This window comes from Aplidium turbinatum, chromosome 1 (assembly GCF_918807975.1).
Source record: "Aplidium turbinatum chromosome 1, kaAplTurb1.1, whole genome shotgun sequence".
In the NCBI taxonomy this organism is placed as follows: domain Eukaryota; kingdom Metazoa; phylum Chordata; class Ascidiacea; order Aplousobranchia; family Polyclinidae; genus Aplidium; species Aplidium turbinatum.
The window spans coordinates 41,115,965-41,188,053 of record NC_137472.1 but is presented as its reverse complement, the minus strand read 5'-3'; the positions used below and the strand labels follow the sequence as shown (position 1 = coordinate 41,188,053).

At 37.3% G+C, this 72,089-nt stretch overlaps 3 protein-coding genes and 1 pseudogene across 3 annotated transcripts; 2 read left to right on the top strand and 2 right to left on the bottom strand.

Annotated features, from left to right (window-relative positions):
- The first annotated feature begins 23,165 nt into the window (after positions 1-23,165).
- Positions 23,166-27,383, top strand: LOC145765840 (chloride channel protein 2 pseudogene; annotated as a pseudogene).
- A 1,911-nt stretch (positions 27,384-29,294) lies between these two features.
- Positions 29,295-34,993, bottom strand: LOC145765823 (uncharacterized). Its single transcript, XM_082577549.1, has 4 exons — positions 33,618-34,993; positions 32,623-32,951; positions 31,931-32,065; positions 29,295-31,546 (listed from the first exon to the last, which is right to left on the bottom strand). Exons 1-4 carry the CDS (start codon positions 34,991-34,993, stop codon positions 30,507-30,509), a joined length of 2,880 nt encoding a protein of 959 aa, XP_082433675.1. The 3' UTR covers positions 29,295-30,506.
- A 2,629-nt stretch (positions 34,994-37,622) lies between these two features.
- LOC145779485 (oxaloacetate tautomerase fahd2, mitochondrial-like) lies at positions 37,623-47,215 on the bottom strand. The gene is made up of 8 exons (XM_082591091.1): positions 46,983-47,215; positions 46,027-46,146; positions 44,741-44,816; positions 44,471-44,573; positions 40,753-40,850; positions 39,841-40,003; positions 39,302-39,498; positions 37,623-38,486 (listed from the first exon to the last, which is right to left on the bottom strand). The coding sequence occupies exons 1-8, from the start codon at positions 47,081-47,083 to the stop codon at positions 38,415-38,417; spliced, it is 930 nt and encodes a 309-aa protein (XP_082447217.1). The 5' UTR covers positions 47,084-47,215; the 3' UTR covers positions 37,623-38,414.
- Positions 47,216-49,048: 1,833 nt separating this feature from the next.
- LOC145779475 (tRNA (adenine(58)-N(1))-methyltransferase non-catalytic subunit TRM6-like) lies at positions 49,049-66,656 on the top strand. The gene is made up of 7 exons (XM_082591079.1): positions 49,049-49,237; positions 54,905-54,980; positions 62,218-62,421; positions 62,714-62,901; positions 64,866-65,319; positions 65,895-66,066; positions 66,557-66,656. Exons 1-7 carry the CDS (start codon positions 49,084-49,086, stop codon positions 66,638-66,640), a joined length of 1,332 nt encoding a protein of 443 aa, XP_082447205.1. The 5' UTR covers positions 49,049-49,083; the 3' UTR covers positions 66,641-66,656.
- The last annotated feature ends 5,433 nt before the right edge of the window (positions 66,657-72,089 follow it).

Below are 72,089 nucleotides of genomic sequence, written 5' to 3'. Positions count from 1 at the left end.
GAAAAGGAGGGGAGCCAAGACTGATCCCTGTGGGACACCGTTTTTGAGTCGCCGCAGTCTACTTGGTTTTCCGCTTCCGGTGGCAAGGGTAAAACTCCTGTTGTGGATGAGTTCCATGATCATTTTTACCATGTGCCTGTCAGGGAGTAGGCGGAGTAGCTTGTAGACTAGGCCACGGTGCCAAACAGTGTCATAGGCTGCTGTTAGGTGGATAAAACAGCCCCCGCTTTCTTTTTTGCCGAGAAGCTCTTCTCAATATCTTAAGTTAGTAGTGTGACTTGGTCTACAGTTGACTTCCGGTGTCGGAAACCAACTTGTTCTTTGGGAAACAGTGGGTCAATTATTGGTTCGACACGGGCGTAGATCAGTCTCTCAAGGATCTTGAAAGGGATGCAGAGCAAGGAAATGGGGCGATTTGCATCGTCTAGTGGTTTGTTTGGCTTAATGGCTTAGGGATTGCGACGACCAGAGATCTTCTCCACACTTTAGAAATCTTGAGCCGGCACAGGCAGGACGACAGGAAATTGCATAACCAGGACTTTAGAACATAACCAGCGTGCATGATAAGCTCTGGACATATCCTACCTGGACCAGAGGCCTTACCTGGTTTTAGGTGCTTGAGGGCAGCATTGAATTCGCTCCGTGAGAAGGAGCTAGAAATGCTCTCCTAGTCTGGTGTGTTGATCTCCCAAAGCTTTGTCACTTCTTTGGTAACAAACCGATCGGAGATATGGTTACACGGCTTATATATCCCATTTTTTATTACCTGCAATGCGATCTTATTAGCAGGAATGGGACATTGTCGGGGTGATTGTCTTGATCGTCCGTAAGGTTATTGAGTGTGCTCTACGCTGTACGGCTTGAGTGCGAGAGATTGGATGGTCTCTGTCCAGCGTTCTTTTTTTTTGCATCGAGTCATTCCAGAAGAGCCTTGGCGGCTGAGGGTGTTGTTTGACCATCTGAAGAGCTAACAAAAGATTGGTAGAGGCGCTCGCACTCTGCATCCCTAACACGGAGTGTAGTTACTTCTACGACCGCAACACACTCTGAAAATGTGATAATGGCAATGCTTGCGGATGACACCAGAAAAGTTCGAGAAAATGCAGTCATGGCAATATTGAAAATTCGCAATGGGGCAAATATTGGTGATAGATCCGTTCGGAAGTTTGTTGTTCCAACAATAAATTATGAGGCCAACCATTATTCGACATCACCGTATATTTATGTTATGAACCTATCTTCACAACCACAATTACATCTGATTACATCATCTCATATCGTGAAAGCAAAATAGAAGTGAAAAGCTATTCAAACCACTCCCAATCAGTAGAAAGAATTGTGAAAATGGTGACTGATGCATCGTACAAAGTGTGTGGGTTTGATAGAAGACATGGATTCATCCGTGCTGGTATAGCTTCCAGGAATCTGATTCCTGCTGCAGATACAAAGGCGCACTACAGCCAAGCACATTTGTAGATACTGTTAACACTAAAATCAAGTGCTAGTATATTTGTGTTACAATTGAATTAGTGACTGTTGAATCCAATTGATTTGCATGACTGTCATTTTATATTCCCAAAACTGATTTTAAAATGCAAGGGTATTCGATTTTTGAAAAAAATTGCATGTTTTTGCAAAAACAATTAAAGCAATCGAATCTCAAAACCTAAACAAAACTTGTATTAGAAGCTAGTCCAAGTCATTATTAGTGCAATGTAAAATAGTATATTGAACATAGCCAAAAAAAGTGTCTTTAAAGTTCTATTTTCATAAGCATATGTTTTGCATATTTTTCGAAAAAGGCAGAATTTTCAACCCAAAAAGTGGGTAGGTTCCCAAGGTCAAAATTTCCTCAAATTCGGTTTCTGGTCGTTTTATGTTGTTCCACAAGAAATATCAACGAGACAAAGCAAAATTTTTGGTTCACCCCACCCTAAATTGCGCATCCTCAGAGCGAATAACATACAAAATAAAATTTCACCAGGTTATATACTGCAGTGCGATTGAAGGCAAGAAAAAATAAAATAAAACACGCAATATTTTAAAAAATTGGCCAATAATGTGTGAGCGGTTACTTTCCTCGTTAAATTACGTAAAAACTTCCAACAATAGACATAAAAATTCGAAGCGGTGACGACCAACAGAAAAAGTGCGATTGAAGGCAAGAGAAATAGAACACAATGTTTTTAAAGATTGGCTAATTGGCTGAAGTAACCGCACATCATCATACCTCACCGTCGCCAAATCAACACACCTTGGATTGCTGCGACAATTGCCGTATGCTTTAATGTTTAATCAAACAAAATTTTATGCGCTTCTTCATCGCGTGTCACACGGCGGTAGCCCAGAGCATCACGCTATTTTATGCGCTGACAATGCTCTTGTGAACTGTAAAAAGTTTACCACCTTATGAATACTGGCTTAATTGTTACGCAAATGTTATTCTTTCATCGAATGCTTATTGTTTACCGGTGTCGTTGCGAATATAAATCATCGTGAAAGAAGATACAGTTAAAAAGTGGAATTTACCTGCTATAGATTGATAATTACCAAACAGAAGGAAAAGTTAGTGTGGTATTTTGCAAAATTTGTAAAGAATTTTATGACTGAAACAAATCGGAATTAGAAAAGCTACGGGGTCAAGTAAAAAAAGTAATACGAAATTAGATAAACGGTTCTTCGGCAGAAAAGAAAAATAATGCTTCTGATCATATGGCATTGCGCGTTCATGAACGGGCAGTTTTGCGTCTTCAAGTATTCCAGTGACGATGCGACAGCTTCATCCTCCCATACAGCGTCTTATGATTCCGATTCTGACAGCTAGTTCTTTATCAAACAGACTCGTGTTTGCTCGCAGTATCTCAATTGTGCCGAAATTATGTTAGTGTAAACGTAAATCGAGGCAATCATCTCGCAGTGAGATATTAATTAGTTACCGGTACCTGGTTGAACAATTAACATTATTTTATGATAATTCAAAGTCACTAGATGTCGAATTAATGTAAAACAAACGTAAACTTCTTCTTGGGCATTGTTATGCAGGCAGCAAAATTCGTTATTTTTGCATTAACTTCACGTCTGTAGACGTTGAATCAATGTAAAAATGATGATTTTTTCTGTCTGGCTACGCAATGTAACCTTCCAGGAAAATTAAATAGATTTGTGCTGACTCGAATGTTGAATCAACCCAAAATTAACTTACTTTTCCCCCTGAGTTATTTAACGTAACAGCGTGCGTATTGCTACTTTTGGTATTATTACATCACTACAAATCAAACAGTGCGGTCGTGACTCGTGATAGACTACTCTAGTATATTTTTTGCTTCTCGTTTTTTCGATTCAACGTCCGCAGACGTTGAATCAATGTAAAAACGAAGGGTTTTGCCAGCTGGGTTGTGTGCTTTTGTGAATGCAAAATTGCCCATTACGTAATCACAGAAACCCTTTTAGTGGATGGAAGTCAAGTTGCAACCGTGTTTATCTGTCTACTATTCCTTGTTCACATTGCAAAACATTTCTGCAAGCTTGGAACAACAAGTGCATAAGTCAGACATAAATACAAACTTGCAAACACGTTGACAATTAAAGTAGCCTACTTCGGTTATTTTATCTATAAAAGAAACCCGTTGTGTCGAATAGCACGAAACGTGTGTGGCGAAATGTTTGATGCCAGGCGTTGGAACTTCGATCAAAGCATTCTCCCGCAGTGTTCAAAATGGCGGCGCTGACGCCTTGGAGTTTCTCGTGTGAAGCGTCACTTTTAGACCTTGCTTTGAAGTACCTGGCGCAAGAAAGTTTACGTAAGTCAGCACTCTTATGATTGCATCACGTGATGCCCCCCCCCCGATTGTTCCTCGACTTGACAACGTTTAGTCTTCTCTCAGTTTTTTTTTCCTTTTTATTTTCCTTTTTTCTTCGTTTTTTTTTTCCGTAAGGCACGGCGTTTGTCGAATAGTAATGGCGTGTGTCGAGTGACCTCGTCACCGAAAAAGGCAAAAATCGCAGCCCTGAATGTGACTAATAAAGTTAGAGCTTTTTTAATGGCAGTGGCTATTTGACCGACGCATGTCTTTGAATCTGTAACACTATTTGACCGGTCATGACGTCACTATACAGTAGACCTCCCCAATCCTCGGACTTTCTTTTGTTTTCATCTATATTGTGACTTTTCTGCATGGGTTTTCAATGCTGATTTCAAAAATATGCATAACAATTTTTTTCGATTAACGTCTGGGAAGTTATTCGCTGTTGCTTAGCAACAAATTTTCATAAAAATCACAAAATCCCCTTTAAAACCCCTTTATTTTTAACCTAGTATGCTGATATCTAGATTATCTGAAAGCATTTCTTCTGCCGAAGAATTTAAAATAAAATTATTAAAATTGGACAATCGGTACCAGAGTTATGACCGTTTAAGTACCCAGATTATGCAGTCACGCATGACTGATTTTTGTTAATTAATTGCCAAATGATACTAGAAAAGTGGTGAAAGTAGCTGTCAAGGGGTTTTTGGGGGTAAGGAGTTCAAAAAATATATTAAAAAGTGTCTCAGAGCAACAGAAAAATAGTTATTAAAAATTGATAGAAACAGTCATGCATGAATGATTTTGTCGCAGTCGCTTCATTCCTACAACGAGATGTATTCCTTAGGCACCACAAACGTTAAATGCCTGGAGTCATAAACAGTATAACGTGGAACCGATCATCTCAATGTAGCCAACATCTGGGTACCCATTGCACTTGATGTTAGAATACACACTTCATTGCTCGGAAAGAGCTCTGATCAAGTGCAAGGTGGTCACAGTCCGCCACAATTTCAATAGCATCTCTCACCCAGCATAATGTAGTCTATGTATCTAAATCATGTGGCAAAAAATGGATTAAGTCAGCTGAACTTAACGATAACCTTCTGAAATGTATTTCAGGTTTCACTATTGATCAGTTAGCATTTTCTACTTGTATCTTGTATGATTATAAACGTATTGTATACACTTCTACTGTCTAATATTCCGTGTGTACTCATGTATCCATCATAAAGCTGAGGAAGAGTAAAATGAACAATGGTGGTTTGCTTGGTAATTTGCAGCCTTTAAAACATTTTAAGGAAGCACAATTTAGACCAACTACTGGAGATGTTCTTCAGAAATACATATATTATCTTCAATTAAATCCTCGTAACCACCAGAATGGGAAGTTCGCAGCTTGGGATACAGTAGTATGTCTAGCAAAAGTATGGCAACCTGCTTGCATTCCACTGATGACAAAACAAAATATCCAAAACAAAATTATTCGTTTGGTTGATGTATACAAGAAATACAAACATGCCAAAAAGGAATCTGCTGCCTTAATTAAATTTCGAGAAACACTGACAGTAGGGTGCGTCGTGTGCCCCAATGTTCATATTTCTTGTATTATTTTTTTTCAATGGTGAAGAAACAACAATAATATGAAGTTTCAGCAAAAAATATTAATGTTTAGGTCCTCCACATTGCAGTTAAAAATACAGGAATTTGACCCCCATACTCCATAAATATATATATACCTTGTTTTAACATAACACTGGTCTACACGATGTTTGCTCTATGAACTTTGAAAACTGATTAAGAGTAATTTTGGGGTGCTGAACCCGAATCTGACCTCAGATTTATATTATCACGTCAGGTTTGTGAGATATGATGACAGCAAATTGTTACTTTTGTCAAAAGTGGAAGATTTGACGTTGTGTTTATTGCACATACATATTTTGATATATGCAGAAATCCAGGCCATGACGTGCATAAGTAGCTGAAATACACCGACCAAATATAATTTTGATACCAATTTGTTTTCTAAGCAACATTATTAACAAGGCAGTAATAACAATCTAAAAGGGAGGCTAAAAGTATAACTGACCCTGACCCTCTCCCCCGTCAAAGGTTTGCATGAAACCACAAAGGATTTAGCAGGCCTGTGGCCATGCTTGTACAGTAACCTTACTTAGGCTGTTTTGGTCTGTCTAACACTAACCATTCGTTATAGCACTGCATAATTATGTTGGTGGTGAACGCAATGCCAAATCTTCCACTTTTGACAAAAGTAACAATTTGTAGTTATCATATCTCACAAACCTGACGTGATCTGAGGTCAGATTCGGATTCAGCACTGCAAAATTACTCTAAATCGGTCTTCAAAGTTCATGAAGCAAAAAATAATTCTTTTTTTGTAGACCAGTGTAATATATGGATTATGCCTGCATTGTGCTTGGGCAATTGGGAATGTTGATGAAGACTTGCAGTTTTTGTCAGTCGGGGAATTATGTCATTCAAGGTGGCTAACACTTGCTTGTAGGCTACTTCGTAAATACACTCATGCAATCAACCCTTCCAAAAGTTTTATGATCTTGTCTGAGTACTGCATAGTGCATCAAGGTTTGCTTCCCACCTTGGTTTGAAATAAAACACCACAATTCATTGTCTGATGGGTCAAAAAACTTCAACATGTTGCAAAGAAATCTTCCCAAACCAAGAAGTAAAAGAGATTTCCAAGAAGGCTTTGGAACGCAATGCATTTTTCGCTCACTCTGAAAATGTGATTGTTGGAATGCTAGGTGATGAAGACTGCCAAGCTAGAAGAGCAGCAGGCCAACAAATCTATTCCTTAGGTGCACAAGCACAGGAAAAGCAAAGCAAGAATCATGCTGGTTCCCCACAAAAAGCACAAGATGAAAATCGAAAACTGAGAAAGGAAATTTCACCAGCTGTGCCACCTGCAATATGCAGATTTCTTGTGCCACAGCTTAATACTAAAGCAAAATCATACCACCAACTTGTGAATCTTGGCACAGTTCATAAGTCTGAGCCACCTATCATGAGATCGTTAGCAGATCAACAGTTTGACAATGTCATCGACGAACCTCTGCGGCTGGATTATCCTTGCCACAACCAAGCAGTGGAGTGTCACGTTAAGCTAGAGACTGTTAAAGCAAGCTTATATGCTGTAGCTTTTGAAAGAAGGGATGGACTGATTCGTCAGAAGGTGCGATCTCGTCAACTTATGAAAGAATTCAACAGCAAGAAGGAATTCCCACTAGATTGACTTGTTCACCTTTTTGTGCTGGTTGCTAAAGTCTCAATGTAGTACAGGTAGTCTAGCACATGCAGCAGTATGGACTGGAGTATATCAATCTGTGTGCTGGTATTTCCTTGACAATGATTTTATGGCAGATCACAGTCTACCCATCATCAATTATGTCTACTAATTACAGTATTTGTTTTATGCTCTACACTTTGAACAGTCCAGTTAGCAACCCCCAGGTCGTGCAGTAAAGTTGTTACTTGCTACTGTGTGTGTACATGACACAAGCACTATATTGTATTTCCAGTCACACTACTGTACCGTTAGACCACTGCCTACATGAGCACTCTCGATTAACCCTTGTATTCTCTACATGATGTGTAGTGTGTACCGTATATTATGCATACCATGCTGTATATTAATTGCAAATGCAATAAGCAAAAGTATCCAAGTCATCTGTGACCTGCATCAACATATGCAGTACAGCATGTGCATTTACCCATTACCTTGTGCCTGCGCTACCGTTTTGTCCAAAACATTGTCAAATATACGTTTTTTGTCATAACTTTTTTTCTAGTGAAATTAAGGCAAAAAATCCTCATAGAGCAGATAGAAACATTATGATTCTGCATCATTTGATACCAAACTCATGTTCCTAGCACCAGCAGTTCCAAAGTTACATCCGATTTGAGAATTTTGGGGTATTCCCCCATAAAATGGGGGTAGAACGGCCAATATGTGGTACAACTCCCTGAAACCAGTTTTGTTATTGTTTTTAGCCAATTTGTCAGTGGTCTAGACCCCTCTTTTTTTTGAATTAAAAAAAAAGTTTTTTTCAATTTACCCTATTGTCAAGCCAACAAGGGGATTTGGGATGTAGAGCACCTAAACCTTGACCAAATTTTTTGAAATTTTGTAATTTTGCTTTTTTAGTCAAGCCTCACCCACAAAAAAAAAAATGTTTTCAACCATTTTTTAAATTTTTGGGGGCACACTAGGGATGGGCAATTCAGAATACCGAATCCAGAAGGATTCGGATCCTAAACTATCCGAATCCAAAACGGCAATAAAACCGGGTAATAAGATTCGGTTTTAAAGATATACATAAGTCTTGTGCGAGCTGTCAGCTGGAGACAGTGAACTGAAAAAAAGTGTGGTTTACTCCCTTTTTTCTTTGCACTGACACCATCCGCAGTTCCGCACTTTCAAAAACATTGTGCACGCGTTGTGCGCGCACGGCTCATGCAACTCTACGTCACTCGCTCGCACGAGCAACCAAAGAAACTAAGCGCGCAATTTTCTTCACGCTTTGTACACAATATGCACAATCGTGCAATGCTTTTTTTCAATCCACGTGCGTATGCGACTCTGCGATAGTTTGACTGGTGGGCGTAACAACATTGAGCAGATGCCCCTTGCTAAAGGAGTTGGCTCTGAAACACCTCAGCATCTCCCGTTCAGCGTTGCCAGATGGGGAAATAGAATATCAAATTAAAAAATTCTGGTGAAATTTAGAGGTCTTTCTTGCCAAGCTTTTTGACCTTGGAACCAGATAACTTTTTGGTGAAATCTGGTGAAATTTTTCCTACTCAATTTTTTTCAAGAAAGTTTTTTCAATTTTTTTAAACTTTTTAGCAAATAATCTCTACTCGTATAGAAAACGTTTTGCAAGAGGTCTGCATATGGATGATGGCAGTGTCTTAAGTCTTAAAAACTATTTGTATTTAAGCGAAATTGCTTTATTTAGGGTCAGGGCCGTAGCCAGACCGCAGAGCAAGGGGGGGGGGGAATTTTTTTTAGGGGGGGCCGACAATTTTTTTTGGGCAAAATGATTATAATTGCTGTTGATCGAGAATGTTGCTCGATGATGTTGCTATAGCTGTTGCTCGAGAATGTTGGGATTTTGCCAGGGGGGGGGGCGGAATTTTTTCCGGGCGGGGGGCGATGCCCTCCCTGGCCCTCGGCTGGCTACGGGCTTGTTTAGGGTGTTTTAAATATCTGGTGAAATTTTAGTTACTTTTTGTTGCCAAGCGGCTTCCATCATCTGGCAACACTGCTCCCATTTGGCTGGAAGTCATTTAGAATGCCTTAATGTGTTGCATTGCAACAAACATTTACTTTGATTGTGTAGCTTTTGTGTCTGAAATTTTTTACTTTTTGTGTTGCTGGAGCCTGGAAGTTAATAGGATTCAGTATTCTGGATTCGATTCTGGATTCGGTTTAGTATTCCGGAATAATTCTAGAATAGTGAATTATTCTGAATTGCCCATCCCTAGGGCACACGACACACTCTAACTGACAGCACGATTTATGATATCTGCTAAGAATGCCGAAAATCTTTTTAACAAAAACAAAACATTGCTACCAGAAGATAAGGCAGAAGATATACAGTTTCTTAAATTATATACTTGAAACAAACCAACCAGCATCTCTTGGACCCCTTCATAGAAAGAGGTTGAAACGCTTCAAGAATGATGCATTGAAGAATTGAGTAAAGTATGATGTAAGTTTGTTCCCAGTATGCTTAACAGCCCAATGATTTTTAAAATAACATACTTATTAATTTTTGATACGGATGCATAAACAAGACGTTTTTTACAGATAAATGCAGATTCTCAGCCATCTACCTCAGGACTTAATTTACTCTCTTCGTCATCTTCCCAATAAATTAAGTTGAATCTGCACTGAGAATCTGCATTTATCTGTAAAAAATGTCTTGTTTATGCATCCGTATCAAAAATTAATAAGTATGTTACTTTAAAAATCATTGGGCTGTTAAGTGTTAAGCATACTGGGAACAAACTTACATCATACTTATTCGATTCTTCAATGCATAATTCTTGAAGCGTTTCAACCTCTTTCTATCAAGGGGTCCAAGAGATGCTGGTTGGTTTGTTTCAAGTAATTTAAGAAACTGTATACCTTCTGCCTTATCTTCTGGTAGCAATGTTTTGTTTTTGTTAATAAGATTTTCGGCATTCTTAGCAAATATCATAAATCGTGTTGTCAGTGTTTCTCAAAATTTAATTAAGGCAGCAGATTCCTTTTTGGCATGTTTGTATTTCTTGTATTCATCAACCAAACGAATAATTTTGTTTTGGATATTTTGTTAATTGTCATCAGTGGAATGCAAGCAGGTTGCCATACTTTTGCTAGACATACTACTGTATCCCAAGCTGGGTTTTTTTTTTCGGTCATTTATCGGTCATTGACCGATTTTTTAGCAAAATGTCCGAAAAAAATATAGTCAATTCGGTCAAAATGTCCGAAAAAATATGTACGCGCTCAAATCGATTTCAGTGATTGCAAAGAAGCTTCTTGCGCCACTGTACGATTTCTTGTCAATCGGAAATACAAGACGTAGACTTAGTGTTTAAACGTTGATCCAATGTCTTATTATATGTGATAACACAAATACAGAAGTTAGCCTTCGAAATTAGCGTGGGCAATCGGCACTTGCCGAGGTGATTGCCGACGCAGATGCGTGAATGGCGCATTAGCGTTGGCAATAAAAATGCTGAGGCCACAGGAGCGCTTGTAAGGACCGAAAGATTACAAAAAAAATAATTTTCTTGGACTACACCAGACTCTTACTATTGCTGAATGTTTTATTTGGGTTACTTCCTACTTCGCCGGCGCTTAGACACGTGCCCAGCTGAGAGAATTGAGTCTTTCATAAAAATATTATCCTATTTGCATTGATTCAACGAGGGTAGACATCAAATTAGTCTAAGCATCTACTCCTTATCGCGCCTCGCGACTTTGTGTTGCTCGCAGTATCTCAATTGTGCCGAAATTATGTTAGTGTAAACGTAAATCGAGGCAATCTTTTCGCAGGGAGCTATTAATTTGTTACTGGTACCTGGTTAAGCAATTAACGTTATTTTATGATAATTCAACGCCACTAGATGTCGAATTCATGTAAAACAAACGTAAATTTCTTATTGGGTACTGTTGTTACGCAATATAACCCGCCGGGAAAATTAAATCGATTTGTGTTGCCTCGAACATTGAATCAACCCAAAATTAACTTACTTTCCCCCCGTCAGTTATATAGGCTAACGTTTATTACTTAACAGCGTGCGTATCGCGTTGCTCGCTTTATCGCTAGTTTTTGGTATTATTACATCACAACAAATCAAACAGTGCGGTCGTGATAGACTACTCTAGTATATATTTTGCTTTTCGCTTTACATGTTTTGGTACAATTTTTTCGTAATAAACGTTCACATGCAATTGCCGAGGCAATTTCAACTTTTGTCATTTGGCCTTGACAATGTTTTTGCAAAAATAAAAATATGTTAATTTCGAAGACTGAAAGTAACGTTTGTCTGTTCTAACTTTTCTCAGATAAAACACGACAACGTTTCTCAGCGAAACTTAATGTTGTAGCTAGTCAGGAAGTGCAAATTTTCGTTTGTATCAGCTACTTCAAAGGAAATATTTTCATCAGAAAAAATGACCGAAATAAATAAAAAATGACCGAATTTTTTCAAGTCATTTCGGACAAATGACCGAAAAGTCTCAGCGAAAAAAAAAACCCAGATCCCAAGCTGCAAACTTTCCACTCTGGTAGTTACGATGATTTAATTGAAGATGATATATGTATTTCTGAAGAACATCTCCAGTAGTTGGTCTAAATTGTGCTTCCTTAAAATGTTTTAAAGGCTGCAAATTACCAAGCAAACCACCATTGTTCATTTTACTCTTCCTCAGCTTTATGATGGATACATGAATACACACGGAATATTAGACAGTAGAAGTGTATACAATACGTTTATAATCATACAAGATTCAAGTAGAAAATGCTAACTGGTCAATAGTGAAACCTGAAATACATTACAGAAGGTTATCATTAAGTTCAGCTGACTTAATCCATTTTTGCCACATGATTTAGATACATAGACTACATTATGCTGGGTGAGAGATGCTATTGAAATTGTGGCGGACTGTGACCACCTTGCACTTGATCAGAGCTCTTTCCGAGCAATGAAGTGTGTATTCTAACATCAAGTGCAATGGGTACCCAGATGTTGGCTACATTGAGATGATCGATTCCACGTTATACTGTTTATGACTCCAGGCATTTAACGTTTGTGGTGCCTAAGGAATACATCTCGTTGTAGGAATGAAGCGACTGCGACAAAATCATTCATGCATGACTGTTTCTATCAATTTTTTAATAACTTTTTTACTGTTGCTTTGAGACACTTTTTAATATTTTTTTTTGAACTCTTTACCCCCAAAAACCCCTTTACAGCAACTTTCACCATTTTTATAGTATCACTTGGCAATAAATTAACAAAAATCAGTCATGCGTGACTGCGTAATCTGGGTACTTAAACAGTCATAACTCTGGTACCGATTGTCCAATTTTAATAATCTTTTTTTTTAATTCTTCGGCAGAAGAAATGCTTTCAGATAATCTACATATCAGCATACTAGGTTAAAAGTAAAGGGGTTTTAAAAGGGATTTTTGTAATTTTTATGAAAATTTGTTGCTAAGCAACAGCAAATAACTTCCCAGACGTTGATCGAAAAAATTTTTTATGCATATTTTTGAAATCAGCATTGAAAACCCATGCAGAAAAGTCACAATATAGATGAAAACTAAAGAAAGTCCGAGGATTGGGGAGGTCTACTATACAGGCACTTTTTTTCTTTTTCTCTTTCAAAGCAAAACACGAGAAGCGCGTATATAAGTTTTAAATTCGACAAATTTATTCAACTCGATCCGTGGCGCGTGCGATACTTAGCCGGCTTCTATTCTAGAGGGAATGAGTTCGATACTACCCGGAAGCATTTTTTTTTTTTTTTAATTACATTTTGACCCAAAGTGCATTTTTGTAGTCAATTTTTAATTTGAGTTGCCTACAGCCAAATTTTTTATGTCTTTTCAAATGTGAGTAATAAAGTTAAAGTTTTTTTAATTTGCTGGAATTTGAGAATTTCTCTTAAACTTTAAACCTTTCAAGGTTTTGCCACCTTTTCCCCGTTCATTAACGTGCTGGTAGGTCTGTATCGATTTTTGTAGTTAGTATCTTTTTCGTCCCGGACGCGTTAATGACGAAAAATAAAATGATTGATTGATGTGACCGTGTTTGCCGAACGACGCATTACGTTTTTGCTCTCAACGAGTTAGTTATATATAATACTTCTTTTAAGAAAATAGTAATGGTATGTAAATGTAATGCAACTCAAATTAAAAATTGACTACAAAAATGCACTTCGGGTCAAAATTTAGTTAAAAAAAAAAAGAACGCTGCCGGGTAGTATCGAACTCATTCCCTCTAGAATAGGAGCCGGCGAAGTATTGCACGCGCCACGGATCGAGTTGAATAAAAATGTTGAACTTAGAACTTATATAGGCGCTTCTCGTCTTTTGCTTTGAAAGAGAAAAAGAAAAAAAGTGTCTGTATAATGATGTTATGACCGGTCAAATAGTGTTTCAGATTCAAAGACCGGCGCCGGTCGAATAGCCACTGCCTTTTTTAATTTGCTGGAATTTGAATATTTCTCTGGGTAATTTTTCGTTCGTCATAAGAGGATGTGACCTTGTTTGCCGAACGACGCATTACATTTACATACCATTACCATTTTTTTAAAAGAAGCATTGTATATAACTAACTTGTTGAAAGCAAAAATGTAATGCGTTGTTCGGCAAACACGGCCACATCCTCTTATGACGAACAGAAAATTACCCAAAGAAATTCTCAAATTCCAGCAAATTAAAAAAACTTTAACTTTATTACTCACATTTGAAAAGACATAAAAAATTGGGCTGTAGGCAACTTAAATTAAAAATTGACTACAAAAATGCACTTCGGGTCAAAATTTAGTTAAAAAAAAAAAGAAAAAATAGAACGCTTCAACGGTAGTACCGGTATCGAAGTCATTCCCTCTAGAATAGGAGTCGGAGAAGTATCATACGCGCCACAAATCGAGTTGAATAAAATTGTCGAATTTAGAACTTATATAGGCGCTTCTCGTCTTTTGCTTTGAAAGAGAAAAAGAAAAAAGTGCCTGTACAGTGATGTCATGATCGGTCAAATAGTGTTTCAGATTCAAAGACCGGAGCCGGTCAAATAGCCACTGTCTTAGATTTTTACGTTGCTTCAACGATAGATGACATTGAATCAGCATAACAAAAGTGAATTCTTCGCTAAGAATGGATGGAAGTACCTACTTCTACGATACACTAATCAGCGCAATTTCGTTCAAGTCTTACATCACAATGTCTGGCTTTGATCCCCGAGTAATATTGATAAGGCAAGGTTGGTTACCATACAAAATTAGATTAGCCTATACGAGTACGGTAGGCTAAGTTTTGATATTAAAATAAGAAAAAAAGGCCCAGGGAAAATTCTACAAGCGAGAATAAATACGATGAACCTACGGTACTTGCTCTTCATCACTTTCGCTCACATGAAGTGACGCGCAAACCAATTGAGCTAGCGTGGCGGACAGTGAATGAAAGACTGTCCTAGAAATGTGCTGTTCAAGCATCAAAAACCTGCCATACCCGATTTGTAAGTTCCAAGGATTTGATTTTGTCATCCAAGAAAGAAGAAAAATGATCTGTTAATGTCATTGCAAATATTTTCAGCAGACCGCTTCAGGAAAAGTGAAACACAAGTCACGATGAGATAATAGTAATACACAAAATTTCTGTCAACGGAATAATATTGGTTACAGTGCAAACCAGAGTAGGCCTAGGCATCAGTTAAATTGTAAGTTCACTTCACCCCAACCAGACTTGGAATTCAGTGAGATACCGGTATCTATGTATTGTAGAACTAAACTGTTTGCTTTAATCATGCTTTCAATCTTCAAATCAAACTCGATTCAGTCCAGCGGTTTTTAGGGTTTTCCCCTTTCTCTTTTTCAGAGTTCTCTAGGGACAATTTAAAAAAAAATATTGGTTGAACAGACTGTGGTTGAACCGTTGGTGAACACATACCAGATTAATTAAGAGACTCAGTTCAGTTTGTTTTTATTTCTGACCATCACAACGAAAAATCAATATATGAGAAACATAGCAGAGGTCTAGAAAAAGGTTATAGCGACAAAACGCGGACGTTATAACGTGCATGATACCAAAGCAGGAAATCAGTTCTTCAATGTTTTATTTTTTAAATACCAAAAGCAGAAATTTTTGTTTATTCAAACAAAAAGAAGATGAATATTAAGAAAAATCGGACTTTTAGAAAAAAATTAGCTGAATGCGTTTTGATATTTTTTTACTCGTTGTCATAGCCGTACGAGACCAAACCATTTGGGAGGGGGGCAGAACGTAAATTTGCCCAAATTTGCACTCGTTTATAGAAGTTGCCCAAATATAATGTATGCGGTGCATGATCACAGTGAAAAATTAACATAACAAGATCACCAGCTAGCTAGAATTTCTTACCAAAATAATCAAGATAGAACGACTGAATTCATCTTTGAAGATAAGCAGGCAGCTTGCCATCATTTTTTTGCAACCAGAAAAAGCAGGTCAAGTTAATGTAAACAACTGGATCTGTCTCCACAGAACAGAAGTTAAGATATTAATGAAAATAAGTCTATGGAGCTGCCATGTTTCACACAAGCTCTTGCAAAGCAAATATTTTGCCAGCTTGCATGGCAGGTTTTGAGTTTGGAAAGCTTTGAAATAAATGAATATATTATGATTGGTTTGAGATTATATATTTCAGCAGTAGCATTTTAAATTTTGGTGAAATTAACATGACACAGTTGCATAAACAAACTAAATATTTTTTTTTTATTTTGGGGCGTAACTGCATCATTTTAATTTGGGTAGTTTTATAAAAGTAACCAAACAAAGCTAAGCAACACCACAACATATCAATCAATCAATCAATTTTATTTTTTGCTGTTGGCGATTCAAATACATAATTAACATTACATTTAACAGCCTAGGCTATATAACATATTTTTGTTAAATGTTGTAGTGTTGCTAATAGCTATGTCCGTTTATGATTGAAAAAGTACTGAAACCTCTCCACCCGAATTGTTTTACAAAAGTAGGCTATTCGCCAGATTTATATAAATTCATATTTTGTAGTTGCCCAAATCAAGATGATGCATTTATGGATATTATGAAAAAGATTAAAGACTTTGTAAATTTTGATGCCGAGGCAACTACATCATGCCAATTTGGGCAGTTTTATAAATAGGCTATGGTCAGATAATTTAATTTTTTGTTGCCCAAATCTAAATGATACAGTTATGTAAATGGGAAAAATTACTGAATTTGCTCATTTTGTGGAATCTGCCTCACACTATTTTGGGCAGTTGTATAAACAGACTAATCCGTTTCATCAGATAATTTCATGTTTTCAGCTGCCCAAATCAACACGATGCATTTGTGAAAATTAATAAAATTAGCTATATATATAGCAAATTTTGCGTTTTTATTTGGGCAGTTTCACAAAAGTATTAGAACCATATTTTGGTGGCTGCCCAAATTGGCATGATGCAGTTGGTTAAATGCATTTCGTACTACAGTTTGATCGCCATGCAATACAATGCATCAATACGGGTGTGCTAAAGGAAAATTTTGTGGCACATTTCTTGTGCAAATAAGAGGCTGTACTTAGTTTGATAGGTAAAAGATATTATTTTATAGTTTTTCTTAATTCATGCAATTTTGTAGCTTTTCATTTTTGCCCTAATAATTGCAAGATTTTGCCCAAATTTGCGATGTTTTGAAACAACAGGGGGGCAGCTGCCCCCTGCCCCCCTGGATCGTACGGCTATGCTCGTCGTGGTCGTCGTGCGTGTGAAGCAAAAAGTTTGTCATCAGCCGAAAGAAAGGACTTGGAACCAACTTTTCGTCAAATCATCAAGTGTGCGGAGGCCTGTTATTCCATTGGGAGGCAAAGCCCATGAGAGGGGGATACGGCGTACCCTGAGGGCCCAAGACTGTGATTGTTAACATATAGTTCAACGGTTAGGCTACTTTCATGGAAAGTGCGAGGTTGTGAGTAGCAAAACTCTGTGACTGAAACGACATTATTTTCGAAGTTGAGAAGGGCCGAAACATCTTGTGCAGGATTATTACCAATGGTTACCAAGGGTTAGCGGAAACTGCGGAAAAATGTTTGCGGAAACTGCGATGATCGAGGGTTAGGTTTAGCGAAAACTGCGATCAGTGACTTCGGCTTTGTGCTTTCTTTCTCTCGATCTTTTCAGGGGGAAAATTTTTAAATGTTTGCGGAAACTGCGATCAGCGATTTCCGCTTTCTTTAATTTTTTCTCTTGATCTTTTAAGGGTACGAACTGAGGGTACGAACTGTTCAGGGTACGAACTAGGTTGCATCCGGTCGTAGGCCTACTTGTTTTTCATTTAAATACTCGATTGCTTTCAAGAGGAAACGTAACCAAGCGAGTGTTTGAGCTCAGAGACAAGTTTAAATTATTTTTTGACCTTTAAATAAAATTGAAATTTGTTTCATTGCTGAATGATGACAGATGGATTACATTTCTTGCTTATTTGGTTCATATGTTTAGTCCATTGAATAAAGTAAATCTGAAAATGCAAGGGAAAAACACCAATATATCATATGGTGTTTATTCAATCGCCATTAGGGTGGAGTGAAAAAAATAAAAATCACTAATTCAAAAAACGTCCCCTCTCAATAGTTGCCTTTGGTCCCAAAACTAAGTTTAAAAGTGGTTTTGGGGTGTTGCCTCGAATACTCAGGTGACAACCTTGACGCAAAGGTCATGAGGGGGTCAAATCTCATAAAAATGTCATAACTCTGTGAGCGGTGATGTTAGAGAGCTAATTTTGATGCCAAAAGAAGCAGAATGTGCACTTTCCTATTTGTCCCAAAAGAAGTTTTTTTCGAAATTTTGCTAGATATATGGTTATTTTCACAAAATGTAATTTTCAGGTCAAATATGAATAACACATAGCATTATGCACAGTTTAACATCACCATAACATAATCACCACAAGAAATCAGCACAATGAGTATGATATATCTCTAACCAATGAAACACACATTTGAGTGGTTTTAGAGCTAGCACAAGCACAGCATGGTAACAACAAACAAATATGAAATTGGGTTTCATAATATTACAATAGCCTAGACGACAGACGTTAAATGCCAGTTTTATGCAGGGGGAAATGGTATGGGCAGGAAGAGCTACGATTGAAATTGCTTTTTGGTATTGTATTGCTTCATCAGTTTTCGTGACCGAATCTTTAGCCTGATCAGACCGTCACGTCTGTCGAAGCCAGCTACTGCTGATGAAGCTTCGGTTACAAGCTTTATGTGGCGCTCCACAGCTTAATTGTGGTATGGGTGGCGCATAATGAGCTTTTCTTCTCTGGTTTTTTTGATGTCGCAGTTACTCAGGTGTGGAATTGCTGGTGGTTTGTTGGTTTGGTCAGAATTTAAGTTCACAAGTTTGTAGTAAGATTTAGCATGAACGTTGATTGCTGGAACATTGAATTTTTTCACATGGACAGAAGCTACGGATTCTTTCTCATCGGATGGCTCGTTTTGGACTGGTGCTGCTTCGCTTTCAGGCACTTCATTTTCGATTGAAAAGTGTTCAATGACCCCTCTCAAACTAAGGATTTTGTTCACAGCTAAATGACGAACTGTTTCATCTGCCAACATCCCCAAGAAAATGTTTTCTTGATGCGCAAAGAATGCATTTCGCGTAAGGACATCCAGTGCAATCTTCTTGACTTTATTGTTCGGAAATTTGACGACTCTTTGTAGCATATTGAAGAAGTTTTTCGGTCCATCTGTGATCGTGTGGTAGTGCTTGATTTCAAACTATGCCGAAAAGTAAACTCTAATGCAAAATTCTGCGATTGTTGTCAATGCTGTGGTTGGTTGTTGTATAGAAACATAGAAACGGGGTATGCGACAGGCCAAGGTCAGCCACCTTGCATGGGAAAGTCCTCCAACTTCGAGAAGCTTGAGATCTTCATCAACAGTGTCCAACATTACGACCATACAGATTCTGTACCCATAATTTTCGTCATTTAGCTGTGAACAAAATCCTTAGTTTGAGGGGAGTCATCGAACAATTTTCAATCGAAAATGAAGTGCCTGAAAGTGAAGCAGCACCAGTCCAAAACGAGCCATCCGATGGGAAAGAATCCGTAGCTTCTGTCCATGTGAAAAAATTCAATCATGCTAAATCTTACTACAAACTTGTGAACTTAAATTCTGACCAAACCAACGAACCACCAGCAATTCCACACCTGAGTAACTGCAACATCGAAAAAATCAGAGAAGAAAAGCTCATTATTCGCCACCCATGCCACAATTAAGCTGTGGAGCGCCACATAAAGCTTGTAACCGAAGCTTCATCAGTAATAGCTGGTTTCAACAGACGTGACGGTCTGATCAGGCTAAAGATTCGGTTACAAAAACTGATGAAGCAATACAATACCAAAAAGCAATTTCAATCTTAGGTCTTCCTGCCCATACCATTCCCCCCTGCATAAAACTGGCATTTAACGTCTGTCGTCTAGGCCAGGGTTTCCCAAAGTGGGGTCCGCGGACCCCTGGGGGTCCGCAAAGACTGCACAGGGGGTCCCTGACGATATGACAAAATGGCGAAAACAGGCTTGACATTGTACGGTACTGTACTTCCATTGTCGCAGATGAATGCCGCCGTGATTTGTAACTAAAATGAATTATTTAATGAATGTTAGGCCGTGTCAATCTTAAATATTTGAAATGAATTAGTACGTCTTGGTAATTGCTCTACCTTAAAAATTGCATTCGGCGTCTATGATGACATTCAGCTTCAATGACCGGCAAGCACTCCGGGGCTGTAGCTCGTATCAGGGAAAAAGTACCGAACATTATACGAACGCACTGCATGATTCATCGCGAAGCGCTTGTTGCGAAACATTTAGGAAAATCTTTGTCTGAAGTCTTATCTTTATGTGTCAAAGTTATCAACTCTATCAAAGCTCGCCCACTGCAGTCCCGAATGTTTTCGAAACTTTGCGATGAACTAGGCTCAGAACATTCAAGCCTTTTGCTCCATACGGAAGTTAGATGGCTGTCGCGAGGAAAGATTGTAAAACGCCTGTTTGAACTGCGAGAGGAGGTTTTAATTTTCTTGCGAGCGCACAATGCGGACTTAGCTTCACTAGTAGCCGATGAAATTTGGCTTGGGAAACTTGCATATCTGGCAGATATTTTTAACCTTCTCAATCAACTGAACTTGTCACTTCAGGGAAGAGATGCGAACATTTTACTCAGTCAAAACAAAATAACAGCATTCACAAAGAAACTCAACATATGGAAAACGAGAATAAATGAAAATGTTGTGGATATGTTTCCTGTTCTGTGTGACTACATTGCCAACAAACCTTTAATAAATACAGATTTGATTTTCTCTGACATTCAACAACATTTGGAATTGCTTTCTGTACATTTTACGAAGTACTTTTTAAAAGAGACATATGAGAATTTTGACTGGATTTTAAACCCTTTTGTTGTTGCAAAAACTGATCTGTCAGGACGCAAAGAAGAAGAATTGGCTGAATTGTCATCTGACCGAACTTTAATGATTAGTTTCAATCAAAAACCTCTTGCATCTTTCTGGTTAAGTGTTGAGAACGAATATCCACTGCTCTCACAAAAGGCTACCCAAATGTTATTACCTTTTGCTACTACCTACATGTGTGAGACAGCATTTTCAGCTCTTACAAATATGAAGACAAAATACCGGTCCAGACTTATCGTAGACTCTGAATTGCGAGTTTGCTTGTCACAAATTGCTCCAAGAATTGACAAGTTGTGCAGTAAGAAGCAATCACATCCATCCCATTGATGTTGTCATTTCGATTAATAAACATGATTCAGTGTTACTTATTTTTATTTGTATTAACATTTATCGCTGGTTAGGCGGAAAATTGATGCGACATAAGATTGGGGTCCGCGAAAAAACACTTTGACAAATAGGGGTCCATTGCCCAAAAAGTTTGGGAAACCCTGGTCTAGGCTATTGTAATATTATGAAACCCAATTTTATATTTGTTTGTTGTTACCATCCTGTGCTTGTGCTTGCTCTAAAACCACTCAAATGTGTGTTTCATTGGCTAGAGATATATCATACTCATTATGGTGATGTTAACTGTGCATAATGCTATATGTTATTCATATTTGACCTGAAAATTACATTTTGTGAAAATAACCATATTTCTAGCAAAATTTCGAAAAAAAGTTCTTTTGGGACAGATAGGAAAGTGCACATTCTGCTTCTTTTGGCATCAAAATTAGCTCTCTAACATCACCGCTCACAGAGTTATGGCATTTTTATGGGATTTGACCCCCGCATGACCTTTGCGTCAAGGTTGTCACCTGAGTATTCGAGGCAACATCCCAAAAACACTTTTAAACTTAGTTTTGGGACCAAAGGCAACTATTGAGAGGGGACGTTTTTTGAATTAGTGATTTTTATTTTTTTCACTCCACCCTAATCGCCATCTCCGTTCAAAGCAGATTGCGCATCAACATGGGTTATCTGTATCCATGAGTCATTGAAGGAGGAAGATGCAAGGGACAGAGTGAAATGGAGAAAAGGGATTAAAACAATTGCTGCGTGGAAACAATCGGCCAACCCCACTAGTGGGGAACAAACCGACGATGGATTATGATGAATGATGATGATATGATGATTGACATATTGATACCATATGAATTTACAAACTGTAGGTTACTGCTTTCTTCTGGCTCAAGGCAGGTTGGAAGAGAGTAAATGATTTATGTCACTGTCATTAGGAGGTTGTCTTAAGGTACTATAGAAGGCTCTGCTGTCCGGTCGCGGGGGGACTACGTTTTGTCTGGCCTCTACCTTTCGACCACCCTGGCTTGAGTGGCTCTTCCAAAAGCAGATGCTAGTACCGCACAGCATTATTTAAAGATGCTTTGGAAGCTTTCACCAGCAAGCTTGATAATTGAAAGAGAAAAGTTAGAATGAACAATTGAACATGTTACTATGTTTAATGAATTATTATCGGTGCTGGTTGTTTAGTGTTGACGGCAAAGAACAAGTTCTTCCAGAGTTGGAAAAGAATTGATTTTGCAACATCTCACAGCAGCATTGGAACTGGAATTCATTTGATGATTTCCTGAAATTTATGATGATGATCTTGATTTAATACGAAACTCATTCCCATTGTTGATGGAAAAACTTCCCGATAAATTGCAGGATGAATTTTTAGAACTCAAACGGATTCTTGCAAGAGACTTATTCAGAGAAAAATCAATCACTGGATTTGGACCATTAATGTGTAATTCCTATTCCAAGTGGCAGAGAAGTATCCTTCCATTTGCTTCCACTTATCTATGCAAATCAGGTTTTTCAACTCTTGCAAATGAAAACAAAACATAGCACAGATTAGACGTGGAGAATGATATTCATTGTGCTCTTTCCAATACTCTTCCAGCATTCATGAGTTATCGAAACAAAAAATCATAAGCTTCACACAGACTATTATTATTAAATGCAATGACTCATAACTTTTAAATGTATTCTTTGAATAAAATACCTTTCAGCAACGTTGTTCATTAATTAAATTATTTTAGTATCGTATGAAAAGGAATATTAGGCCTACAGGCTAAACAGCTTATTACTAGTGAAAGTTTAGTTTATTTTTCAAGACTTAGATTACAATATTAATGTAAACAAGTTTTTAACAAACTAAATTTATAGGGGGGGGAATTTAAATTTGAATATCGACAAAAAGGGTCCACTGGATAAAAAAGGTTGAGAACAACTGGGTTAGAGCATAGATTACTCTAAGGTTAGGGTAAGGATTAACGGAAACTGCGGTTAGTGGAAACTACGGAAAAATGTTTGCGAAAACTGCGATCAGCAAAGGTTAGGGTTAGAGCACAGGGTTACCCGGTTGGCTTTTTTCAAGCTAAATTTCTCAAATCTGGCTCTTTTTTAAGGCCTTTGGCTGGAAGATTTACCCAGTCCAAGATTTAACTTGTACACCAGCTCCCAAAGTTGATGTAGCTTAATTAAACTTAGAAAATATTTTGTATTTCAGAAGAGTATTTTTACATTATGTAAAAATTAGAGTGGAATAAACATTAAAAAAAAATATTAACATCATGACCCGATCAACCCTGACAGATTCTGAAAATGATGCCACTCATATGGACTATGAAGCAACAGTTATGCATGGGAAGTACAGGGAAGAGCTTAGTGAATTTGTACGAGTTCAAAGTGATAAAATGAAACATGAAAATGAGATCTTTCAAAAAAAGAAAAATTCAAAAAAATCATCCATTCGTTATTGTTGCCATCAGTATTTTGTGTCTGTTAAAAGACAGATTTGTCAACATGTTGGAGCTGAGTGGATATTTTTGTTGTTGCTGGGAATTATTATGGCTTTGCTGAGTTATGCAATGGACTATACAATACAAAAATGTCAAAGAGCACACTTTTGGTTATACTCTGAACTGGAATCTTTTGTTATTCTTCAATATTTTGCTTGGGTGTTGTTTCCCCTTGTGTTCATTGTATTTTCAGTCGCATTTGTTTGCTTAGTTTCCCCACAAGCTATTGGGTCTGGAATACCTGAAATGAAGACAATAATGAGGGGAGTCGTTCTTCATGAGTATTTAAGTTTTCGAGTATTGGTGGCAAAAATGATTGGCCTTACATCATCCTTAGGAAGCCGCTTACCCATTGGAAAAGAAGGCCCATTTGTTCATATTGCAAGTATTGTAGCAACCCTACTCAATAAATTTTTGATTAGTTTTTCTAACACTTATGAAAATGAATCATGGAATTGTGAAATGTTAGCTGCTGCATGTGCTGTAGGAGTGGCTTGTAACTTTGCTGCACCAATTGGAGGCGTCTTGTTTAGCATTGAAGTTACTGCCACATATTTTGCTGTGAGAAACTATTGGAGAGGTTTTTTTAGTGCTGTTTGTGGTGCGTTGGCATTTCGGTTGTTGGCTGTTTGGAATTCCGATGAAGAAACCATTACTGCTTTGTTTAAAACAAATTTTCCGGTTCAGTTTCCGTATGATCTGCAAGAACTTCTGGCATTTGTTGGAATTGGTATTGTCTCTGGATTTGCAGGAGCTCTTTTTGTGTACTTGCATCGCCAAATTGTTGAATTTTGTCGTGAACACAAGAAAGTTTCTGTGTTTTTAAGACGTAACCGCTTTATATATCCAGTTATTGTGTCATTAGTGATCAGTTCTTTAACATACCCTCGTGGTCTCGGACAGTTTATGGCTGGTGAACTGACTCTTAAAGATGCACTGGATACATTGTTTGATAACAATACTTGGACAAAACTTGACTTTGTTAATGAATCACTTGCTTTAACAGATGTTCAAAAAGGATGGAAACATCCATCTGTTAATATATTTGTCACTCTTGCAGTCTTTATTGTCACACATTTTGTTATGATCGCTGTTGCTATTACCCTTCCTGTGCCATCTGGAATTTTCATGCCTGTCTTTATGATGGGAGCAGCGTTTGGGCGTTTGGTTGGTGAAAGTGTAGCTGCTTTATATCCAGATGGATTTCATAGTGGTGAACAGATTTATAGAATAGTTCCAGGTGGCTATGCAGTCGTTGGTGCAGCTAGCTTGTCTGGAGCTGTAACTCACACAATCTCTACGTCAGTCATCGTTTTTGAATTAACTGGTCAAATTTCTCACATACTCCCTGTGATGATTGCTGTGTTAATATCAAATGCAATTGCACAGTGGTTACAGCCATCCATATACGACAGCATCATTTTAATTAAAGGTTTACCATATTTGCCTGATGTTACAGCGAGCAAGCGAAAATTATATGACGTATTTGTGCAAGACTTTATGATACGCGATGTTAAATTTGTCTCCTACATTTCAACGTATAAAGATGTGGAAAATCTTTTATCAGAATGTTATCTTAAAACTATTCCTTTTGTTGATTCACCTGAATCAATGGTTCTGATTGGTTCGATTCAAAGGAGCACACTTGAAATTATTTTAGAAAAATTTAAGATTGACAAAGAGACAAATTGTGGTGACACACAAACAGATAAAAGCACGGTCTTATCAATAAACAGATCGCATTCTGCTGCAGATGACCTTCTGGATATTGTTCCACGAGGAAATGTTTCAGACAATGCCACAGAAATACCATCAACATCGGACAAAAATGTATTTTCAGAACAAGTCAACTTTGACAGCTATAAAATTGATCCCTCTCCGTTTCAATTGGTGGAAGGAACGTCGTTGCATAAAGTTCATTCTCTGTTTTCGCTTTTGGGACTGGGACACGCGTACGTTACTAGTGTTGGGCGGTTAGTAGGAGTTGTATCATTAAAAGAACTTCGACTTGCCATTCAAGGAACAGCGACTGGAAAACGGAAAACGACACCAAAGCCAAGTACAGTGTACCACAATTATGGTTCTGAAGAAATTCAGATGTTGAGACTAGATTCAGATTCAAATAATAGCAGTAACAGTTTTGAATAATTCGTCTGTGTCAAGCGCCTTTTCCTTCATCAATGGTGCTGTATTTTTTGCGTTGTGATTTAAAATTCAATTCAATTATTTGTTACGTGGCTTATTCGAGAAGTTTGAAGAGTACTCTATTTGAATGATTTATGTTGGTTCTTTTTAGAAATGCGTATAGTACAGTACTTTCCTATCATGTTTAAGCTCACTATGTTTATGCGCAGTAGACGTATTTATCAAGTGAGGTTAGGATTCTTGCGTTAAAGTTTGCATTGTTGTTTATTTTGTGCCAAACTCACTACACAGAACGATGAAAGTGATAATACTTTAAAAAATCTTTATTGTAACTTGCCGGCAAAATACATTGCTAGACAAAAGTAGTCTACCATTCTTTTTTTGATGAAGCCAAGTTCATCATTTTGTTTTTGCGATTTTACAATGATTCAGAAATACTCGTTTTATGTATTCTCGCTGCTGATTTTGCACAGGATCGTTGAGAGAATAATTTGGGTCCGGTACGAATGAGATCCTTCGAATCAGACACTTCTAAGAAAAGCGCATTACATGCAACGAATACGAGGGGGATTCTTCAAGTTCTTGGCCCATTTGAAAAGTTACGGGCTTCTGAAATCTTTCCAGATCCAAAAGTACCCTCCATGTCAACGCTGCTGTTGTTTCTCTGATAAAATTACAACGCAGCCCACTGTATGTGAATCCTAGTGTTTCTTTTTGCTTGTGTGTTATGCGTACTGCCTGTACACAGGAAACAGCACTGTGAGCTTGCTTCCGATCAAACGTTTTCATTGTTCGTGTTCTGAACGGTGGTTCTGAGGACAGCGACTTGCATACGTTTGTTTAACCGCAACTACAAGTTTATCCCCTATCCTTGCCCGAGCTGTTCTCAGTATCTCTTTTTTCACGTGTCATTTTGTTAGGAACTTGATGAAGTGTCAGTGCATGGATCAGTTATTTGATTTAACAAATTAATGAAAATGTCAAATCACTTTAATACGGCGTCCATGGCAGCTGAACAACGTTGTGTTTTATGCCAGGTTGAGTTTACACGTGTATTTATAAAGATCATGTGAAGATTTTGACAGTTAAGAAAGTCATAGGCCTCTTCTTCATCATCATGTGCATCTCCTATTCGAAGATATGCCGTCAATTGTGTTCAACTTCTCTTTCTTACACGGTATCTATTTCCTTCCATCATAACTTCAACGGTTAATCGATGTTGCTACCTGGCCCGCCGATCTTCTCCAAATATCTCTATTCTCTATCCAATTTTTATTTTGTTTTGAAAGGCCATGTTTCCAGTTACTATGACAACAACCTTGCTTTGAGGGTTGTCGTTTGAGCCTCCATCTACTTGGGACTATCGTTTTACCACCTCAGGTTGATATCTTTCCAAAGTGCTCTGGTAGTCATATTTGGTAGAATCTAAGCTTCTACTCCGTTTGGTGGACGATGATGCAATCGTTAATAATATTTATGGTCGTCTGTTTTGTGGATATCTAACTTAACTCGGATTCATTGTAAGTTAACATACTCCTTTTTTCCGACTCACAAACAATGATGTTTTGTGGTGATTTCGCAAACATGACCGGGATTTGGCGTCTGCCTAAACATGGACTTATTTGGTGTATGCCCAGGTTACTTACAACTTGTTAGTGACTTGCTGTCTTTTACTTCAACATACAATAGTGTTATCACATGGTTTCAGAATTATCCACTTTTAACTTTACTATCGTGTATTTGACTATTTTTTGCATAGACCTGTACATTTGCTTTGTACGCATAGCATACTATATTGCCTTTTTTCGATTTGTTCTCCTATCTACAAGTTAAAAGTTGTACGGTACCGCAATAAATAAAATTTCACATGAATTTTGTGGATTTATCCCGCCCCGATAGCTCAATTGGTTTACTCGTCACTTGAACGAAGAAGCTTTAAGATCAAGCGGCGCTGGTTCGACTCTCAGGGCGTGCGCTTGAGCAACGCACATTAAGGACTGCTTTCCATTCAGCAGCATCTCATGGATGGAATAATTCCCCGGCAACAAGACTTCCAACAATCGGAAACTTCACTCTGCGAATTTCGGTGACCGGGCCGCGAAATTTTTTTTCCCACCTACGGTACTCTCTGTCTCATTTACATATTTCGGTAAAAGTTTGTATTAAAACCGTGTGAATGCAACAGTTTCTCGTTGGCACGGTTGGTTCAGTGGTTTTATTCTCTGCCTAGTGTTCGTGAGAACGAGGATTCGACGCCCGTCGAAGTCACATTTTTTTTCTTTAAATTAATTTTTGCGGTGCACAAGAGTTTTTCAAAAAAAGTAGGGTTAGGGAAAGCCAGGGATACCTAAACATTCAGGGATGCGAAACTACAAATACGAGGCGCCAACTGAAGGTACGACGTTGTCGCAATAAAAGCCATTGCTTTTCTAAGCTATTTGCAAAGCCTGCAGTTACCATATAAGCACAATGATGATTAACGTTTTGCAATATACAAGTGACTGACATCTTCTCTGTTTTATTTCCAACGTTTCGCATGTGTAAACGACTTGCATCTTCAGTTACGTTGTTAAAAAACAATTGTAAAATCAAGAAATATGTAAAGTTCTATGATAAAATAACGCCAGCACATTAAATACAACGCATATCGACCAAATAAATTAGTTATTTCTAACGTTATGCAAATTTAAACGATTTCTATCTTTTCAAGTACTTTGTCAAAATTAATTGCAAACAACAAGGAATAAGTAGGAGCTTGCTAGTGTAATGTTACACAGACTTCGACAACTACAACATGACTCCGACACTAAGTCGATTGAACTTATAATTATAATAACGTAATAAATGTCAGAATGTAAAAAGAATGGTGCAACACTGTCAAGGAAGCCTAAAGGCGACCAATTATGACGTCATGAAAAGCGCGCAAAGTAAAATGCGAGACACTGGTAAGGGCGAATTCCCACACACAATTATGAGTGCAACGGTGCGGTTCCAATACATTACATTCCCCTTTGTCTGAAGAAAGAAAGGAACTATCTATCGATACACAAACAGATTAAAATTATGGAGTGGAGTACACTATTAACTGCAGATGCAATAACGATGTCACGTTTACTACACAATTTTCCAGTGACTCAAAGTGAACAGCAAGCATTAAACTTATAGTTCGTATACTCTCGTTGTGCAAACTCCGATAACAGCACAAGTCTACATTGTATGCATGATGCACAACACGAAATCTCCACGTATCACTATACATACAAAACGATTCAAGTTACACAAACACCATATCTATCAGGCGGCTTCACTATCCGGCCAGAACGGGTAGTACACGGTGCTGGTATATTATTTTTACATGGCACATTGGGCTCGTCGTTAAAATCATCTACAGCAACGTTTTCATCAGCATTCAGCAATAACGTTTTCATCAGCAGCAACGCTTTTATCAGCAATAACATTTTTATCAGCAGCAACGCTTTCATCAGCAATAGCGTTTTCATCAGCAGCAACAAGTAGCTGCATTCTTCTAGATTTGACTGCGGGTATAATGGCCTAGACGTTCGGTGATTAGTTTTCCTACTATCACAAAAATTCGCAAATTTGAACGTTAACTCGACCATCTGCCTCCACTTTTTAAAATTATCTGCAACATTTCCTTGTTGGAAATTCATCTCTGACTTTGTTGCTTGCATCGAATCCATCTCTGACACCATGTAATGTTGCACAGACTTCGACAACTACAACATGACTCCGACACTAAGTCGATTGAACTTATAATTGTAATAATGTAATAAATGTCAGAATGTAAGAAGAAATAGCACAACACTGTCAAGAAAGCCTAAAGGCGACCAATTATGACGTCATGAAAAGGGGTCCACGTCTTTTAGGCGCAGACAGTTAGGCGTCTGGATATTTAGGTGCGGAGCACTGTGGCGCCCGTTCATTTAGGTGCTATTCCTAGTAAAGTTTGCAGATTGTATCAGCTTGGCATGTAGGGCAATGCTTTTCACATATAATGTTACATTGGTTAGAAACATATGTTGTTTTGTTAATGCGCGTGTGGAGATGAGGTGCCAGACAACGCTCTACTACTCTTGGTGTTAGCACATCTCCACAGGACATTTGCAATGCATCCTGAACACAGGTTGCAGCCAGATGGAACTTTACTTAATCTGTTATCTTTCGCAATTACTTTTACTCGGGATGGATTGGTCGACTGGTCGTATTGCGAGTAGGCTACGTATGAGACAACGCTTTACAACATGAATAATAATACATTTCCATAGAGCATTATGAACCCTGCCTACAAGTTGCAAGCATAATGGTGCGACTTTGCTCGTTATTAAACCTAGTCGGGGTTTTGATGGAAAACTAAGTTAGGCTACTCTTCACTCAAGCCTACCACCCGCTTGAATATAGACTACGGTATATTTTTTACTGATGTTTAGTGTACCGGTAGTTATTATTTGACTCACTAAAAGTGAACTCAGTTATGTTCGCAAACTTGAATAATTTATTGATAAAGCTTTCGCCGCCGCAAACCTGGACTAACAACAAATAAGTGCCGAACACGCGCATTAAAAAACATTATGTTTTTCTGTTCAATACAACATTTTGTGTGAAAAGCATTGCCCTACATGCCAAGCTGATACAATCTGCAGACTTTACTAGGAATAGCACCTAAATGAACGGGCGCCACAGTGCTCCACACCTAAATATCCAGACGCCACAGACCACAGTGTGCGCGCCTATTTGACTGGCGCCTAACTGTCTGCGCCTAAAAGACTTGCTCTCATGAAAAGCGCGTAAAGCAAAACGCGGGACACTGGCAAGGGCGAATTCCCACACAAAATTAAGAGTGCAACGGTGCGGTTCCAATACATTACAACTAGTACCGGTAAAATAACCATAGACGTAGCAGGGGGGCTAAAGGGTCCGTGGCTTTCCTAAATTTCTAATTAATGTAAGTCATGATGCAGTTTTTGTACCACTGCCACTGGTAAGTTTTCGTACTTTCCGGGCCGTTTTCTCTGGTTCCTCACGTCCAGGTGCATTAAAACGTTTCAACTCATTTTTAGCAAAACAATTAAATGCTGTTTGAAGAATAAGTTCGAAATTTGAGTGGCCTGCAGAACACATCTGTTTGAATGCACCTCTGTAAACGTTCGACGCCTCCACTATCTTTTTCAGGGCTCGTATAAACACGGAGCGCTGGTTTGGTGCAGTCCACAACTTCTCTTTTGCATTATAATCAGATATCACTGCACTGTAATAGTGAACAGCCAATGTTGTTGCAGAAAAACAAAATTCTGTTGGGACAGACAGACCACCTCGATTGGCAATTTCAAACAATTTCACATGCTCTTCAGATTCACATGTTGGGGCTGGGCAGTCATCACTTTTTACCAACAGAACTTTACAGGGCGAACACCGTCGTCTTCGGGATATACTTCTTGCAATGTAGCCACTCACAAAATATGCCACATTTGCATCTGTCTCCGACAAATCATCAAGTGTTACCTCTGAGAAAAACCTTTCGAGCCAAGAAACAATGGAGCTGTCTGCATTAATAAGCTTTCCGCTTCCCAGAGAAATAGAGTCAAGCGAACATAATTTGGATGCAGCCAGTATGCCATGTTGTTGAAGCAAACTCAACTTGCGTATTTTCTTTTCTGCCTCAAGCAGTTGCTTTATGGACATAAAAAAGTTTCCTCCACTAACCTGGCGGTACCACCCGAAACGGCCTTCGATTGGATCAGAGGTAAATTTTCCCGGTAACACATACTTCAATCCAATCTTGTCGTGCAAGTATTGAGCAAGTTCAGGCATTGCAGACATGGTTTGAATGCATGCTAGGAATGTTTGGTCTGTAAGCCCAGAAGTGCCGGATTGCTGCCATTTCACTAAAATATCCTTTGCTGACTTAAGAAAGCGTAAATTTGCAGGTTTTTCTTCTTCCGTTGAAGTGAACTTCATTGGCATACACATCTCATCATTTTTTGCCATGCCTGAAATATATATATAAAAGTTGTTAAAAATAGTGAAGGCTGGTTAGAGTTCTAAAGTAAAGGTTCCCTGTATACCAAGTGCAAGGCCGTGTGCATTTTTGCATCTTTTAGTCTCAAAATTCAAAACATAATCAGATTGATTTTTCAATGAGCTTCTAAACTTACTCTGTAAGTAACAACTAGGTCATTTGTACAAAAAAGTAATAAAATTCTAGGAAAAAATCCAAATGTTTTACTTCAATTGCAAAAAATCTTTGTGCAGCTTTCTAAAAAGTTGTGCATAAACTGTACAGAAAATATGCCCAGAGAAAACTAGTAACCTGTGCCGACGTGCCGTAACGACTGGCTATATTTAAAAATATTAATCACACTTGGAAAATATACCTTTGAATGGTGTTTTGACAGACATCACCTTCCAAACATTGCAGATGAATTGGAGAAATTTGGCAGTTTCCTTAAAGCCCGGATTGGTGTCAGCATACATAAGAAGTCCATTTACGGTGGATTCACTAAACACACCTGCAAGTGAAAAACCAAAATTATATATATATATGAATTGCAACTGCTGCAATCAATTTCTGGATTATATATATATGATACAATAAATCAAATATAGTTATTATTATTTGAAGCCTTTACAAATTGTTTCACCTATCGGATCATCAGAAGGTCTTATTCAAATAGAATCTATTTGAATAAGACCTTCTGATGATCCGATAGGTGAAACAATTTGTAAAGGCTTCAAATAATAATAACTATATTTGATTTAATTCGCTCTGCTTTGCCTTTTTGCTTGGCATTGAGCACTTTTTGTAGTATTAATAGTTTTCATTGTTTTATGATACAATAAATATATAATGTAATTTTCTTATACAAACTAAAACAAGTTAGATGACTAAATAATGTGAAAATGTAGCCTGCATAGGGTTGAAGGATCAACTGAAGATCCCGTGACCATTTTCTGGGGGAGAGGGAAGTTAAGTTTGAGTCAACCTTTGTAGGGGCGATCATCATCACTCCAAAGGACCGGGGAGGATCTTCATTTGAGCCCTGCTTACAAAAGCTACTGTACTTACTTAAAGCGTGTAGAGGTGAGGTGCGGGCAATATTGCTTGGGTTAAGTGATGCCTTCTTCAGTGCAAATGCTACTTTCAGAGGTTTATGCTCTTCAAGAGTGTACAAGCGCTTTATATGTGCAAATTCAGCTGTGCATTGCTCTCCCAAAATATGTTCAGCACCAGAAATATGAGGAATGTGGAATCGCTTCTTATTCACAAAATTGTTAAAAATGTTTTTAAAGTTGTGGGTGAAGTCAAACAAGAGAAATAAACGCTCTCCATTCCTTGAAGGGTGTGCAATGCTGTTTGAGAGCTTATTGCTTCCACATAAATCCATAAACAACTTCCTGAAAATGCATAACCCATTATAAATCACACATAAATTTTAGCATGTAATATTAAACCAGTTTCATTCAATAGACAAGATGTTTCAAAAAACGTGACACCACTTCTTTCAATCGAGGTTGTTTCAGTTTTGTCAGCCAAAAAAAAAAACTGGCGAAAAACAGTTTGCAATAAACTTGTAACTTTTCTCCATATTGGGACTTTAGTGCAGAAATTGTTTGTATAAAAACTATTACATTTTAACCATTTGCAGTCCAATTTTTTTGCAAAAAATTTTCAGATATCATAAAACCGGTTGGACTTTGATTGAATGTGAAAACAATAGCCTAATGCTTTAGCATGTTATTATAAAATGATAATCAAGGTTTAACAACAATTCTGAACAGCATTTCTTCTATTTTCACATTTTTAAAAATTCTGTTTTATGGACGGGTTGTGAAAAACAATATTGAAATAGGATTAAAATATAATACGTGACAGGGTGTTTAAAAAAATCTGACACCATTTACCTTTGAAATCATTGTTGTAAAAAAACCCATAAACATAGGATTTTTCACAACCTTGATTTTAATACATATTAAAGGTTAATGGTGTTAAATTTTTGAAACACCCTGTAATCCTATTAAATTTGCTATAGATAGTTGTCATCAAGCATATTATAAGCTTACCTATTGCACACATGATTGTCAACAGATATAGCAACAACAAAGAAAATTTCATCTAGAGATTGCATCACTTTGTTAAAGAAGGTTCGAAGCAGCTGTGTACTTATCTTTTCAATTGGCACCAGGCACACAACATCTTTATATTTTTTACATACTGATTGCACCATAAATGTCAACACGGTTTTCGCTCGTTGGCCTTCCTCTGTTAATCCAATGAAAGCGCCATTGCAATATTCAACCCTTTGTGCAGTGTATACCTCATCAATAAGCAAGGTTACCATTTTTTCTCCTTCAGATAAGTCGACAGTTCGTTGCTTCAGGTATTGCAAATCTATAGATTTAGTCTCTACATTACAATCACTCGAAACTTGCTGAAGTCTTCTGACTGATGGCAGTATAAAAAACTCACTAAGCTTTTTGTATAGTGAGTTGCTAGTGAGCTGCCACAGAAACGACATGGTTAGTAACCTGGGTGAATACCGTCGGCCATTTTTATCTATGTACAACAACTGAAGTTGCTCGGACACAAATTGAATTAGGGGTAAACCTTCATCTTGGCTTTCGTTTTCTTCCAGGTTTGCTTTGCATTGCTCAAGGGCTGCAACAGCCGACTTGGCAAAAGTCTTACTATTGTTACCACTTGGTGATTCTATAAGGTTTTTGCAGAATGCCAGAATATTGCAAAGCTCTGATACTTTGCTTAATGAATCGGAGCTCATCAGATGCTGAAATGTTTCTTGTGGCACAGAAATAGAACATACAAATGCATGCACATCTAAAGTTTCCCCTACCACCAAAGATGCCATTAACTGAGGAGAAATGTGGCTGCCATTGTTATATGTTATAAAGTGGAATTCCAAAGAAGATTCTTTTAACAATTTGATATATCCAGAAGGAATAACCACTTCATTGAGTTTATCTTTTAAAGAACCCAAATCACAACAAGAGTCTTGCAACAGAAATTCTTCATTTTGATCTTGAAGTTTAGCTTTGTCTTTTTTCAGTCTTTCTGTGGCAGTTGCAGCAGAAGTTGAGCGCTTTACTGGAGCCGGTTTTGTCAGATAGTGAGGCAGGCCAGCAAAAATGCGAGGCACAGCTGATGGCTTCAACCGTGGCTGATTAAGTTTCGCAGACTCTCTGCGTTGTTGGCGATCTAAGTGGCTATCGATTGATGTTGTTTCAAAATCATCTCCGTAGAAATGCTTATTACAAATTCTTGTGTGTGGTGTCACAGTTAAATTTTCCCTGGATATAGCTCTAATCCAAGCCTTACGCAATTCAGGATCTGCTGGAAATCGAAACATTGAAACTTTTTCCCCAGTTCTTTTAAACGCACGATTACCAACTTTGCACCCTGGAGCACAACAATAGTATCCCATATTGCATAAAAAATCTTATAATACTGGAGCAGAATTTCACCTTGAACTGTAATATTGTACAAGTAGAAAAGCTATAAATGAACAGAATTACTGTTTTAGGGAGTTACCGTACCGTACAATAGGGTAAGCAAAATTGTAATGTTGCAAAATTGTATGTTTTGGTTAATAAATAGCATTAATAATTTCTATTCTACAGCACATAACATAAATGTGTTTTGCAAAGAATGCAACCTATTTCGTCCCTGAACAATTCGTACTCTGATTTCGTCCTCTGAAATCGGGGTACGAAGTGTTCAAGGGACGAAATAGGTTGCACCCTTTTGCAAAGCTCTATATTTGGTTAGTTAGGCTATAGTATATAGGCCTACAGTATTACATAATGATTAAAATACAGTAGGCAATCATTTTTTAATACCAGATTAACCTCAATGTCTCTTTGCAAAATTGGACAGTTAGGCCTGACACCACTACACATCTGTTTTCATGTGCCACTTATCAGTAACTTTTAGAAAGGGTTAGGCTTCATGCATAAAATAGTCAGTTAGAGTCAGGTAATCTACTCCTTCTTGAATAATACTGATTTTAACACTAACCACACAGTGAACACCCTTAGTTATAAACCAATTGTAACATTAAAATATATTTCTACTCACGGGCTGCAATGTCTCTGTAAATTGGCCTTACAATTTAACTAAAATATACAGTAGCCCACAGATCAGGTTAATCACCGATAACCGTAGACTATTGATTTCCTGTGGTCACTGACTGCTAGTGCTGAGTGCTGAGTACTGTGCAAATGTGCCATCACTGATCACTCATCACTGCCATGTGTGAGTGTACCGTCAGTTGGCGTCAAAAATGATCACTAGGGGCGTAGTTGCGCATCCCGTACTGTTTTGGTATCCCTGGGGAAAGCTTATATATTATTATCATTGCAGAATTTCATTGGTAAATAGTTATTTCGCAATCTGAATCAATCAATCTCTCAAAATACTTTCGGAAAATCTTACTTTTAGAGTGACTAGAATCTATGAGACAGAAAGCTCGTGGGAAAAAAATTTTCGCGACCGGGCCTGCGTCAGTGATTCAAAGCATCTACAAACATGTATGCGAAACAACCAGGATTAAGCTCTGCAAGAAGCTTTCCCAGTCCGAGGATAAAGATTCAATCAGTGAAAGTGCTACAATTTGAAGTTGTTGTGTCCTGGTTAGCCTAAGTCGAAAAGGGTAGGCCTCTAGGTGGGTATGTTCGAATTTTCTAAGAATGACTCGGCAAAACTGGTTTTCGACCATTAATGGTAAGATTTTCTTTTGCCATGAGAAGGCCCTCACTTGAAACTATGAGTTTCCATCGTAAAGTTTGAAAATTAACGACTTTCCACCACTTTCTCTTTAGCCTTACGCGACGTCTAGGTTCAGACACTTAGGGCGACATTTTGTATGTGTCTTAAACAGGTATTTTTTTCAGAGAAAATACAGAATAGGGAGGTATCCTTGTAGCTTGTGTGCAAATCACTTTTAAACAATTTTGTCGCTGACCGCTCCGATGATCGCTTATCCAATGCTACCAGGGTTGTAGCAAGACCGGTAGTCTACTAAAAGGTAAAGGGGGGTCCCATACTTGATTCAAGTGTCGGGTATGAGAAGATAAGGTTCTCACTGTAGGCTACTAAGCCTTCGGCACTAAGGAGAGTAGGGTGGCCAGTTCCTTTCTCTCGGCCGCCTTTACTTCAGCAACTACGCCCACCCAATTTATTACACCCTGGGTAGAGGTGAGCGATGTTTTCAACAACCAGCTGAAGCCGGGAGTCGAACCAGGTTTGCATAATTGAAAAGCCAACGCCTTATCCGTTGCGCCATCCCACCGCTACCGGTAGTCTACTACTGTCATAAAAACCTATAAAAATTAAAAACATGCTTTGCGGAGGCTACTGCAGCTTATCATAAGGTGAGGTGAGTGGGCAAAGCTTTTTCACGGAGAAAACATACAATTTTTTTTCGTTTTTGCAAAAAACTTTGTCGCCCCCCAATCACATTTCATTAACCAACCGTAGGGCACGCGTAATTTCAGCAGTGTATAAAAGAGGGGCAGTGATTGAAGCACTGGACATTTGCAATTAGATTATTAAAATACTCTTGTGGTTAGCAATAAATAAACCTTATTAATTTATAAACTTCTACATAAATTTAGTTTTTCACTTAATGAATTTCGTCAAAGACAGTAACACAAAAAGTGATCAAAACAAGGTAACATTTATCAAAATTCTCTGGAGTTGAGTCTTCCGGACCCCCTACCTAACCAGTTGCTTTGTGGAACTAATGTTTGATTTGAAACTCTGGTAAGCTTACTCCAAAATTTAGTTTTTTCTACATCCGCTCCTGTCTACATGCAGCTTAGCCAGAAGCCGTTTGCGTTCAATTCTTAATGTCAAGTTGGCTAGTTGAAACCTCTTAAATTTTTCTTTGCTCCACAGAGCTTCATATTCCAATATTAATTGGGGGTCTATCAGTCGATAGTAAAATATACATGTAGGCTATGTTGACTTAATAAGTTAAACCAATTGAAGACACGACAAACTAAATTCAAGATACTATTTTTACCTCTTCCAGCTTCAGATAGGCAACACAATGGAAAGATCACATTGTTTAATGGCGCGTAAGTAGCCTAATGCTACCTTGCAGCAGAAAATTGCACATTATTATGAATTACCGTTCGATAAATCATGTTTTTCTTTCAAAAGCTGATAAAATACACGATCATCCTTTTAATTAAAACAACGAAGCGACAACTGTAATACAAACTTTTCTACTAATTGCATAAAGCTGGATTATAAATATTTTAAGATTTCTAATTGTTGCATTCATTTTCAGAGCTACCGGTAGCCTACTTTAAAAACCACAATGTGATATACTGAGAACACGAAACCCCAATTCTTTTTCAACATACAATTTGGAACACATTTGTTAACTTGTGGTTAGTCGGATAAAAGTAGTTCAACCAAAACTTGCCTACAAAATTTCCTGACCATCAACAATATGGAGGAAATGTTGAAAAATAATCAAGTCCTCAAATGTCCATGCACCAAGGATGGTAGATAGGATAGGTATCTGTGAAACGGACTGACAGCCAACCAATTTTTAATAATGTTTTTGACGGGATGAAGGTTAATTATGAAAACACGATTTACAATTTGATTTTAACCCAGGAATTGCTTGAGTAGACTGTAACTACTCCAGAAGTTTCTTATGAAGAACAATTATGAAAAAGATAGTTGTAGGCTACTCAATATAAGCCCAAGGATGATGAGTGAAACTGAATGAAGATTGAACATCTATTAAAATATCAAACTCGTAGATTAGCAGCTGAGCTGAATTACAACACTGATCTCATGAAAACATTTTCAACTTTTTGTTGACTGCTTCACTTTTCTTGAACACAAGTGTTGGTAATTTTTCCAATTTTCTCGATTTCACAAGTCACCACATCACCAGCCTAAAACAACAAAATACCATGTCAACCTATTTGGTTGAGTCATATCAAAGCAGGGTTTACTGTAATCTCTAATGATTCTCAATGTCATTTAACAAAAAAGCTGAGAAAACAAGTGGGAAAAATGTAACAAAACCTTGTTTTAACTTCAAAAAGGTCAACAATTCGTTTATGAATAAGTTTGAACGCTCTATCTGAAAAAAAAAACAACAACATTAGTCATTGTAGTGGGATTGTAAATCTTCTTATATGTAATCTTCATCATTGCTGTCTGTTTTAATTGTTTACTTATCAGTAGGGTTGTGGCTGCGCAACCCACAGACAAGTACATTACTCTCCTGACACGTGCTTATGTATTTTTTAAATCTATGAGGTTTTGTTAACCTAATTTTGATTGGTGTGCTGGCTTATAAAAATATTGTAGGCGGAGTTTTTGTTTGTCTCGGACCCAAAAATGACAAAAACAGCCTGTATTTAAGCATCATATAATATATTACCCGTTCAACTTCTTAACAAATCTACTCTTACAAGGGATGATGAGGGAGTGCCAACAAAACGTGACTGAATCAAACAAAACGTACTCAACCAGCGATGCAATCTGTTGAGCATCTTTTATTAAAGCAACACTTAATCATCAAATGTTGGATCGAGATATCATGCATATCTTTTTAGCTGTGTGACAACCAGGTGTTACGCTATTTCGAACAAGTTTTTAATCACTCAGCTATAACTGTTCACATATTGACATTTTCAATTTTTTTCTTATATGACGATTCTGGCAACTTCACTCCGAGAATGTCGTTTATGGAAATAATTACCTTCAAATACACAGGTGGCTTTTTAAACACCCCAACGCCAGGGGGTGTCCCCGTTAACAAGATATCTCCTGGCTTCAGCGTACAGACTCTTGATATCCAAGAAATACATGTTGCAATCCCAAACAGCAATTGGTTAGTATTGCTATTCTGCACAGTTTTATCATTGACTGTGCATTTTAAATCGAGATTTTGAGGATCTAAAGACACATAGTGATACTTGAGCTATTCATAATACTATTGTTTACATGAACAATTCATCTTGTGAAAACAGCTAAGCGATTTTTTTTCAAACAAAGTCTTTATTGTTTCAAAAATTACTTTATTGTTTCAAATTTTTAAAATAACACTAACCCTCCAAGAACAGGTGTATAATCGAACAACACGTAACAAGCTAATGCAAGTGATCAGAAACCGTACATTTTAACTTCGTAACGAAACGGTTAGCTATGTTTATCAAGTAGGCCTACAAGACAGTTTTGTAGCAGTCCAAAATTTAAACATTTTGATGTTGAACTTGCAAGACATTTGCGATTAGTTACCTTGGATTTCATCCGTGGTCACTAAAACCGGTCCAATGGGACAAAAAGTATCAAACGTTTTCCCAAGCAGCCATTGCTTGCCATTTTTTTGCATTTGCCATTCTCGGGCACTGACATCATTGGCTACAGTGTAGCCAGCTACGTGATCCAACGCTTTATCTTCCTAAATGTTTGATGGAAAAGATGTATTCATACATCAAACGACACTCCATAATAAATTGAAAAACAGTTACACTAACAAGCAAAACTCCGCTGATACCATGATTGGTTTGTAAGACCATAATAAGGTTTTAAAAGAAGTCAAGAGGACATTGCTCATTGACCTATGCGGCTTGAGATGGCAACGCCAAAAATCGTTTTCTAAGTTTCGGCGTTTTAAATCAATAGAACAGCATAATGACTGAGTCGCGGAAATACTTCTCGGCGGATTGAGAAAGCCTCGTGACCGGTAAGCTTGAAAGTTTTCCATACAGATATTAGAACAGGCTTTGGTGATGTAGCAGTAGCCGCCCATGACTGAGAATACACGATTACACGTGTCTCATGTTTTATTTTTCTCAAAAGGCAATTGCCTGTTTTTTGCATTGCGTAATTAATAGCCTTCTTTTTATATTGTGTTTCGTCTTTCTTACTTTACGTCAAACGCACTTCCTCGTCTCTAAAACCTTTTACAGGCTGTTTCATCTTTAGTTGGGATCGTTGGAAGAATCTTTCATTACGATATTAATAATAATAAATGTATAAACTTCAAGATTGTAACAAAGACGTCACGTTTGCTACTCTTTTTTCACAATGTAGATACTAACAACTTGTTTGAGCGTGATGCATCAACAGGTCTTTAGTATCTACATTGTGAAGCAACGATCATGCTGCTAAAAGTGAAAGTCAATCTGTTGCTACTCTTTGACTAACATTTATGTTTTTTCCTTGCTTTCCGATCACAACTACGAGTTCGACTTCCCAATCAACAGTATCAGAAATTTTAGGAAGTAAAATTGCATCACCATCACCTGCGAAATTATGTAAAACGTTAAAACTGGCAAAAAGAATAATCGATGTAAATAAAAATGTTTAACTACTGTTTTGCAGATCAAGAATATCAATCGTCTTCAACCTCATTTGGTTTGATATGTGACAAACAGATACTTGGACTGTAGACAATTACATTCTATACTGTACTTTATTAAATCAACCATTTAGCATTTCTAAGAAGTGTGGTATCAACAGCTAGTGTAAGCTACAAAGGCTATTCTACCTTCAGGAAAACACAATCTAAATCAGTGTTTCCCAAACTTTTCTTTAAAAGCGCCCCCCTGGACAACGAACAGAGAATCAAAAGCCCCCTTCAACAAAAAAAGTAAAACCAAAGTTATTTTCCGTTCATCACAACTTTAAAGCGACATGGGCTTTCATACCATTCACATGCTGATGATATACAATTGTATTTGCGTGTTACTGATGAAGATTCATTGTGTTGTATTAAGTCAAAATTTCAAAATTGTATGGTTAGGGTTATCTCAAATTGGATGTCTTATAATATGTTGAAACTGAATCAAGAAAAATGTGAGTTTATTGTATTTTCTCCGAAACGGTGTATTTCAAATTTTAACGACATGACCCTTACCCTGAGTAATATCAATCTTTCTTCTTCTAACTCAATTAAATTGCTTGGTGTAACATTAAATCAACATTTGTGTTTAGAAAACCTTGTCAGTTCCACTGTTAAATCTTGCTTTTTTCATCTTAGAAATATTGGTTCCATCAGACAGTTTATAAATGTTGATGCTTGTAAAACTTTAACTCATGCACTTGTGAGTTGTGACATCCAGGCTTGATTATTCAAATTCATTGTTAAATAACATTCCACATTGTACTATTTTGCGTCTTCAAAGAGTTCAGAATGCTGCCGCTCGGCTAATTACTTTAACACGTAAGCGTGAGCATATCACTCCTATAGGCCAACTAAAATCCCTGCATTGGCTTCCAGTATTGTATCGTATTCGCTTCAAAATATGTGTATTAATTTATAAAGTTTTCCATGGTTTTGCTCCGAACTATCTGGACACTTTGCTTGTTCATTATAAACCTGCCAGAACTTTGCGTTCTCAAACATCAATTGCTCTTGTGCAACCCTTCATGTAAGACACAATATGGAAACCGCACCTTCCCAGTTGTTGCTGCCAGCTGCTGGAACTGTTTGCCTATTTGTGTAAAGGAAGCAAAAAATTTAAATGAATTCAAAGCTCGCTTGAAAACGTTCTATTTCAATGAACATTATGACTGAAAGTACCGTAATAATTATCACCATTGTCATGTACAGCGCCCAGGAGCATAGTTTGACTGTGGATGTGGCGCTATATAAATACTGTTATTATTATTATTATTATTAAAGTCCAACTCTAATGAGACGGATGAGGTTGGTGCAATGTCATCAGCCTCTTGATATCGGGTTCCAGTTTGGATAGGAACAATCTTAAGTCTCCCCGTGTAAATATGTCAAGACGGTTTCTTATGTTATCCAGAAGCAATATCACGGCACTGAAAGCACGCTCCACCAAGTATGAGCAGGGAAAGGCAATGATAAAAACTTTAACCCGATTCCACAGTCCACACGTGAGGGTATTTCTCTTTGATTTTGTTCTGTAGCCAGAACGATTGATACCAGATATTGAACTTTAGTTTGAGTGCAAAATCGCTTTGCAATGGTATCAGTATCTCTTCAAAAATTCCAAGTTCGGAAATATCACAGAATGGGTCGATTATCCAGTCAGGGAGTTCTAACTGGAATACATCCTGGAATCGACCTTCCATGTCTATGTGTACTTCTTGAAGATGATTGCTGTACGAAGGAATAAATTCAATTGATTCATCATCATCACGTGCCGTCTCCGATCCGAAGGTTGACTGTCATTTTCTTCTACAAGTCACGTTCTTCCGCTACTCTTTTTGTTTCTCCGACGCTTGACAAATCATCCCACTGCATTACGTCTTCTCTCCATGTTCGTCTCCTTCTTCCCCCGCACTTCTTTCCTTCCACCATTCCTTCAATAACCAATTGATGTAGCTGTCCTAGTGTCCTGCCGTTTTTTTTATGCCGTTATATTTTGAGAGGTTGAACAAGTGTCTTCTTTCAACTATCTTGGTTCTCTCTTGACAGCGGACGCACGATGTAAGAAAGAGATACGAAGAAGAATAGGCCTAGCTAAAGACGCTTTTAATAGACTACGACCTATTCTATTGGATCGCAAGCTTTCTATTCTTCTGAAGGTGCGACTTCTCAAAGTGTTAGTGTGGTCTGTTCTCCAGTATGGTTGTGAAACATGGACCTTCAACACAGAAACTAGGCGTAACATTGAAGCAGCTGAAATGTGGTTTTACAGGAGAATGCTCAGGATTTCATATACTGATCACATCACAAATGCAAAAGTTTTAAACCAAGTACATCAAGATAAGGAACTATTGAACAACATAACTCAAAGGCAACTCAAATTTCTCGGTCACATTATCAGAAAAGAAGATTTCGAAAATCTCTGTCTAAGCGGCCGCCTTCTCGGGAAACGTGCTCGTGGCAGACAACGAACAACATTTATATCCAATTTCAATACATCGATCAGCCAACCAAGAACACTTTGGGACACTGCGCGACAAAGGGAACACTGGAAAAATTTACGAACTGAGCATCTAGTTCATCAAAGGCCGCATCGGCTATGATACTGTTGATGATGATTTTGAGAGGATCGGCAGGACAGTTACATGAATTCATTAAGTTTGGCAAATATGTCTGACAAGTAGGCGATGTCTTTTCTCACAACCAGGACGTCATCGGCAACGCCAGGGTCACAACTCTGTAGAAATTCCATGACAGTTTCAAACAGCAAATAAAACAGTGCGAAGCAATTTCCCTTGGAAAGCCATCGTATTTCGGTGTGGAGTAGTAAGCGGCGCTCAAAAGATCGGATTTGCGTAATCGCAGTGCTTCAAAGTAGTCATGCGTTACGTCTTTAACAAACTTGTAAGGCACTACAAAGAGACGTTGTCAACATAATTGCCACAATATCTGTCACAGAGCTCTTATAGTCAGTTAGTCACCATCTTCTTTTGTATTTCTTCGAAGCAAAACATGACAAAAAATGTTTGCAATCCTCTTCTTGTAACTGCCCCAACTTACTCTCAGCACCCCCATTCTCCCACTTTATAGCCAACGCCCCCTTTATGGTCACAAACACCCCAAGGAGGGCGCTGGCGCCCACTTTGAGAACCACTGATCTAAATGAAAAATAAAAAAGTAAAAATAATTATTCGCAAACTATACTGGCTTCCAGCTTGATGACTCATCCAAAAGCAGTATGTTCTTCTGGAACAAATAATATCACAAAATGTTGTGAGTGATAGTCATTTGTTCTCAAGTTTTTCCAATCAAACACAATTCACTTGTCAAAGGAGTTGTATCAGGTGATAACTGCCTGTTATACATATATGTAAGAGTACAAAAACCTGTTTTTCGATTCATGTCACAGTTTAACTCCATAAAAATGAAACATTTGCTTTGACTTGAGTTTAATGAATTATGATTAGGTCGTTTAAGTTTTCTGATTAGGTCTTGCAATACAAGTCACCTTGTTTCACTTACCAACAATTGCACTTGGAAATTTGTTAAATATTACGGGTTCTTTTGGCATGGGAGCATTTTGTTCTAAACAATGGTCTTTATAGTTCATACCAACGCAAATTACCTGTAAAAACGTATAGTAGTGTTGTTATTGTGTACTGATATTCTGATATACATCAATAACACTAAATGAACATTAAAAAATTAATGCCCAGTTGTTTTAAAATGTATGCAACATGTACAAAAACATAAAAGAATTACAAAACTAAATGGTTAAGTTTTTCAACATACCTTTTCACAATTCGTTACAGGTGGAAGTAACTTTATTTGACTTTTTTGAACAACATTTTCTTTGCTTGTTGATAGTCTGAAAAACAAAAGTACAACTTAAAATATTTAAAAAAAGGAACATTTTTCATTTGCTTTCTGGCAAATGTTTGTCACGTAATTCATTTCAGACTTTCTTTCCAAACTTCTGACTGAAAACAATGATGACTGAATGAAGTACAGTAAATGAGAAGTAAATATTGATACAATTATCCAATTTATGGCTTTAAGTGGTGTTCGATTAGCTGATGGTTTTCCTTTATGTTAGATATTTGTGTAGAAAATAGCGTCCTTTGTGGTAGAACAGCGAGCAATTGCAATTTGCTAACTATAATAGTGTAGCTTCCACACAAGCCATTGAGACAATCCAATCAGCTATATATCTCAGCAGCCAGTTGTAGCAAGAACTGCAAGCAATGGACACATTTCACCCATAAGGCAGAGCTTTTCACTTATTAGTATCGCACTACAAATTGATGCAGCAGACTGTTGATCACTGCCTTTATAAGTCAACTTATTAGAACTGGTCACAGCGGTAAACCATAATCTCTTCGTGGGAAAATTGTAACGTAAGATTCCCGAATCCGTTCGTCTGTATGTAATGACCGAAAAACAAACACTCTTTTGAAACGTCTTTTCAAAAAGTGTATTCCTGTAAAATTAGCCCGTGGCTATCGAAAATGGGACGCAACACCGTACGCCTCTAAAAACTGTCACTACAATACAAACTACTTAGATAAAGACGGAATTTTTGTCCAGCTAGCAAGCACTAAGCCAACAGTTAAATGTGCGACTAACTCTCAAGCAACCATTTCACAAATGACCAGAATAGATAGCAATATCTCAAACTCACGTACGCAGTACTGTGACGCAATAGTGAAAGACATTGTCACGCAATTCAAACAGGTGTTCAAAGCTGGTGATCCAATGTTTCATGTTTAAACAGGTTTGACACAAGTCTTACAAACGATGGTGCAATTTTGGCTCATTTTCTAGCAACTTCCATGACGTAAGATGCCAGCTAGGTTAAGTAGACCATATCGGTTTTTATATGACGTTTGATTAGGTGAACCATTGTCGGGAACAAGAACAGCAAGCAATTGCGATTCGATAACCAGTTTAGAATTTGATACAATAATTTACTATTAGAGTTTGATTGATGAATCAGTATGCACTTAAGTGTTTTCATCTGTATAGAAGAAAATGAGTATATTATACAGTATGGGCAATATAATAATAATATTTCTTACCTTTTAGCAACATTCATCATTTCTTCACCTCCTTTTAAAAAGTCAACCATGTTATTAGGAACACTAGTGTTATTTGAAGTTAGGTTAATTATTGCTCCATCATGTGTTTCCATTCCAACGCTACAACAAACACAGTTATCAAGGAAGTGGAATTACAGTTATGAAAAAATATTCATACACTGGATTTTAATACAAGATGTTGTCTCAAATGGTGACATTCTACTGTAAAGTAATGTTTATTTTCTGTGTTAAAGTCTCAAAAATATAGCCTTTCTGCTACATACAAGCCTCATTTTGCTTATTATTTATTTGCATCAGACAAAGCTGTCCATATCCAAAACAACAAAATATTACACACACTGCAAATGCACAAAGGTCATAGAGAGCCACGTTGGATGTCGTCAGTTTAAGAGCTCACTAAATATCAACTGCTACAAATTTACATACAATGAGCGTTGGAAGAGTTGAAAGTATTCAGAACGATAAAAGCGATCAGATGACATCAGCTCTGATATAAAGCGATTTGAGAAGTGTATGCAACGGTTCATAAACGAAAACATGTTTTTCTTAACATATTTTCAAACGTTGTTATATTATTGATTAGGTACTTGATATTCACAAACACTGACATAACGACGCAAATTGTGCAACATTCTGAAAGAATCATTGTAAGCAACATGCACTCGTTTTATACTGGAAGATCTAAACTTACGGTATAACCCATGATTAATTTAAACTGTATTTTATACCAAAAAAGGAAAATGCTATCATTAGGTTTATTATTTAGAATTAAGTTACATAAAAACAAAGAAAATCATTCATACAATTCAGAGTTGCAGCCAATAATTTAAAAATAATAAACGCAGTTAAGTCACAACTAGCACATTTGGTACAGTAGCACTGTTTATTGTATATTATATTTACCATTTACACAACAAACTGAGGACAAAACATACCTTTGAGCACCATTGCTAATGAACTGCAAAAGCCTCATATCGTTTTTTGTTGCAGTGGAAAAGTAGCGAATCGAAGATGTCAGTCGGAAACAAAAGCTCATTCCAGTAATTGCACACTGGTAGCTATGGCAAGCAGTTTATCGTTTTGCGACTTGGTCACGTGCTAAATGAAATATCTCATGCGTGTTTAGTATGAAAGCAAGCAAAAACATACCTTTCAACTGCTTTAATCACAATCTAAAATTAGCACCATATTTATATTATACTTTTAAACAAGTGAAAGCTGAAAGCAATCTACAATAAAAACTAAATTAAAACTATACATTTGGCGTTGCTGATTGCAACTTGCAAATTGCAATTGCAGCAAGCAGTCAAGCAGTAAGCAGAGCAAGACAAATATGAAGTGTTGCCAGGCACTAATTATATCTCTTGCAGCAACTTCAAAGTTTTACCAGCTATTTTCAAGTTAAGTTTATTGTTGCGATAGCGCCATATAACAAACAAATTAAGTCAATAAAATTAAAAAAAGGATTATATAACAGTAAATTACATTACGGCACAATGAAGATGGGGTACAAAAATTTTTATTAAGTAAAATTAGTTTTTATTTCTGATCATCGTTTGCGCAGCATAAAGCAACACATACTAAATGTAGCAGAGCAAAACGTAAGGACAAAACGCAAACATGATAACGTGGGATTTTTTTCATGAGAAATCAAATTTGAATGTGTTGTTCTGTCAACTTCAAAGTCATGTTCAAAGAAACCAATTCCTGAAGGATTGTCAATTGTCATATGATGGTCAGAAATAAATACAACTGAACTGATTGGTAAAAAATGTCTTTATTTACTCAAACACCAATCTTGACATGTTTCTCCAAAATTGAAAGTTTTCATAAATTTGTAGGCATTTTCTCATCTGGCAGACTTCAGATTCAGGTATAAGGTTTGAGAGGTCACTCAAGACTGTGAATGTCGGAGGAGGTGTACCTGTACAGGAGTCAAACTGTAGTTTTAGAGTACGATACGTTGGCTATTTAGGAGCCGGAGTTTCGGCTGGATTCGGACAAGTGGGAATATGAAATTCTTTAATAAAGCACGAGTCAAGATCCCCAAAATACTTGAAGCAGGAATGATATTTAGAGTCATAAACTTCGGAGTGGAGGAGAAGTCCAGAAAAGTTTTGGTTTTGCTAATTTTTGTTGCTGCTAACTTCTTAAGTTAATTATGCATTGCACAAATTTCCGTTTCACAAAAAGATAGGCTACAGAGCTTATGTAGCCTAGGCAACACGCCTGAGCACATCTTAAGGTCAAACATCTTTCTTGAATACCGTATTTTCTTGAATAGAAATCACAGCTACTATTTTTTATTTTTGAACATTTGGTGCGGCTTCTATTTTTTTAGATGAACGTTTTTGTTTTCTAATTGGTGCTCAGTGGGCATTCGAGTTTATCTACCATAAGCACCGGTAATAATAAACGGAAACTGTAAGTTAGCTGCAATTTTAATGTCTCTTTTTGTGAAATCGCTAATCCGACAGCTGCTATTATTGTTGCATCTGTGCAAAGCAAACAAAACCAAAAGGATGTACCGGTAGTGTTGATTAGGTGACAATAAAATTCTGTGCTTTTTTTGCCAAAGAGTTTTTATTCTATATCCAACCACTACTGTAATGTGACAACTGCTGTTTTTTGCATGTGCAAGCTCTTGCATGTGGTTAGACATGTTTGCTTTGGTTTCTTTCATCAGTAAAGAAGTGATTTCATCATTGTCTTCTGTGGCTTCTGTTGTTTATTTTTAATCAAATCGTGCCATTTCTATTTGAGAAAATGCCGGTACGCTAAACATGGAAATATAGTCTTAATAGCTAAATTCATAATGTTATGGTAAATATAACCCTTGCAGTAAGAAAAAAGCATCGGTATACTTGCTGAGAATTATCCAAGTTGAAAATTTTCAGTTTTACAATTTTTATTAACAAGCCATTGATATGGAAATTTGAAAAGATATATATACAAATGTTTTAATTTGATAACAAGCGTAATGTTTTTTTTAAATAGGTAACACAAACTTATATTGACCATTTGTAAAGTATTACAATGAGTAAAATTGCTCTAAACGAGACAGTGATTTTGCAAAAAGGCATGGTTTTGAAAGCTGTCAAGTTAATACCGTGTAAAACAATCGTATTTGAAAAACTTCGATTCTTGCCAGAAAATGCTGTTGGATTGTCTTTTGGAAGTATGTTTGAAGGTAAGTAACAAGCAATTGCAAAGGTGATTTATAATGTAGTTGGTGCTATTTATGAAACCATGAGTAGCATATCACTTGGTATTACAGGCCTCGAAATTCACGGCGGACACGGCGGTCATGTCCGCCGTCACAGCATGTGATGTCCACGGGAAGTACCATCTAGATCGGTCATATTTGTCCGCCGAGAAATAACATAGGAACTAGCGATACAAATCGTCATTGCATAGCTCAATTTTATGTTCAATTTTATTACTAGCACGAACGTCGAACAATTGTTGCGACTTGCGAGAATATAATTTCTCGCGCATTCTAGCGCGCATCTAGAAAATTAAAATACTGTACGATATCCTCAGCTTCCATTCAAGCAGGAAAACTTTCGATTTTTACGTTGCTTCAACGATTGATGACATCGAATCAGCGTAACAAAGGTTAATTCTTCGCTAAGAATCGATAGGAGTACGGTACGATTTTTCTACAGCAATCACGCGCAACTTAGTTCAAGTCTTACGTCACAATGTCTGGCTTTGATCGAGTAATATTGATAAGCCAAGGTTGGTTACAAAATTAGAGTATACGAGTAGGCTATTACAGCAAGATGCAACAAAATTTGTTAAGTTTTTGGTATTACGTACAGTAAGAAAAAAAAAGGTGCAGGGAAAATTCACTTTCGCTCACATGACACGCAAAAATAAACTTAAAGAAAAATATCCTAGTGAAACTTTGCACAGCAGAAAATAGCAGCGTTAGTGTAGAAGTTTTCCGACTCGTGTCCAGAGTATTGTGACGCAAGAAGCTACACAACCTCGTTCGGTAGAAGTTAATCAGATATGCGGCGTATTAAGCAGCTACGCGGCGCTTTGACTCTTCAAACGCACGTCGTTGGTCTTTTCAAATGGCGAAGAATTATCAAGATAAACTGATTAAGCATGACGATCGACGCTAAAACTCGTGTGTCCGCCGTGAGACTTAATTTGTCCGCCGAGATAGCTGCTCAGACCGGACACGTTTGTCCGCCATCAACAAAAACGAATTTCGAGGCCTGTATTACAATTTCAATACAAAAGCCCATAAGCTAATAAATTTTATCTACACAGCTTTTTATACTATCTCATTATGGTTTCATATGAATGATTTATGGTACAGTAAATATTAGGGTGTGGCTGGTGCCCCCATATAAATATTTTTCTGATTACTTTTTTTTGGTGGTGAGGTTCTACTCAAATAACAAAAATATGAAGTTTCAGCTAAAATAGTTGATGTTTAGGACCACCTCATCCCAATTAAAATACTCAAATTGGAGCCTATACGTCATACACTATATCGTCCCCATATACAATCGTGCAAGAATACCGATTATAGCCAATAATAAAATGGCACAGTAGCCTATACAGTATAGTGAAACTGTATGAGGATATGCAAAGTTTGTTGAAAATACCAGCAAAATACGCGATTCAGGAAAACCTAAAGGATTGACAATTACAAAGAATCAGTGGAAAAAACAATGCCATTCTGGCCCAAAAATGCTCTGAAACACTCCGAAATGATGAGGACAGACAATTTCTTATATCAATGCAGACAGACAGATTGGCAGTCATGGCTGGTGTTGACAAAAATCTTAACCAAATAAAAATGCAGCAGTAAGACGCAATGCGGCACAAAAGCGAGTGAACATTGAAGCAGCCAGGAGTACGCTGGAAAAAGATAGTAGTTTACAGCTAGAACATTTTAATGAACCCAATGAAGAGGAAAAATTTTCACTTGGGCCTTCAGCCCTTCACAAAGAAAACATCGCCGTATGAAGAAAACAGGTTAGTAATTTTAGTGAATAAGCTCATATACTGCTGTAAATAGAAAATGAATGCAATTTAGCAATATGCCTAAATCATATTAAATGTAATTTCTGTAAAAATTCACACTGTGCTCCAGGTGAATGGCTTTTAATTCCTCATGATGTGCTGAAATGTCGAAAGTTAGTTTCTTCTGCAGTAAGGAATGAACTTGCCCAGGGCTGTAAAACTATCGTCAGTTGTGATATCACTTATTAGTAGCTGCGACGGAGATGTTACCAAATTTAATCTTGATGCAACGCAATCATTCAGGCGAAATTACTTTAACTTGTACTACTGTATTCTGTATAGTAGACAACTAAAGAAATATAGTTTATAATATTCTGAATTATCAATTCTCATCAGTATGGTCACATTAACTTATTTTGCTTCTGCAGATATCGTGTTGAATGCATTGATAGCACAGTTGAGAACATTAAAAAATCATGGGTTCCTCCAACCACAGGAAACTTACAGTACATTGGGATGGAAAGCTAAACACCTCTTTGGTATCCGAATATGATATTGATGATAGACTTCCAGTTCTAGTGTCTGGTAATCAGCTTGTGCATTTAATTTTTCCAGTGATAAAGCTATCTGTAACACCTGTATTCATATATATGTTGTTTTCATCCAGGACAAGGTGGAATAAAACTGCTGGGTGTTCCCAGTTTGCCGAGGCACAGTACTGACCGAGCTGGGAAGTTGATTGCGGATGCAACATGTAATCTATTGGACCAATGGAAATGCACAGATTGTATTAAGTGCATGGTTTTCGACATAAGTTCTGTAAATACTGGGCATTTAACGGCTGGCAGCATTTCCATTCAGGAAAAGTTTAATCGGCAATTTCTTTGGTGTGCATGTCGTCACCACATTAGGGAAGTTGTATTAAGCCATATATGGATTGATTTAAAATTGAAATATCAAAGAGTCCTGAAATTTTGGTATTTGCAAGATTCAGAGAAAACTTTCGATCATTAACAGCCGGTGACTCAACTAACTTTAATTATGCTCCACGAGACGAACGATCTCCTCAAATCATTCAATTATTCAACAAGATACTTCAAAGCAAATCTCCAGTAAGAGGTGATTACAAAGAATTATTGGAACTAGTGATTTTGTATCTGGATGGTGGAAATATGCAATTCACCATCCAAAGTCCTGGTGCCCTCCATAAGGCACGTTGGATGTGTAAAATTTTGTATTATATTGTTTAAAAATGATCATTTTTGAGGAGAAAATTATCGCTGAGTTGCGGAAAGGAGCAATATTTGCAAGTCATCAAGTTGAAAAGATCAATCGGTTTATGGAGTTCGTTACTTTTACTTACTTGCCATGGTGGTATACTGCTCAGTTTTTTGAAGATGCCCCACACAATGACTTGACACTGTGGAATGCATGTAACCAACATTCTGATCAAGATGTATCCAAGTTTGCAATTCGTTCTTTGCCAAATCACACCTGTTATCTTACTGAGGAACTAGTAGGGCTTTCTCTGTTCAGCAACCAAGTGCCCAATGATGAAAAGAAGAAAACAAGAAAATTGTGGACAAATTAAACACTTTCGAAAAAGTAACTGTTTTTTTCAAAACAACATGGAATTGGATTTGGGAAGCCAATTTTGCCCACTGTCACAGAAAGTTCCACTCTTGTCTCACTTGTTGGCAGTTCAACCTGGCAATTTTTCAACTTGCTGAATATTCCAACTGATTTTTTCAGTTTTCCTGTAGAGCAATGGGATGATATTCCATCGTACTCAGCAGGAAAGGAAATTATTAAAAACATCCATGTTGTTAATGATAGTGCAGAAAAAGGGGTAAAATTGGCCACTGACTTCCTGTCTACCGCAAAAATGGAAAAACGGTATCAAAATGTGCTGCAAGTGGTGGAGAACAATCGAAACGAAGCACCTAATTAGCGACACCATAGCAAGCCCTCAAAGTCTTGGTTTTTAACGTTGTGATTCAAAAAAGTGACTTTATTTGTTGTTTAAAACATGCCAATACACCATTTTCATTGTAATGGTTTTCGTAATATTTTCGACGAGGGGGAGGTGGTCCTAAACGTTACCCGAATTACTTGAAACTTCATATTTATGCTTCTTAAGCATAACCTCACCCATACTAAAAAGTAATCTTGGTTTTTTCAAGTTTTTATAATTTGGGGGGCACCAGCCGCACCCTAGTAAATATTCTCAACAGGGAATTGAATTTAATGTCCCATGGTAAGCAGCAGGTACGGTAGTGTTTTACAGGTTGGATATTTGCATTTGCTGATTGTATATATTTTATGATTTTATTGAATGCAGTGGTACAATGTATTTCATAGAAGGGCAATTTTATAGAATAGTGATGTTGTAAATATATAAATATGGCGGTGGCTATTTGACCGGCTCCGGTCTTTTAATCTAAAACACTATTTGACCGGCATAATGCATTTCTTCTTTCATTTCCTCTTTCAAAGCAAAAGGCGAGAGGAGAAAAAAAGTGCCCATGTAGGTAGCCTACAAGTTCTAAATTCAACAATTTTATTCAACTGGGTCAGTGGCGCGTACAGTATTTCTCAGGCTGGTGTTCCCGAGGGAAGGAGTTCAATCCTACTCCAAAGCATTTTTTTAAACTAAATTTTGACCCGAAGTGATTCAATCGTTCGGCTGCTGCATTGTGGTCAATTTTTAATTTGAGTATCCTACAGCCCAATTTTTTATGTCTTTTCAAATATGAGTATAATAAAGTTAGAGTTTTTTTAATTTGGTGGAATTTGAGAATTTCTCTGGGTAAGTTTCCTTTCGTCTTAAGAGGATGTGACCGTGTTTGCCAAACAACGCATTACATTTTTGCCCTCAACAAGTTAGTTTGGTGGCTGTAAAAAGTTACAATACTTCCGTAAAAAAATAGTTTCATCAAGTTTACTTTTAGGCAGTGTTTTTTAGCAGGCAATTTAGTTTGAAATAAAACGCTTCCGGGTAGTATCAAACTCATACTATTGGGGATACCAGCCCGAGAAATATTGTACGCACCGCTGATTCAGTTGAATAAAGCTATTGAATTTAAAACTTATATAGGCACTTTTTTCTTCTCTTGTCTTTTGCTTTAAAAGAGAAAAAGAAAAAAAATACATCATGAACGGTCAAATAGTGTTTCAGATTAAAAGACCGGAGCCGGTCAAATAGCCACTGCCTATAAATATCAGGCTTCGAAACGACTGTCAAGGTCGCTGAGAAGTTGTTAAAAGGCATCTGAAACTATTGCACTGGCAGGCCATGTTTGGTCGCCGCTTTCTACAAGCCAACATTTCTCGGCTCCGTTGATATTCGAAGTTATTTTTTCTTCACTTGCGTTTGTGTTTCAAACTTTTTTTTTCCACTTGTATTTGTATGTGAAACGTTTTTGATAAACAAGACAAAGTTTCTCACTCACCAATGAGAAATATTATATTATATATATTTATATAATATATATATATAGTATGAACTGATAAAAGTTTTGCAAAAAGTCTGAGCGTCAACCTACAAAAACTCGAAGGCTAGCTCTACACTGACTTGGGAAGCAGTGCATTTAAATACAACTGCAAATATGTTCTGAGGGCCTTGTTTGCATTGTTCTAACCTGAATAAATGCAAAAACATGATATTAATTAACGGATTTTTAAAAACACAATTTTTTTTAGTTTGGCTGCCCAGCGTGAGAATTTGGCCACCAGAAAGGAGCTCTGGTTGCTGCAAAAGTAAAGGAGCTTAGGGCCTTGGGGCCTGACTATACTATAGAATAGAAAGTTGCAATATTATTATACTTATAATTAAAAAAATAAATTAAATGTTTTCTTTTTCATCAATCAGTGAAAAAAGGAGAGCTCCACCTTGTGGATTCTACGGTTGTTCAAGAATATCCAGAAGATGCTGGAAAAGATAATAGGTGTGTTCATGCAATTGCACATATATTTTGCATGTCGTATATTCTTTGATTATAAATATATATCTTTAAAGCTTTGATAGAAAGTTTGCTTTGTTGTACCACAGACATATATACAAACCAAAGTAACTTCAATGGGTTTAGCATATTTTATTTTTGTTATACAAAGAACATACAACAATTAAAATAAACTTTCACATGTTTTTGATACGTACTTGTGTCCCCATCAGGCATTGTTTTACATTTGCAAAACAATGAGAATTAGAAGATCAATTTGACTTTACACTACAACTGCAAAAACGATACTTAACAGACTGAACAGTACAAACTCAACAAGTAGTACAAGAATGAGTACGAGTAAATAGCATGATGGAAACATGTCACATGAGGTGTAAAATACAAGCATGTGACACCAATTACAACACTCATAAAAGGGATGAGCCACTGACAATACTGCATAATTGCTTAGTTAGAAGCGGATTATTACTCTTGATATTTGAGGCTTTTATAAATACAGTACAAAGATCATGGACGCCCTAAGAATCAAGAGTAATAATCCGTCTCTAAATAAGCAATTATTTGCTGGTGGCTCATCCTTTTTGTGTGTGTTTTAATTGGTGTCACAACTGGCACATATGCTTGTATTTTAGGGTCTGCTACTATTCGGTGAGTCCGATTCGGTGAGTTCCTAACCCCTAACCCTAAAACGGCAATGATAATTAGGCTACGGTACCCGATAATTTAAAAAGAAAATTGAAAAATTCCCCCGTTAAGGGATCGGACTCACCGAATCGGACTCACCGAAACGGGCCATTCCGTGTATTTTACATCTCGTGTGATCTGTTTCTTGCCATTTTATTTACTCGAAGCTACACCGCATAGGTTAGGTAACGCAACAGAAATACCGTAGAGCAATTATTACTATAAAAAAAAACCAAAAATGTAACGCAAATCGGCAGCATCAAAAGACATAGATCTTTGACTTGTCAGCAGCAAGTGGTGATAACTGTGTGAGTTCGTTGCGCAGCCTACTTACTCTGTCATGACATTGTTTAAGCTTGATGAGTTTATTACAACGGAAGGTGGAAATTAAATCACAAACTGATAGAACCAGCTTATTAAAAACAACTAAGTTACATGTTTTTTTTAAACGTTTAGCAACGTAAAAACGATGCAAAATTATACATTTTTGCTACCTAGGTACTGGGTAGGGTGGAGTGAATTTCACTTAATGTTTTGGATTTTGATTTAAGGTGTTTTAATGTTGTCTTTGGGCCTAAAAAACAACCCCAAACATAATTTTGGTTTTCCTACCCCTAAATTGACCCTCCTACCTGAGGTCAAAGGTCACACGAGGTCAAAATTGCTCTATCTCCACTTCTACTGGTACTGGAAATCTGTTTAATGGCTTAAAAGATTCAGAAGACCCATATTTCTATAATTATGTTCTATGAGAACTTTTTCTTCTATTGGTAGTAGAATTTGACTAAACAGCAAAAATATAGTTTTTGTGGTATTTTGCATATACAACATTATAGTTAACCAACTTCAACAGCCAAAATAGTAAATTTCAGCAATTGTTTGGATTGTAGCTTGAGAATAAGTGTATTGAACATCGAAATATTCTTATCTGCAGCATTGATGAGGAACTGAAACTACAGTAAGAATGAAATTAATGTTTTGATGCATTTAAGATGACATTTCAATGGTTGAAAGGCCTGCATGAAAATTATTGAGAGAGAGGTACATTTTTTGTCAAGTCACACTACGTACAATAATAATTATTACACAAACAATCAAAATTTAAATCGAGCATGAACTAACCAGCAACAACGGGAAGGCTGCGAAACGACCACACCGACAGGTCTTCAAGTCAAGCAGCACCTAATGAAAATCCCATTGCTTAAAAATGAAAATCCAGTTGCACTATTAAACACTCAAAAAATGTCACAAAACATTTTGCCTCCCTCATATTTAGGTCCCGGCTATGCCCTTGGTAACTATAACGAAAAAACAAGTGGTTTTGATGCAATCGTATTCAGCAGTAAAATTGCTTTTTGGTGTTGAAAGAGGGCATCAACTTCCGGGATTTGATCTTTTTGCGGATCACACCATCCCGTCTTTCGAACCTAGCCAGTAGCCACATGCATGGAAGCTTCTGCTACGAGCTTCACATGACGCTCTACAGCTTGATTGTGGCATGGGTGATCAAGTTCAAGCTTGTTTGTTTTGAAATTTTGTATTGCATCATCATTCATGACTTTGTTTGCGGGAGATTCTGTGACATGAATTTCATCAAATTTTACCATGTTGTGGTAGAACTCGGCATTGATATTGATCTCTGGTATGATAAATTTTCGAACAGTTACTGTCCTGTCTGCAATAGGTTTTGCCTTTGCGCTTTCATCATCTGGAGTCATTTTAACATCTTTGCTTCTGTGTAGCGACAGCACAATATTGACAGCTTGCGATCAAATTGTATCATCATCGTCAGCCATCATCGAAAGAACAATATTTTCGGGGTGAGCTGAGACGCCATTACGTACCAAAGGTTTTGATGCAAACTCTCTTGCTTGCTTCTAGGGAAATTGGTTGATTCGTTTGAGCATGCGAAAATAGTTGACAGCTACTTTATTAATTTTAGAGTTAAGCTTGACATCAAACCAACTTGGGAAGTAGACTTTTAAACAAATTCTACCAGAATTCTAAAATTTTGGCTTGGCTTTGTTTGGGAAGTGTAGTATCTCAAAATTCGACATGCAAGTGTCAACCATCTTGCATGTGACAAGCCACCTACTTCAAACTGTGCTAAGTCATTCTCAAGTTTTCCAGATATGACAGCCAAACAAATTTTGTATGCATAAAATTGATCGGAATTCAAACTCACTGGCGCCGACTTACGGGGTTACGGGGTGGCCACGCCACCCCGTAACCGCTGTGGCGGGGTGGCAGCCACCCCGTTTAGGTTACATTACTTACTGCAAATAAATGTAATTTGAACGGACGTTTAAATCTTTTTTTGATCATTGGTTTTCGCTTCAAGTCAACGTAAAGCAAGAGGTGAACCAATACAGTATTGCGAAGAAAATGATTGTTTTTGTCACAAGCATGATACTTGCGTAACATCAAGCAAGCTACGTGAAGATTACGCAACATGTGGCTACAAGTTTTTTTCTTGTTGTTGCGTTCGTTTTATTTGTTACTTGTCACAAGTCATTGTTACATTTGTTAGGTTTACAATGGGATTTATTAATCAATAAAATACGATCTTTCCATTGCCTCCCTCAAAATTCTTTTTTGAAAAACTTTAAACTGCTCATAATATCGCTATAAATTATGCCAGCTATAAAATACTTGGAAATAAAATTATCTCGATGATTGATAGCTCCACCCCCTAAACGAATATCTATTTTCAAATTTCATTAAAAAAAATGCAAATTTTGAAACTTTTTGAGTTTTATTTAAAAAGTGCACTTAGTAAAGTAGCAGTTTTAACGTTCTGCAAATTTACATGTTTACATGATTCTATTCGAGGAAAGCTGCACCCCCTGCCAATTCCCCATAATAATAAAAGCAACCTTTTTCAATTACTCAAGATTTTGCATTTTGAATTATTTTCCAATTTCAACTGGAGTGTACTGTCATCTACTTCATGCTTTAATTTCTACTTTGTTATCTACTTCATGCAGTAATATTGCGTGACAAACTGTGAGGCGGGAATCTATTGGTTTGACATAGGAGTTGCTTGTTACATCATAGAAAAAATTACGAAAAGTCGTCCAGTAAAAGTTTTCGCCGACATTCCAGTTTTATTCAGCTTAAAGATGCCACCGAAAAAGCGTTCAAAATTGCAGCCCTCCATTGAGTCATTTTTTGTTGCGTCTAGTCAGGATTTCAGCCAGCATGAAAGTGATCAAACGGCTGAACGAAACGAAAGTGTGCCACTGACAAAAGGCGTTAGCACGAGCAGGATAATCGCTGTTGAAGGGAGAAGCTATCAAAAATCGTGGGAGAGCGAATTCCCGTGACTAGAATACGATAGATGCAAAGATAGAGCATCCTGTCCGATTTGCAACTATGTCGCAACTGCTTGATCTATTTGCAAGCAATGAAACAATTTCATTAATGTCTCCAAACGTGGTCTGCATTGTGAAAATATACTTATCGTTGTCTTCCACCACCTGCGAGGCGGAGCGATCGTTTAGTGCACTCAGGCGCATCTACTTGCGATCTACCATGACGCAACAGCGATTGAACCACGTCCTAATTTTAAATGTTTATCAAAGTGACGCTTCACGGTTACAACTTGACCAGTTGATTAACAATTGGATTGACAAAGCTGCTGTTCGCAAAAATATTTTTGCCAAATGTTAAGTGTCAGAGCAGCAACGTAACAATAAAATTCACGACATATCTCCTGTGCTTTGTTTTAAAGTTGCTTTGTAAATTATCGAGCTACAAATCAGGTGTGAAAAAACAATTGCATCTACGAAACACGCTTAGTAAAAATCAAACAAAAACATGCAGTTTGAAAGTTTTTAGGTTGCTATATTGTGCTATCCGCCACCCCGTGCAAAAATAAAAGTCGGCGCCTATGTTCAAACTTCCTTACTTCTTTTGGCGTTTGAGGAAATTCAATAGAAGATAATGGCTTAAACGTAACCCCATGCCAATCAGACACTAAACCAATTAGCTCTTTGCCAATTGGACCAGAAAACGAGTCGGAGTTTAAAGAGACTCCATCCAAGTGCTTAAAGAAATACCGGAGAGGTAGTTCGTTGGTATGCAGGACACAGATGACCTATTGCGAAGGTCTTTGCAGCAACTCTTCTAATGTGGCAATGCTGCCATGGTGTTTACCTGTCATAATTGCGGTTTCATCTTAGCCTATAATTGACAAATTGTTCTGCAGGTCGGTATTTTCCAGTGCTTTGTGGATAGCTTTGGGATTCTCAAATAACAATCCAACCAATTGCTGAAATTTACTATTTTAGCTGTTGAAGTTCGTTAACTATAATGTTGTAAAAGCAAAAATACCACAAAAACTATATTTTTGCTGTTTAGTCAAATTCTACTACCAATAGAAGAAAAAGTTCTCTTAGAACATATAGAAATATTGGTCTTCTGAATCTTTTAAGCCATTAAACAGATTTCTAGCACCAGTAGAAGTGGAGATAGAGCAATTTTGACCTCGCGTGACCTTTGACCTCAGGTAGGAGGGTCAATTTAGGGGTAGGAGAACCAAAATTATGTTTGGGGTTGTTTTTTAGGCCCAAAGACAACATTAAAACACCTTAAATCAAAATCCAAAACATTAAGTGAAATTCACTCCACCCTAGTGGGTAGTCTTGGCCTGGCAAAAGCTTCTTGTCGAATAGTTTTTGTTCGACTAGACCAGCGGTTCTTAAACTGGGGGGCGCGCCCCCCTTGGGGGGCGCGAAAGGTTCACAAGGGGGCGCGAGCGATGTCAAACTATGTGACTAAACGCGTGTGACTAAGTGGATTTATTGCCAGGATAAAGCAAAAAAGTCCCAATGCCATTGGATCTCACTGCGTGATTCACCGTAAGGCTCTGGCCTCCAGGACTCTACCTGCTGCAATGAAAGATAAGCTTACAGTTATCATACGAGCCGTCAACTTCGTCAAAACCAGTGCCGTCAATATGAGACTGTTTACCAAGCTGTGCAAGGATATGGATTCGAACCATAAGACTCTCCTCTTCCATACATCTGTTCGTTGGTTATCGAAAGGTAATCAGTTAGCCCGCGTGTATGAAATGAGAGATGAACTGATGCTATTTTTGGAAGCTCATGGGAAGCAAGATCTCTTTCTGCCATTTTCATCAGAGAAGTTTCAGCTGGAGTTGGCATACCTCATGGACATTTTCGAGGCCCTCAATAACTTAAATCTGCTCTTGCAGGGCAGAAATACTAACCGGATTAATAGCTATGATTCCATTCGAGCATTTGTGGCAAAGCTGGGGTTGTGGCACCGCCGAATACAAATAGGAAATGCAGCTTCATTTACCAACCTAGATACTGCACTTGACAAAAAGCAACTTGAACTGGAAGGTGAGCTTTTGAAACAAGAATTCGAACGCTATTTCCCAGACTTGGGTGACACCGACCTTCCAGAATGGAAGATGACAAGAAATCCCTTTCGTGCTAACGAGGACATTCTTCCCGACGGTTTGCAAGAGGAATTCTTGGAAATAAAGTGTAACTCCACTGCAAAAGACGATTATGAAGCAATGCCACTAACTGATTTTTGGGTTAAACATTTGCACATATACAAGGGAGTGGGTAGCGTGGCGATGCGCACACTTCTTCCATTTTCGTCCACTTATCTGTGCGAAAGTGGCCTTTCTACAATTTTGAACATAAAAACAAAACATCGAAACAAACTTATTGATTGTGAAGCCGATCTGAAGTGTGCATTATCAGCTACAAAGCCTCGAATTAAACTTTTGGTTTCCGAAAAACAATTACATCCCTCACATTGACGAAAGCTAAATATAAATTCCTGTAGTCATTACACTTTAATGTTTGCTAATTTTGTAGTTTGGTGGGGCGCAAGTTTGGATGGCACGTCAAAGGGGGGCGCGGCTCAAAAAGTTTAAGAACCCCTGGACTAGACAAATGACTTGGTTTACATTTTATATACAATTATACATCTTATTATCAATTATTATAGCCTATTTGGAGAGTTTGCGCAAACCCTTTATTAATTTTCCGAAACCGCAATTATGATGTAATGTTTCTTCCCTTATTCTCCTAGTCCTCATTCACGGTGGTCTTTCGTTACTAAAACCTACTATTATGACACAACAATGCGGTTGAGATTGGATTCTTAAATCTTTAATAAATTATGCCAACTCAAAGCTTTTTTAATAGTTTTATTCAAATAAGGTAAGCTTAGAATCTGATATAATTTCTTGTAAATACCAAAATTGCTTTTTGTAACACTAAAGTATCGGCCAAAATATCGGTATCGGCCTAAAAAAGTGATATCTGGCATCGGCCAAAATATTGGTATCGGTACATCTCTAGTTTCAATATTTCAAATTTTACAATGTTTCAGCTTTAAAATCTTACAAAAAAGCTATCGGTTACACATACTGCCCACTTACTACATTCTACTTAACTATGAAAGCTGTGTTTACACAATTTTTATGTTATTTTTAATAATGGTATTACTACTAAATTTGATTAAGACTTAAGTTGGTTGATTTTTGTCGCAGAGGATTAACGGACACACATGGAAAATCACAAATTCTTAAACGAGATGATTTAATTCAAATGAAAGAAGGAGGAGCTACTGGAGAGGAGATCATTCAAAGTCTCGTTAAAAACAGTTCCTCATTCTCTGAAAAGACCGTATACTCACAGAAAAAGTATTTGAAGAAAAAACGACAAAAGCATTCTTTTTATCTTCAAATTCATAGGTACTCGCAGTAAAGTCTGATGCTGCTAATCACCGCAATTGTCAAAACGACCTTAATTATTATCATGCCTGACGCCTGAAGTCATGCATAGAAAAAGTATTGCAAAGGACTATTATCTGTTCTTGGTCTTGTCAGTTTGCGGCTGAAATATTGTGCGGTCAAATGTTAGCAGAAAATAACGTGTTAATTTTTGTGACAGTAATTTTTGTGATCCTTTTAACTCGTTATAGGAGACTGAAAAATAATTGACACCACTGGCTTTCTTCAAGTACATTGTGGCGTTATTTCATAGGCCGACAGCAAGATTAATATGCAAGCTCTACCAAGGACGAGAACCCGCAAAGATATGCCACATGCAGATTGACTCCTTATCTCAAATACTCTGCGCCACAAATGTTAGATCTTGTTCTAAAGTTGCCGTATTTGATAACTGTTCCGGTGTTGTGCTGGGTGCGATATTGGAGAGATTAGGTGGTCAAGGTGAGGATCTTTGTATTATGATACTACCTGGTTGATTTGTGCATATGCAAATCTTCATAACATCGTCACCAGGGGCGCCGGAACGATTTTTGACTGGGGGGGCAAGATTACGAAAAAAGGGCACTTTTTTTACTAAAAGGCAAATTTTTTGTCAAGTTTTAAGATATAGCGATAATGCTAATCTATCAGCTCACTATGTATTGAGTAATGATAGCATACAAGTGTCCAGTATACAAAGAAGGGCATCATGCTATGTTATAATGATGTAACCTACTGTCAAGCCTTAAAGCAGCCTGCGGCCATGGCCGCTAAGTAGTGCTTAAATGACCGCCGGTGCTACCTCTTCAATCGGCCAAGTTTGGCTGCCGGTCTCTTCTAACCAATTATTTAATTTTGCAATAGAATGGTCGTGGATTAACTGTCGAAAATATGTAGTATCAAAGAGTGACGCAAAATTAGGTCAGCGAGTCATAATCGCCACTGTTGCATTGTGCGGGGATATTTGTTATTGATGGAATATATCCAGCTGCAATCACCAGCGCTGTAAGTCTTGTTTGTAATTCTCGACGTTTATCTTAACAAAGTCTTAATCCGAAGTGCTAATTTACATCGGCTGGCAATATTGTCGTTTTTATGTTGATTCGATGTTGTCGGACATTGAATCGTTGTTAAAAAGGAGAACTAGGTTAGTTGACATCCAAGGGGAAAACATTTTTTGATCATATTTTGCAAAAATTATGCTTCTTTTAGTAATGTCCTTCACATCATTGAAATACTTATTTTATTACCTTGCCGTCATCGTCAACACAATCATGTCGAGCGTTGTTTTTCGTTGCTAAAAAGAATTCTAGGGGAATGGCGAACTTCTTTAAAATCAGCCACATTGGAGACACTCGTGCGAGTGTCGTTAGATGGTCCCGCAGTACTGGATTACAATCCCGATAAAGCAGTTATTGCGCGGTGCGACGATTCTATTGTAGGACGTCGCCCAGGCCCAGACTTCAACAACGCTAAGTGATCATTTTAATATTGTTGCAAGTTTAATTCTATTTACTTGTGCTATCGTTATTTTATTTTGTATTTTGGTCTCCAAGCACACAGATTTGGCCGCCGAGAAGGAGCTTCCGAAAAAAAACGAGTTTTAAGGCCTGTACTGTGTTGCAAAATTTTCTGCCGTAAATATTATTTTGAGGCAAAAATGAAAGATTATTATTAGGCTAAAAGCGAATAGCAGAACTTGTTATATTGCAAAATGTGCAGTTGCTTACATGACTTTAAAAGGGCACCATTGCCCCCCCTGCCCCTCCATCTGCAGAAAATTTGAGGGCAGGGGGGCATCCGCCCCCCTGCCCCCCCGCTTCCGGCGCCCCTGATCGTCACTACTTTTCCGCGTTTTTCTACATTTCTTCATGACTTTTTCAGCCAAGAAACCACTGAAATACGTGTCATGCTATTAAGATGTAATTGAAATATTTAACTGATATCCACAGAGGATTGGTGGACGTGGAAGTAATAACCAATGGGGTAAACTTTTCTTTTAGGAATATTTTCCCACCAGCCTATGATTATTGTAAAGATTTCAAGCAACGGTTAAATCAAGAAGCTTGAGAGACTCATTCGTCTACACTCTTGAACCGTTTTATTGTGTCACCTATACTCTACCATTTCGTATTTGAGCAATGTAGAACATTTTTCTCAAATATTTGAATCATTATTCTGCGTAACGCTGTATATTGCCAAGCATTTTTATTTAAACATTGTAAATCATTTTGAATGCTTGACAAGAGCTTAGATGTATAGCCGAAAACGTTTACAATTTTTTTTATATCTTGGTAACGTCGTGTGGTTGCTTGGTTTGCGTAGTAAACAGTGACGAGAATGAAAACGCATTTTAATGTTATCCATTATTTGCAGAACAAAAAGTGATTTTATTTACTTACAAAAAATTGTTTTGATTTCTATAGGTTCAGTTGTCAATCTCCATGTTGGAGAAACTCCTGGTAATCTATTTGCAATTTCCTACTTCAACTTTCCTAATTCTTTCTGGGATATTTTACATTCGCTTCCTGTTCACAAAATCTCTCCTTTGTTGGCTTCAAAAACGTTTCAATCGACTTTTCCTGATGGTCACAATCTATTTGCTGAACCCCATACGTCGCAACTTCCAAGTAGCGAAATAACTGACTCTGCGTCTCCTGAAACAGCAGTGTCTGAAGGTGCAGACAATCTTGTTTCTGATGATTGTGCTTCCAGTGAGACTTCAACAGCCAGCAATCCTAATAAGCGTAAACTTCCACTGAGCGATGAAGAAAAATCAGCCATAAGACTTGCCCGCCAACAAAAGCGATTTAACCATCAGCAGGCGGCATGGAAGTTGCTTGAAAGCAAAAATATGGATGCATTAATTATTGCCACAAAGTAAGTTATATTTGTAATAATATTTTTTTAGTTATTATTTAATATTTCCATCACCACTGGGGTCCATTCTGCGAAAAAGTATGCAACTGCTTTATGAAACAACTAATAACTGAGTTAAACTCAATTATTTTGCAATCGACCATGAATGCATGCAGCTCTTGTTTCACCCCGGTTTTCCAGCTTTCGCGCGAGGTGGTCGACTTCACTTCAAATCATTCCCCCACAGAACATGCATCTTCTTTTCCACACCATTTTCTTAGTCAACCTCGGTGTTCCTCTAACGACACCCGATATATTAAACGCTAAAATAAAAAAAAGTGGTAAGCTTCCATGTAATGATGCGGTTGTAGCCTACACTTTTAGTCGAAAATATATGAAATATAAAGGATGTCCCAACTACTTTAGTCTTGCGTTTCAGTTTTTATTTGGAATGCAATAACAATAAACTTTACGTATTTTATGAAAAAATGGTAGGCTATGATTTTACGAAAGCTAACATTTGCGTAGCCAAGAACATTAGTAACCCGTTCTTTGTAGTTTTTCTTGCCAATATAATAGTTTGTATAATCTTGCAGATATCACCCTACGCCAATCACATTGGCTTTGCTTCAAGTTTTAGCGTATTCTAAACCATTCGCCATATACTTTGAATACAAAGAACCACTCATGGAACTGTTTGTGAGAATGTCAACATCGAATTTAGCCATAAATTTGCAACTCACAGACACTTTTATGCGTCAGTATCAGGTAATTGGCTCTTAAATATATTTGCGTTCGTTTGAATTAATATGCCTCTTGCTTTGCTCTGAAAATATTTCAACAAAACAATTAAATAATAATAATGGGTTGCGATGAGCCTGGAACAGGAAAGTATAGTCGTGGGTTTTAATCAGCATTTGAGGCTCAGGCGATGACGGTGGTATCTTATGCTTCAGCCTGTTTTTGATATTTCTTTTTTTGAGACTTTTCATTACCGGTACCGTACTGCATGTAGGCTATTCTGCCCCAGATTTTTATCCGGATGCATTAACGAGAAATAAATCTTGACGTACAGTTGGTAACAATTATCCTACGCAGTTTTTCTTTTAGCGAAAAGTAATTAAGAGATGTGGCACCAACGAAGATAAAATATAACAATTTAACTAAACGTATTTTCAAAATTTTTAGGCTTGCAATCTTTTAAATAGGAGGATACTTTTGTCTTTCGTCGAAGTATGGTTGATGTTTTTTTTTTCAGGTTCTTCCCGAAAGAACTCATCCACACGTTATGATGAGCGGTGCCGGTGGCTACGTTCTTACTGGGATCAAAGTTAAACAATAAAACGAACAAGATGGAACTGCACTTGTGTGTTTTCTTTTTAGTCAGCCAAGTAATTCACGTACGAAGCAAGAAAGCTAAAAATACATTAATTTTTTCTGAAAAGTAGTTGACAAAATAGTAGGACCTAGGCTACCCAAAAATTAAGCCTACCGTAGCCTACCTAAAGTTTATAATGAAGATATCATTGAAAGCGAAGAAGATATAGCCTAGCCAATTGGTGAAAATATGCTAAAGTGAAGCATAAGCTACTAACATGAAAGAAGAACAAAGGGCAAAAATCCGGATGAATGAGCGTCAGTTGGCTTGTGTGAAAATAATAAGATCTGAAATAATGAAGATAAAGCGAATCATTGGTTCAATGTTTCAAACATAAAAACTAATACGAAATATCGGTAACCTCAAGTTACGTAGCTTCGCACAAAGTGAAAGTTACGTGACTTTTGACTATTGTTTATTTTAAAGATAATGATTAAAAAGAAATTGTTAATTGCTGACAGTCGCCAATGTTTTGACTTCACGAATCTCTTCAGCGCAGTGAAATAAAAGTAGAGAATTGTCTTGAAGTTTCGAATGAGATGATGGTTTTCAAGAGTGATTAATAAGCTCAATGGGAATTGATTTCACTTTTAATTTTGGACTTAAGTATTATTATTTGTTTACTTTTATGAGCCAATCCTAGACTATAGTTGTTTGCTAAGAGGCTAGACCACTCATTGTTTTTTAATTTATATACACATTTGTGCCGTAAGTATCCAATTTCTTGTAGTTTGGATCCATCTCAGATGATTGTTATGTCTTAGTAGTGCAGTCGTGGGAGGTTTTTGGTGGGAAAATTTTTTTATCAAGCTGATATTTTTCTCAGACCTTCCCCATACCATGCAAATGGCTCAGAAAAAAATCCCCATCGATCGGATGATGGGAAACCCCCTTTTGGGCCCTTTTTCCAAATGACGTCACAATCCCTTTATGAAAATTTCAAGTTTTTCAAAATAGGACATATTATACATCATTTTTTAGCTTTTTTCAAGGGGAACAACTTTTTCTATTAACAAGAACCCTGAAAATGTACAGAAAAAGAGTTATTAGGCTACCGATTAAGCAAAATGATAAATCTATGAATTCCAGGCAAATTTGAAATTATTCGTCACTGTTGGACTTATTCCTCTACATTCGTTAACAAAAATTAAACAAAGTAAGCGAAACAAAAATTGAAGCTATCATCATCATCAAAAACGTCAAAGATGTTGCTTTCCTCCTCGTCTTGTCCGGTTTCATCTTCATTGTAAAAACTCCTCTTCGGTACCAACATCGACGTTATGCAAAAGTGAAAAAAACCCTTCATTCTTAAGTTTTTCGTCTAGGCTCTGGAGTAGGCTATGTCGTTCATACTAATTATACTTAGATACGAAAAAGATGTGAAACTATCTTTGTATTTGAAGCATACTTAGGCTACTATAGGTACTATTACATTCAACACCATGACTCCAGATATTGCTGATAATTGCAGAATTCTCTTTTTAGGGGAGAGTAAGGTGATTTGATACGGAAGGTAATTTGATACACCCCCCCTACAGCTTTCATGGAAATAAATCAAGCAAAAAATTTGCCGTCCAGTGGTAGAAAAATGCGAATAATGGCTTGCGGGTTGATTTCAGAGCTGTTACTTGTCATTCAAGGCAGTGAGTTAGAGGAACGCATTTTTTGCGATTTTTTCCAAACTTTTTCGTCCTTAGCCTACATATTAGCGTGTAAACAAATGAAGAAAGGTTTAACGCAAATAAAAATATAGTCAGTTGTTAGTATATAGGTGAGCCTTTAATCCTACCTAGGTTTGGTTTTGCAAAGTACATATTTCAGCTGAGCAGCACCAGTTTCGACCCAAATTCTTTAGTAAGGTAATTTGATACAGCAGGTGGAAGGTAATATGATACGGTGTATCAACGTGTTCTTCGTCCAACTTCAACTAACGGAATTCGTGAAAGTCTTCAAAACTTTATTTATTGAAGTTGGAAACAGAACAAGCATTAAAATGCTCAAAATATCTTTGGTTGAGCCAAACCATTTTCACCAATGCACTGGAATTTCCACCATCCACAAGAGGTGGATAGTGCCTTTAATTTTTATTTATTTATTTGCAATTAGACTCAAAGTCCATAGAATTCAAATTTTTAACAGTCATCACACAAAATATCAGACTAACAAAACATCAAGCAGGCTACATCAAACAACGTACAAAATACTGTTGTAGTGAATATAAAATGTAGAGTTAAAATAGTAATCAGAAGACATAATATTGCGGAAAAGTGGATTAAATGCGTTGTTTCCGTACATTTCATTCAGAAACCCTGTATTTAGTTTTTGTAATGTAATAACAAGTATTCTTTTTCTATTTCTGGTATGCTTTGAAGCATATTTACACGTTTTGTGTCAGATTCTTGAGTTAACTAATACTGTATCAATTTACCTTCCAGGGTGTATCAAATTACCTACCATGGAAGGTGAATTGATACAGTTCGGTAGCATTTTTGGAACGCTCATACAAAAAATACTACTCAAGGTAAAAACTTAAAACCTTTTCAGAAAGTTGCGCAAAACATCAAAGTTTAATTTGAACCCACAAACAGATTTCTAGGGTGAGCCGTTTTCAAGTTATAGCCAGAAATGTCAAAAATGTATTAAATCACCTTACCTTCCCCTATCTATGATTGTAGGCCTACGATCAACTCCTAACCGAGCAGCACACAGTAGCCTAATGAGGACAGCAAAAAGCTTCACCGGAATTTGGAAAGATCTTGCGATCGAGCAAGCTCTTATGCGCTCAATTAAGTCGCGTGGAGGATTGACGGAAGGAAAAGTATGACAGAAAGTGTTCGATATCTTTGGGTTTTTAGTGTGAGTTACTCGGCAAGTATTCATGAAGCAATGACGCAACTAAACAAGGCTCAGTTTCTATGAAGTAGGCTAACCAGCATGAAGATTTGGGTGCTTCAAAAAAAAAGAGGGATTACGAAGATTGTAAAAGTTTCTGGCCTGGTTAACAACGAAAAACCCATTCTTGGTACCAGAAGTAAACCTATCTTCTTTTTCAAACGGTCTAGTGTCCATCGCTGGAAAAGATGACGTCAATTGTGAACAAGCGGAGCAAATTGGTTAAAATATCCAAAAAGGTTTAGATGGGGTAGCAATTACTATCGCATCAATCAATTGATCAAACCATTAGAATCCTTAATGGAACTAAACAAAACAAAAAGTAGTGCAAGTGGTATTGGTTCGAAAGTCATGTTCAATAGGATGTTTGCTGTTGCTGAAAACGAGGAAAGCCTTGAGCAATTTTTCGAATTTGAGTTAACTTCAGAGCCAATGTCGATGTTCAAGGAAGGCATGATGAGAAAGCCTGACAAACCCTCTCTTCGAAAAATTCTTTTGCCTGGTTCTTCGTCGCATGCCTTAGAGGAAATAAACAAGCAACTTCTATAATTGACAGTGGTGCATTAGGCCTACTACATAAAGTTCGCTGGAAAAAAGGAATGAAGTTTTCGGAAGTTTAAAATTCGTATGTGAAATATATCCAAAACCATTATACCCATGCTGTTGTTGTGTTTGATGTCTATCATGACGAAAGTACTAAAAGTCACGAGCACTTGCGCCGAAATTCCGTTCCACAGAGCACGTTTGTGAAAATTGATCCCAGCAATTCACTTCCTTTTACTCAAGATCGCTACCTCAGCTGCATCGAAACCAAGGCTGAATTCATCAAGTTTGTTTCTACCCTTCTGAGACAATCCGAAGTTGAAGTTCACAACTGCTCTAATGATTTTACAATAACATCTACATTGAAAATAACTGATCTACACATTGAATATTGAAAAACGAAGTGCACAAGAATGAAACTGCAAAGCAGAGGAGAAAGGCACATCGCATGGCGGTTAATTAGGCTACGCGAGGCAAAATGCTCTGATGATGCTGACGGTTTCATTGTAGCGAAATCCCTTGATTATGCTTCTCTTCGAAAAGGTCCAGTAAACGTCATTGCTGATGATACTGATGCAGTTACTATGTTACTGCATCATTGGAAGACTGACACTCATGATGATATTTACTTCGACCAAGGAGTGCTTCAACAAAGCCTGGAGAATCAAAGAAGCCAACCCAAGTATTAAAGATATTAAAGAAGATCTTCTTTTCCTCCATGCATGGTCAGGATGCGACACAACGTCATCGATATTTGGAAAAGGGAAAAGAAGTTGCGAAAATCAGAAACGCTGAAAGAGAATTCTGCAATTATCAGCAATGTCTGAAGTTCCCAAAACGAGGTCGGAGAAGCCTCTATAACTGCATTCAAGATCTGGTATTGTGGCAATGAAGATTCAACGCTTACTAAACTCAGGTATGTATTTTCACATAGGGATTATATAATAATGTTTACACTTTTAAGATATTGTCTAATTCTAGATACCCTGTATGTAATATTTATCTTTGTTTACTTTTAGACATGAAAATTACATGTAGCCTATATGGCACGCGAAGGGATAATTGCACCGGAAAAGCTACCACCGAGCCAAAGAGCAGCCTACTTCCATGGGTTACGTCTTTAGAATTTAAATTCAATGTTTGTGAATGGGGATGGAGAAACAATAGCAACAACGAACTTGTCCCAATAATGACGGATATGCCTATAGCACCAGAAGCATTGACCAAAGTAATTAGATGCAAATGTAAGAAATCAACGAAAAATCCATGTGGAACGAAAACTTGCACCTGTCGCAATTATGAAATGGCATGTGTTTCTTCGTGTGGTGAATGTCATGGTGTTGAATGTAACAGTATAGTAGCCTAAGTATGCTTGAAATACAAAGATAGTTTCACATCTTTTTCGTATCTAAGTAATAATTTGTATGAACGACATATTCCAGAGACTAGACGAAAAACTTAAGAATGAAGACTTTTTTTCACTTCTGCATAACGTCGATGTTGGTACCGAAGAAAAGGAATTCTCGTACAATGAAGATATGAAACGGGACAAGACGAGGAGGAAAGCAACATCTTTGTCGTTTTTGATGATAGCTTCAGTTTACGTTTCGCTTACGTTGTTTAATTTTTGTTATAGAATATAGAAGAATAAGTCCAACAGTGACGAATAATTTCAAATTTGCCTGAAATTCACAGATTTATCCTTTTGCTTAATCGGTAATAACTCTTTTTCTGTACATTTTCAGGGTTCTTGTTAATAGAAAAAGTTGTTCCCCTTGAAAAAAGCTAAAAAATGATGTATAATATGTCCTATTTTGAAAAACTTGAAATTTTCATAAAGGGATTGTGACGTCATTTGGAAAATGGGTCCAAAAGGGGGTTTCCCATCATCCGATTGATGGGGATTTTTTTCTGAGCCATCTGCATAATATGGGGAAGGTCTGAGAAAAGTATCGGCTTGATAAAAACTTTTCCCACA

Excerpts from the sequence above, each read along its gene's own strand:
- LOC145765823 (XM_082577549.1), bottom strand. The coding sequence starts at position 34,993 with ATGGGATACTATTGTTGTGCTCCAGGGTGCAAAGTTGGTAATCGTGCG. Across the intron at positions 32,066-32,622 it reads CTCACCTCTACACGCTTTAA|GTGTGTTTAGTGAATCCACC; the intron begins GTAAGTACAGTA and ends TTTCACTTGCAG. Across the intron at positions 31,547-31,930 it reads TGTCAAAACACCATTCAAAG|GCATGGCAAAAAATGATGAG; the intron begins GTATATTTTCCA and ends TATATATTTCAG.
- LOC145779485 (XM_082591091.1), bottom strand. The coding sequence starts at position 47,083 with ATGAGCTTTTGTTTCCGACTGACATCTTCGATTCGCTACTTTTCCACT. Across the intron at positions 44,574-44,740 it reads CTGTAACGAATTGTGAAAAG|GTAATTTGCGTTGGTATGAA; the intron begins GTATGTTGAAAA and ends ACGTTTTTACAG. Across the intron at positions 38,487-39,301 it reads AGCCACCTGTGTATTTGAAG|GCTGGTGATGTGGTGACTTG; the intron begins GTAATTATTTCC and ends TTGTTGTTTTAG.
- LOC145779475 (XM_082591079.1), top strand. The coding sequence starts at position 49,084 with ATGAGTAAAATTGCTCTAAACGAGACAGTGATTTTGCAAAAAGGCATG. Across the intron at positions 54,981-62,217 it reads GATGCTGGAAAAGATAATAG|AGGATTAACGGACACACATG; the intron begins GTGTGTTCATGC and ends TTTTTGTCGCAG. Across the intron at positions 66,067-66,556 it reads CTTTTATGCGTCAGTATCAG|GTTCTTCCCGAAAGAACTCA; the intron begins GTAATTGGCTCT and ends TTTTTTTTTCAG.